This window comes from Ostrea edulis, chromosome 2, assembly GCF_947568905.1.
Source record: "Ostrea edulis chromosome 2, xbOstEdul1.1, whole genome shotgun sequence".
NCBI classification, from domain to species: Eukaryota; Metazoa; Mollusca; class Bivalvia; order Ostreida; family Ostreidae; genus Ostrea; species Ostrea edulis.
In genome coordinates this window covers 41,871,760-41,938,567 of record NC_079165.1, presented here as the reverse complement: position 1 = coordinate 41,938,567, position 66,808 = coordinate 41,871,760, and the positions used below count along the sequence as shown (strand labels likewise).

The window sequence follows — 66,808 nt, the reverse complement described above, 5'->3', positions numbered from 1 at the left end:
CTCACGGCGGATGTGACCGGTCGACAAGGGATGCTCACTCCTCCTAGGCACCTGATCCCACCTCTGGTGTGTCCAGGGTCCGTGTTTACCCTACTATTAATTTTATATAGGATTTATGAGATTGATCTTCACTTGTTTGATTTATTGTATTAGTTTTGCACTGTATGATAATTACAATGTTCCTCCTCATTTCCCTATATAAGAAGCCAGCCAAAGGTATGCCACATTTAGCCTATCTGAATAAAATGTTATTGTTTTGCGGAATCATCCGCGTATTTCATTTAAATCAATAGGATTTTCACTTTTATTCAAACCACAAATGTGTTTCGTATTACTGACAATTAAAGATTTGATATTGTACACGCACGTACGAACGAGCTAGATTCTAAATCGTTCACAATCTTCCTCGAGATTAAAGTAAAGATTGAAGTTTTCTAATGAGGATTCTCCAAAATAGGTGGTTTACATCCTGCATGTATATAATTTATAGCTTTGGTGTACATCGACTGTATAACTTTATATAGTAATGGCTTCTAGCATGTACGGTTTTCTTGAATATGATCAATAGGTAGTAGATATAGAGTTATCTCGCTTTGTCTTCCGATGAAGTTCTACATCAACATGTCATGTCTATGGCACGCCAAATTCACAAAAATGAGCTAAACATAGTTTCACAGTTGATAAACTAGGTTTATCGACTGTAAACTATAGTTTACGAACTGGAAACTATAGTTAACGATTCGTTAACTATTGTTTTCATCCGTAAAACTATATTTAACGGTTGTAAACTATAGTTTACAAATGCTAATCCAAGTTTATCTGTCTTTAAATAAACGTTAACAATAGATTTTGCTGATAAATACAGATTCACATTTGTAAACTATAATTTACATTCGTTAACTATAGTTCACAATTGTTAATCCTAGTTTCACAAATTGTGATACTATATTTATCAGCCTTGTAAACCGTAGTTTACAATCGTGAAACCGTATTTATCAGATAAATTATGTTTTGCAATCGCCAATGATTGTTTTCATTGTTAATTATAGTTTACACTTGTGAAACATAGATTATCTGTTAACTATGGTTAACAGATGTGAAATATAGATTAACGTCATTAACTATAGTTTACAGTCCGTGAACTATAGTTTACAGTCGATAAACCTAGTTTATCAACTGTGAAACTATGTTAAAGCTCATTCTTGTGAATTTGGCGTGCCATACATGTCGGTGAACCTGACAGAAAATCCTTTCGACTTGTTACATGTAGATGATTATGTCGACTTTTCAGATATTATGTTGACTTCTCATCTTCATTTCGACTTGTCAGAAGATTACATGGGCTTCTAAGAAAATTATGTTTATTATCATGTCAACTTGTCAGATATTTATGCAAACATTGTAACTTTCTGACAGGGAACTACGGAAAGTCGATAACAGGAAGTCTTGGTTGCCGTGAAGTACGAGTGTACGATATTTTTTTTTTATCAAACGCTATATCTTTTTACGATATATAGAACGTTGATAGAGACAACTCACAATAGCAACTTGTCAACATCTTTGGTGACTTTTCGTAATAATAAAATAGTCCTAAAATAATCTTGTTATAGAAGACGAGGATGTATATTTCGACCTGTAGCAATAAAAAGCAACAACATGAGGCAGATTTACGTTTCTGTAACTAGCATCATGCTGAAGAAAATAGTGTAGCAGCCCCTAACCAGCAGTCAATGAACAATCCGATAAGTTGACAGGGACAAGTCGACATAAAGATCCGATAAGTTGACTTAGTCATTTGGTAAGTCATCTTGAACTCGACATCCTGGTAATCATCTGACAAGTGAGTGGCAGAGTACAACACACATACACACACAGAATACAACACACATGTACACAGAGAATACAACACACATACACACACTGAATACAACACACACACACACACACAGAGAATACAACACACATACACACAGAAAACAACACACATGTACATACAGAATACAACATACATGTACATACAGAAAACAACACACATGTACTTACAGAAAACAACACACATGTACATACAGAATACAACATACATGTTCATACAGAATACAACACACGTGTACATACAGAATACAACACGTGTACATACAGAATACAACATACATGTACATACAGAATACAACACACGTGTACATACAGAATACAACACACGTGTACATACAGAATACAACACGTGTACATACAGAATACAACACACGTGTACATACAGAATACAACACACATACACATACAGAATAAAACACCTGTACATACAGAATACAACATACATGTACATACAGAATACAACACACATGTACATACAGAATACAACACACATACACACACAGAATACAACACATGTGAACATACAGAATACAACACACATATACACACATAATACAACACACATATACACACAAAGAATACAACACATATACATATACAGAACACAACACACATGTACATACAGAATACAACACGCATACAGAATACAACACGTGTACATACAGAATACAACACACGTGTACATACAGAATACAACACACGTGTACATACAGAATACAACACACGTGTACATACAGAATACAACACGCATACAGAATACAACACGTGTACATACAGAATACAACACACGTGTACATACAGAATACAACACACATGTACATACAGAATACAACACACGTGTACATACAGAATAAAACACACACATACAGAATATAACACACACAGAGAATACAACACACATACAGAATACAACACACATGTACATACAGAATACAACACACATGTACATACAGAATACAACACACATGTACATACAGAATACAACACGTGTACATACAGAATACAACACACGTGTACATACAGGAATACAATACTTATGTACATAAATCTTCAATTTAAGGCTGAAATAAGATCTGAACGAAATTTTAAATTTGTCGAGATGTATCAAAATCATAATATTTGAAAACTGAACAAGCTCCTTAAAGTAATACAATATCGATAAAAAAAATCAATCCTTTGTTTGATTTTGTTATGCCAAGGTGATTATTTTGACTGATATTCTCTGTGGACAGCTCAACAGACATGCACAGGTAAGTATGCGGACAGTTAGACAGACACAGACAGGTAAGTATGTGGACAGTTAGACAGATACACACAGGTAAGTATGTGGACAGTTAGACAGATACACACAGGTAAGTATGCGGACAGTTAGACAGACACAGACAGGTAAGTATGTGGACAGTTAGACAGATACACACAGGTAAGTATGTGGACAGTTAGACACACACACACACGGGTAAGTATGTGGACAGTTAGACAGACACACAGGTAAGTATGTGGACAGTTAGACACACACAGACAGGTAAGTATGTGGACAGTTAGACAGACACACAGGTAAGTATGCGGACAGTTAGACAGACACAGACAGGTAAGTATGTGGACAGTTAGACAGACACACACAGGTAAGTATGTGGACAGTTAGACAGACACACAGAGGTAAGTATGTGGACAGTTAGACACACACAGACAGGTAAGTATGTGGACAGTTAGACAGATACACACAGGTAAGTATGTGGACAGTTAGACACACACACACAGGCAAGTATGTGGATAGTTAGACACACACACAGGTAAGTATGTGAACAGTTAGACACACACACACACACACACACAGGTAAGTATGTGTTCAGTTAGACACACACACAGGTAAGTATGTGGACACTTAGACAGACACACACATGTAAGTATGTAGACAGTTAGACACACACAGGTAAGTATGTGAACAGTTAGACACACACACACACACACACACAGGTAAGTATGTGTTCAGTTAGACACACACACAGGTAAGTATGTGGACACTTAGACAGACACACACATGTAAGTATGTAGACAGTTAGACACACACAGGTAAGTATGTGAACAGTTAGACACACACACACACACACACAGGTAAATATGTGGACAGTTAGACAGACACAGACAGGTAAGTATGTGGACAGTTAGACAGACACACAGGTAAGTATGTGGACAGTTAGACAGACACACACAGGTAAGTATGTAGACAGTTAGACAGATACACACAGGTAAGTATGTGGACAGTTAGACAGACACACAGGTAAGTATGTGGACAGTTAGACAGACACACAGGTAAGTATGTGGACAGTTAGACACACACACACAGGTACGTATGTAGACAGTTAGACAGATACACACAGGTAAGTATGTGGACAGTTAGACAGACACACACAGGTAAGTATGTAGACAGTTAGACAGATACACACAGGTAAGTATGTGGACAGTTAGACAGACACACAGGTAAGTATGTGGACAGTTAGACAGACACACAGGTAAGTATGTGGACAGTTAGACACACACACACAGGTACGTATGTAGACAGTTAGACAGATACACACAGGTAAGTATGTGGACAGTTAGACAGACACAGACAGGTAAGTATGTGGACAGTTAGACACACACACAGGTAAGTATGTGGACAGTTAGACAGACGCACAGGTAAGTATGTGGACAGTTAGACACACAGACAGGTAAGTATGTGGACAGTTAGACAGATATTCACAGGTAAGTATGTGGATAGCTAGACAGACAGGCATAGTGAATTAGGTAAAGTCCCTCCAGCTTCATCAGAAGGGTAATGACAAATTGTCATTAAGCATTTACATGTTACGTATTACTAGAAAGTGATACCAATATTTTGTTAATTTGAAATAATAATTAGAGACGTTTTTTGGTGTGTGTTTTTCATAAAAGACTGTTATGAGGGCATATGGATTTTCTGTTCCCCCTCAGGATAATATACTTTTCTGTTGTTTAAAAAATGATACAAATTTTCAATAATGATTTCATTACAGTTTTAGAAACTGTAGATAACTCTCGTTGTTGATATAGTGTATGTAATAAAAAGAAATCGTAGCCAAAGCACTACTAGCAGGGGAAAAATCACATTACTGTTGAAAGCATGTTATTACTTCAGGTAATTGAAATTGGGGGGGGGGGGGGGGGGGGGGGGGGGGGGGGGGGGGGGGGGCTTGCTACACCGTATGTTACCATCTCTAGTTCTCGGTTTTTTCTCCCTATTAATAACCTTTCCTTTCCCTCCTCCTCCTCCGTCTCTTTCTCCTTATCTCTTTTGCCCCCCCCCCACCCTCGCCCCTCACAGATGATTTCTCCTGATCTCTTTTGCCCCCCCCGCCCCCTTGCCCCTCACGGATGAACTGCGACACTTTACGCCAGCATACTCCATGAAGCGCGTGAAGCATTAAGTTCATTCTCTCATGTATTTTTCAAAATTGAAATTTATTTTTTATATTTACATTTTACGTTCATTTCTGTCGGCATTAGCCGTTAGAAGAGTCGCACTATATCTATCAAGATTCATACGCACATTGTTCACATTCATGAGGAAATGGTTATAACTTCGATTGGTAAAATATTGAAGGAAAAATATTGGAAATGTAAATATTTGTATTCATGGAAATGTAAATATTTGTATTCATTTTGTAATTATTTACATTTGTATTGTATCCAAGTTCCATTTGTATTTGATAGCGAATAATTGTATTTGTATTCAATATATTCAAATCAGAATTGTTATATATATATGCTTATTTCTGGAGGCGCCAGTCAATCTGTCCTGCACGGTTCTATCGTAGACAGCCTCTTAAGCAAAACTTTCCCCATATCGACAAAAGCGCCTGTCCCTACAAACGAGGGAAGGGTGTCAGACTGTCTCTCAGTCTCTAAGTTAATCAGCTCCACAATATAGATTTAAATATATATATATATATATATAATTCAATAAAAAAGCAGGAAAATATACAGTTCCAAAATATATTTAAATCACTAGCGCTTTCTGGATTTTAACATCCATCCTCAGGTGAATACAAATTAATAATTAATAATATATTTAGGATAAATAACATTTGACCAAACCGCGTCCTCCAATGGATTGGAAAGGGAAAATACAACATTTACAATCTACCAGTAGCCTTGGTTGTCCGTCCCCCAATTTTTAGTCAATCTGCCCTAGTAATGGGTTTCTAATGAGTAAGTAATCTTATTCAAATCGTGCCTTTATTTTGGCCAAACCGCACCCTAATGGATTTCCGTTTGGTACCTGATGTTAGTCAATCTGCCAGTTTAACTTGATCAGTGTCACCTAATCCTGGTTATTCTGTTCTTAATACAATTGTACGAGGTTACCAATTTCCTCCAATTCTATTGCATGTGAAGTATGTTATCATGGGACTATAACATGTTGTATAAGTAATCCGAATTCGAGTTTTCTTTTGTATTTGATAACAGTTTCGTTGTGTTTGATAACAAGAATCATGGGATCTGGACAAAAATCCAAAATGGAGAGTGGATTGACCAACACTTATGCTCATGCACTCTATTGAATTTTTTCAGGAGACAGGTGTGTGTGTGTTATGTATCTGGTTTGACCAGGATTATTTGCTTGACATTAGACATAAAAGTTTTCCATCCTGTATTATTGATAGCAGTTTTATATACTCTGATATCAATAGTAAACTGAACAATTATGCTTAAAGAAGTCGGACTGTCATAGCGTAGCCCCCGTAAAATTATTGATAAATATTGTAGTTTATTATGATTGATTAATTCTGAGCTTTGATATCCAACAAACTAGAAAAAATAGAACGGTATGTACACTTTCACATGCCTTCGAGATGACTATGACATTTGATTTTTACAACATTGGACCAATCATTAATTGGAAATTTCAAAATTGATACAATTGGTTATCATTATTTGGTCGCCCAATGAAAACTCGCGTTTCTAATCACTTTCGACCAAGTCTTGCACTTCAGTTGTAAACAAAGATGGCTGATCAAGTATCATTTGGCAAACTCTAGTAGCCAGTTTCGATGTTTTGATATCACAAACGCGTCTCTGATCACTCCCGACTAGGTCTTGCACTCTAGTGTTAACAATTAATTGCTGTTCACAATAATGGACGACCAGATGACTATTTTTTCGAAGGCTCTAGTAGTCAATTTTAAATTATTCAATCGTATAATAAATCAATCGCTGGAATTGTCTCCGTCAATACGATGCTTTAGCTACTATTCATCTGTATTGTACTTCAAACATACTATCACCAAAATTAAATTCTATTTCTTTTTGTATGCACTTGTATAATGATATGTTCAGTATTTTCCTTACTTTCTATAGACCGTAGAATGCAGTAATTTATGACAATAAATTCATTGTCCTCCATTATTTGAACATGTACATGTTGTTGATGTCCGTTACTGGTAAACAATGGACCTATACTGTATGCACCATGATTTTATCAATGAATATTGCAGAAAACCAGCAGACTGTATTCGACATTTTCAGTGTTAATAGATAAAATGGATCTAACTGGTTTTCGAAAAAATAATGTGTGAATGCCGTTATTCCTCTTTTTCTTTTTATGAATGCACAACAAGAGGCTCACAGGCCTTATCGATCACCATAGTATTAGTTAAAAGTATCACTAGTGTCAGGGGCTATGAAATATCTAAGCTAAATTCTAATATTTAGCAACAGTATAAAACAAGATATGTTCTTAAAACTTAAGTGTCCTCGAAAGTGCCTATACTGATGAAATGCTTTACATAATATATGTAACATTAACACGATATGACTGATTTGGACCTGTCCTAGAGTAAAAACCCTAAGGTTGCAAAATTCGTAATTTTAGTACATCCTTTCCTGTTTTTCCTAAATATGCAGTTAGATTTTATACTGTATCAGCAAACACAAAGACGTCTTTCAAATGATAAAGACAGTAACCAATAATTATAATGATTTTGCTCCCACTCTTATACCAAAACCGTTACCCCCTGGGGTCATGAAATTAACAATTTTCGTAAAGATTGACCTATTCCTTCTAAATATCTATTTAGTTTCAATTTAGTATCAATAGCATTAAAGAAAATAATATTCAAAAGTTTTACACATTTACTCTATATAATACTAAGTTTGGCCACACCCTGGGGTCAGAACCTCTACCCAAGGGATACTTTTTTTACAATGAATTTTTGTAGAGGCTTTCTTACTCTACATCACTATGCATTTAACTTCTTCTTTTTTTTTTTACACACATGCGATTTTAGAGAAGATTTTTGAAAATTCATCATTTTTTGGAAGTTTTTAAGGCCCCACGGGTGCAGAAGTCCTGAAATGTACAATTTATTTCACTCTTGTCCAAAAGATGTTTCACACCAGAATTGAAGGGAACTGGAAAGGTACTTATCAAGAAGTTAAAATGTTCTATTGTTCACACATTTAATAACTGACCATTTTGGCTCCCTCCTAATACCAAAACTCCTACCCCTGGGATCATCAAATTTACAATTTTGGTTAAGGACTACCTATTTTTTTTTTCTAAATATTCATTTAGTTTCAATTTAGAATCAATAGCACTAAAGAAGATGGTCTTCAAGCGTTTTACACATCAACACTATATAACAAGTTTGGCCCCGCCCTGGGGTCAGAATCCCTATCCCGGGGATCCTGAAATTTACAATTTTGGTAAGGTCTTCCTGCTCTATGTCACTCTGAATTTAGTTTTTCTTACACGCGTGTGGTTGTGGAGAAGATTTTTGAAAATTGGTAAATTTTTGGCAGTTTTTGCCTCGCCCCCAAGGGTGCAGGATAACTGGATTCTTGAAATTTACAATTTATGCCCCCTTGTCCAAAACATGCTTTATATTAAATTTGAAAAGAATTCGAGTGGTAGTTATCAACAAGAAGTTAAAAATGTTCAATTCTTAACGGACGACGCACGACGACGGACGACAACCAATTACAGTAGGTCACCTAAGTTAATCAGATGACTTAAAAAGCTGAACGGAAAGAACAAAGTCTGATAGGGAAAAAAAGCTAGTATGTTGTAAGAACTTTTTCCCAATCCATTAGATTATTTTCAATGGAATATGTTCAGAACAAAAGTATGATGAGAGTCCAGTAATCATAAGCAGTTTATGATTGGACAGTCGTGATGCGACCCGTGTCATTGCATGCATCAGAGTGTATAGACAGGTAGTACTTTCTGATTTGATTATTTTTCAAACATTTTACCTCATATATACCCCACGTTCACTTCAGAAAAATAAATATAAAAATTCATCATCACATACAATGTACATGTATTTCACAAACTGATTACAATTTGAGGTAGAGAAAGCTCACAAAGGGAAGTCTGCACGTCATGTACCTAGAATTTGAATAAGATTAATTCATTAACGGGAAAGAGAAGAATTTGGGAATACTATTTAGGTAATCAACACCCCTTTGACCACAGTACTTTATATCTATGATTTATGTCATTGTTTAATCAACGTGTTCTTTAAGTCGAACTGTAAAATCGCCCGACTTTCTCCAAAAGTTTTGCACTTTTAACTTATCAAAAAACGGTCACTCTAATTTTTAACCTGAAGTGGATATGTTACAATGACTAATCTGTCATGCAATCATTTCAAACGCAGGTTTAAAACGTATAAAAGACGTGTACTCCTATGTGTAGGCAGTGCTTGTGAAAACTGTGTGGTGGAGTGTTTTATGTAAGCAATCACTGTGATACCAGCTAGGAAATTAAAACATTTCATCAAACAGCCACCACTAGTCAGATTTCATCTGCTAAATGTTTTGGAACTTTGTTTCACATTGATGAACTGAAGAATTCGGACAAGGAAACTAAGCACAATCTCGAATAAAAAGAAGTTCCAAGCTCTACGCGAAGAGACTACAACGAACAGCGATCAATACGTCCAGGACGAAAGGCCTCGCCCCCCAAAATGAAATACCTCCAATATCTTTAAACCGAACGTACAAGCTGTTGAAAGTATCAGTGACCCGCGAAACAACAGTGCACCGAATCTCTGAAATAATCGACCCCGTCCACCCATAAAATTGATATGCACCCAAAACCCACTGGGCATCCCCCAATCCAAGGATAACACCGTCCTTTTACTTAAGAAAACCAGACCTAATCGGGCAGAATTTATAAATCAATTATTTTACCATCAACCATCCTCTAGCCACGCAGCGGTAAAGACTTAGTGTGGAAACTAAAATCCATTGCAAACAGATTGTTTCACATTGGCGTATAAAATTACTTCTAATGAGTTGGAATACTCAGCCGTCTTAAAAGGATCTATGAAAGATGAAAGGGTTAGGTGGCTGATTGCTGAAACTATCGTTCATTTGGCAAAAAAATATATTGAAGAGCTTATCAATAAAACCATAAGTTAAGCCTGTAATCCACGCCTTATGATTTATAATTGTCAGTAATTTCTTCGGGTTATTGGGTGCAAATAGCAAATCCTTATTTTTAAAAGGACTGTATTTTATGTAGCCTCTTGTGATGGTTAGGGGTTTAAGTACTTTGTCTGTCTGTGCTATGCTATGAATTTTTCTCTAAAGGTTTTTAAGAAAGTAAAAATATTGGATGAATCCAATGATTTGAGAAATAACATTCAATATACACCGGTATGCAATAGTCCCCTTAATTCATTTTTATCAAAATCTTAATCGTATGTAAGAAAGTAAAAATATTGGATAAATCCAATGATTTGAAAAATAATATTCAATATATACCCGTATGCAATATTCCCCTGAATTCAATTTTATCAAAATCTTAATCGTATGTCTGAAAAAAAGATAATAATAAAAGAATGAAACGGTAAAATATGCGACGAGGTCAAAACAATTCCGTTTGAATGAAATATATAATGATGCGATTGAACATTTCTCAAATGTCATTACAGAACGTTTCAAGATGAAATTTACATTTATCATTGGACTTACATGTGTAAAAAGTACGGAAACACGTTTCTGTCTACTTGACCATGAAGTGCATAGTTGCGTATTCAAGTCCTGATTCTGGTCAGTTTGCTAAATTTCCAGTTGATGTGTTACAGACTGAGTTGTAGTATATCTTATTTCATTTTACTTGAGTGGCGGTCTTTTGAATCATCTCTCTTCTCTACATACATTTTCAAGTAAAGTAGTTACAATAATTAAAGTACATACCATTAAGGGCCCAGTTATCGTTGATGAGGGGTGTGTATTTTGTACCTAATTATTTATTTCAATTTCAATTCATTTATTCTCATAAGTCAATCAACATATATAGACAATCACACTAAAATTTATATATACATATATATTTCAAACTGTATACTATTTATCTAAATATTTAATTGAATACCGAAATGCTGTCAATGTGTTGTCGAATGGGAATAAGTTAATAACACATCACACGCGTGTAAGAGCGGACCACCAAGTTATTACTCTTTATGGGGACCAAACCAGCGGAAAGCGAATGAAATCATAGATCTGTAATCTTTTATCGTCGAACAATGCCCCCTGTCAGAGTGAATGTCTCTATATTGATATCAGAAAAATAATCGTTAGATGTGAATGTTTACGTGTTCGGTATACGTTACCCTTCTTACCGGTAAATATTTCCTCCTCGCATCAAAAACTGATAATCATGGCCTACTTGGTTTTACCAAGGAATTTCTTTCTGGTGCCAGAACAGGAACTTGTCTTCTAAAGGATGTTTAAAAATCTTGTTTTACTCTGAAATGAACAGTACATTTATTTTAGTCTTGTTCAGTTTGTTTTTTCATCCCTAAACTTAATTTGGAAAGATTTTTCTTAATGTATGAATTATAAGTTTTAATTGATCTTGTTTATGAATTTAAATTGTAAAGATTTTTTCTTAACTAAGTTATATATAAGTTTTGATTAATCTTGTTTATAAGCTTAATTTAAAAAGATTTTCAAAATCTATAAGTTTTAATTAATCTTGATTTGCAAGGTTGTTCTTTTTGAAAATCGCACATGTACATTGATAGTGCTGTATAGTTTTGCAATATTCAATTCTTATACAATCTACTTTCAATGTTCATTGTTTCATATGCCAACCAACTAATGTCCCCATCCAGACCCAATGGAATTCGAACTCATATCTTCTTTTCCCCGCTTGACCTTGTATGCAATGCATCAAGAGCAGTATTGCCAACAGAAAGCAACGAAAGCCAGCTCACATACCATCATTAAATTCAATACTTATCCAGGGCGACATTAAATTCAGAATTTACCTGGGCCGACATAGTTTGTTACTTATGTCGCAGACCAAAGAATTCATTGTTTTTTACTTCGAAAAATAAACGACATGTTCGATGAATTGGGACCACATTTGTAAGGTGATAGGTTGTTAAGTGTAAGTGTGAAAAGTTTACTTATATATTAGTCCGTCATTTGAGATATATACTTGTTTCCCTATGATACAGGTGTTTTGTGAATAAAGGTATCATAATTAATATCGTGACTCATCCGGTATTAAATTCCAAAATCTTTACATTCCTCGGTATGGTTGAAGAATTTTCTGGAGGATTGGATAAGACCGAGATATGTTAATTTGATCGTAGAACTTCTTAAGTTGTCAAATTCAATTGATTACGGAATAAGACACATTGGAAGGGATACACTACCAATAGGCAGGTGTATGAATAATTGAGTGTTAGTTTATTTAATATCAAAATTCACTCACTACACTTTATAATTTAAAAATTCTTCATTTTTAATGAGACAAGCTTTAAAATGATGGACATGTGGTCAAATGAACACTTTCCAGTTACGAGGGATTAGAAAAATTTCTGTGAACTCAATAAAATTACAACAGCTGCAATCTGAGGGGTACCCCCATTATTGCTCTCATCAAAAATACAATGACATTAACGCATGCAAACTATTGTCAAGTGTTCGCTTTGATTTGATTTTATGGTTAAATCAAGGAAGATTAACCGATTCTAAGAACTCCATTCCGTGACAGAAAATCGAGAGAATTAATTGTCCATTAAATGGCTGAATTTGTATCTTGTAATTCATGAAATCAAATTAATTACCATTTTATTCAATAATTACATTAAACTTATTTATCCAATACAAGAAAACAAATGTCAAGATCAAAATTTTCAACATAATTACCGTTACTCTGCTCGTTAACAGAAGGTACATTATTTTGACGGGCTACTAGTAGCTAACTTTTCCAGTTACTCGTAGCCAACTTTTCTTTCTTTTTTATTGAGTAGCTACATGTAACTACTAGTCGCTAACTTAGCCAATCTTCTAGAACACCATAACACATGCACTGCATTCGTCACAAACCTCAACGAAAAAAATCACTATAAATACAGTATATTGTATAAAACGACAAGTCTATGAGATAGAAATATATTAATATACACATAATCTATGAACATGAATTATTTGTATACATGTATATGTTATGTACATTATATAATTTTGTTCAATTCATTAATTGTATTTTGGTTCTAAAAATGAAGAAAAAAATTAGATTCATTTGAAGTTTGATATAAAACCGAGAATTAAAGATTCAAAGCGTTAGAACTTTATGAAAAAGTATATGCCGGTGTAGAGGCAAGTTTTAGCTAGGGGATCATTTTTCGACGTCGAAAAATGACCCCCGGTCATTATTCTATGGGAGTCAAAATTTGCCTCTACACCGACGTAAAGCGGTGCAGTTCATATCCTCACGATGAAATTAGTTTTTCATATTTACATAATTTCTACTTTCATTTCATTTTTTATAGAATTCCCAGCCGTTAAAATATACGAACAGTGTACTATGTTTAACAACTGCATCACATTCATGAAGAAATGCCTATCATTACCATTTGTAAAAAATAATAAATATTGTAATTTTTGAATTTATTCAGGTTGGTGTAAATACAAAAATTGCAAGTTGTCATATAGTAATTTTTGTATTGACACCCACCTGGATAAATTCAAAAGTTGTCATATTGTAATTTTTGTATTGACACCCACCTGGATAAATTCAAAAGTTGTCATATTGTAATTTTTGTATTGACACCCACCTGGATAAATTCAAAAGTTGTCATATTGTAATTTTTGTATTGACACCCACCTGGATAAATTCAACAGTTGTCACATCGTAATTTTTGTATTCACTCACCTGGATAAATTCAAAAGTTGTCACATTATAATTTTTGTATTCACACACACCTGGATAAATTCAAAAATTATAATATGACAAAGATATAAAAGGCAAAAAGATTGGAAATGTAAATATTCTCTACTGTTGGTGTGTGTGTGTGTGTGTGTGTATATATATATATATATATATATATATATAATATATATATATATATATTCTGTTTGTATAGTATGTGTACTTATTTGATTAATGTAAGAGTAATTTCATTAATGATCATCGATACACGTGGTTTTAGAGACGGTGTGTGAACTTTTGTTGCCGTTTTGTATCTATCATAAATCTACTGGAAATCAACTGTTCAAAGAGCTCTGTCATGATATTCCCTAAATTTCTGTATAATTGTCCATGCACCATTTAGTTTTCTCATCAAGGCCGTAAAATGTCTAATTTGGAAAAATAAAGATAATGGTAAACATCGAAAATGTCTAATCGCTATCTGTAAACCTTATAAATATCAAGAAGATTAGAGAAACTGAATAAAATAAATTTTGTAAATTCACTCCTTGGTCTAAAGTAAGTTCCTAAAGACAACGCTCTCTCTATATTTCATCCATACATGTAACTGCCTTTGCAAAGAATACATCTCTTGGAAATGTTCACCGTATATTCTGATGATTTAAGAATAATTCTATGATCATCTATTGCAGGGATATTACATTTCTAACACGAACTTTAATTCAAGAATTCTTTAAATAAATATATGTATTTTCGAATAAAAAAATAGTTTGTGATGAAATTGTTCTAAATTTCTGCAATGCTTCGTCAAAAGATTATTCTAACATTATGGCAGCAAAAGCGGACTTTAAGAAGAAAAAATAATGGTGTTAATATCATCAAATTTGAGAAGAAATTGGCTTCAAGAGAAGTGTTTGAAAATATGATTTTTGTAAGGAATGAATAAGGAAACTCGTCACGTGCGCCAGTATCAACGTTAATGTGGGTTTCTTTAATGTTATCTTTCAACAATCCTCTCAAAAAATAATCCTGCATATAGTTTATTAATTCAATTAAATGAATAGAACTATTATTCAATTCTACTGTAGAGTTAACATTATAACTTTTAATTGTAAAGTTCTAAAAAAAAGAACATTTTCTCTGTATGCTAAAACATGCATGCATCTGTTCTCCTCGCTGTGCTCTTGAAATAATCCGCTAAATTCTATTTTGGCACATGTCAATGTGTGTGGTACATATAATTATATATATTTAACTAAACAATACGCACATGACAAATTAACACTAGAAGTAGGTACACATCCATTAGTTCCTCACAGGCAGTCTATAAAAGAAGATTGTCCGTATATATTGTTCAACATATCAGTAGTTATGAATCTCAGTATTGCTAAACACTCTTTTAAAGTAAAGTTTAATTCAAACTGCTGAGCAGAGATGGAACGAGGATATTGTGCTTTTAATGCTTTATATTGAATACAAAACTGTAATTTATCTATTTCTTTTATGAATCTGAGATCAAAAATGTTCTGTTCTCATATTGTCGCTTTGAAGTAGGTAGTGACTGCACCACCAATGTTATAGTTGAGGGACAAGCATTTGTAAAACCACATTTCTTTCCGGCGAATTTGTTTAAACATGTCCATATGTTGATTGCTGTCAGGAAGGTGAAATAGATTCAAATACCTCGCACCGTAGCAAATAATTGAATCAATACGCATCATTTCAATAAGCTGACAGAAACATTAGTCGAAAAAATATTATGAATCTTGACGAGTCTCTATTAGTTTTCAGTTTCTTTCCATGATCTATACAGCTACTCGGATTCACAAATGTACATACAGTAGTCACATGAAGTAGAGAATACGTACATGTAACACTTTTATAATTTTACAGAAATATGTCATTGTATAACAATGCAACCCAGGCACATAAAGTCAGGGGGAGGGGACCTAGCACCCCCTTTTTTCAAAGCGTTTATTTCACCTTATTTTTGCATGTAAAAGTTATCTTCACGTGCAAAGTAGGGTAAATATAGGTGACTCCCCCTTTTCATATTAGTATTGAATGGTAAGAAAGTAAGATGGTAAATTGAATGCAGTGAAGGTTGAGAGGTTCTCCTCACACTTTACGATTTTGAAGTTGGGACCAACAATTATTTCCGGTATGTTTTTGGCTGTCACCCCCTTACTTACTTCGCACTCAGTTTTTCCACATCAGATGTGTATAAGGCCGATACACTCACCCCAAACCAATCTGTCTCTTGCTACCATCTTGACCTCATTTCAGCTTCTCCGTCCCACTTTCCTTCTCTCTGCTTCCTTCTCCATGCTGTTTTCGGTCTCCCTCGTGCCCTTTTTCCTTCTGGTCTCCGTCTCCACCCTGGCGCCGTCTCACGGTCGTTGTCACCTTCTCTCCCTAGCACGTGTCCTATCCAGTTCCATCGCCATCTCCTAAGCTCGTCGCTTATTGCATTCAAAATCCCCATTGATTTAGAATTTTCAACTTTGGTGTTATGTAATTTTTCAAATTTTATTTTTGCTTGTCAGGGATTTTAGACAATTGTGAAATAACTTTTCCGGTTGCACTTTGAAAAATGACGCTACGTGCATATGTATAGTACGTGTATTGCTACACCATACACCGTTAACTAATTGATGTATAATAATATTAAATTCTTTTATTTAGGCAGGATAGCACAATTAGTTTACATTGTGGTCCTGTATAAAACATATTCACAGACAGATAAACGAGAGAATAGAAAAAAAAGACAGCATAATACATGTATAAAATATATATACATAAAATATATACATGATATCACTGGGAAAATATATAAATATATATCACTTTTGTTTGAATTATGATGCGGTAAATATGCTGATATAAAAGATGCAATAGAACTACAGCTTCTGACAGACTCAGGCAACTGCAATTCAATATGTAATACTAATTATACAATACCGGTATCGTTACATAGTTTCATGGCACATTTAAGATAATCACCTAAATTTCTATACTCGGTTCCCTAACTTCATTTACACTCAGGGAATCGATTTATTAAATAAAAAACACTCGGTTGAGCATAATATAATTTTTATCATTATGCTTTTTTCTTAGTTCGTTATATGGAAGTCATCTTAGAAATCTCTATGATATGAATTATTAATTGTTGGAATCTGGAGAAAAACATGATAGGAAACTTGCAAATTTACCTATATAAGGTAGCTCCACCCTCATGTGACATCATTGGCTTTTGCAAAATCTTTATTCAATTAAACTTTGTGCATAATAGAAATATAGCTTTTGGAGGAATTTTATTTCCTGGATAAAAAAGGTAAACTATTGATACTGGAAAAGTTTATATTTTACATAAAAAATTATTTTATAACGAAAATATGTTGTTAAGGACAATAACTCCTTTGCTGGTGTTTTCTCTATTGTATGTCTGTCTTACAGTATGTACAATGATTTCTCTGATAGCCACAATTAATTCATACATATTTATCAAGTAGCAGTTAAAAAAACAAAACCTGTTGACATTAAAAAATTGTAATTTTAACAAGTTTTTATGTATTTTTATTAATTTGTTTTATGAAAATGCGCGATTTTCTGATGTTGACATGCGCTTCTGTTTATGTATGTCTGACAGCTTTAAAAATGTGCATGGCAACAAACACATTCTCATTAGCTATTGATTGAATTAAACTATATCAAGTGGAAATTGATACCGCTTTTCCACTTTGAATCATTAATATTGATAATTCACATCAAGATGGGGCTACCTTAACGTCATCAGCTTCATAAAACTCCTGTAAAAAAGAAAACAAATATGTATATAAACCATTCCAGGATATAAAAAGCACCCTGGTATGTACGTGTACCAACTATGAACTTAGTAAAAGAACTGAAATTGCGAGTAGCACTAAAGACTCATACTTTCCAAGGTTTAGTCAGTAAATGACACCGTGAAACACTCTTCATATTTTCTTGATGACTGTCTTAGGATTATCAAACAGTACTGATATATGTTTTAGAGTAATAAAGAATAAACAAGGTTAACAAAATTTGGCTAGGATTCCAAAGTTAAGTACAATGAAAATGTGGAGGGACTACATTCCAGTATATCTATAGATGTTCAAGTACATTTGTAAAGACTAAATGACAAAATAACTGTTGCATGGTTCAAAATTCACAATGTAATGAAAGAATGGAAAATTTGGATGTGTTTGAGTAAAACTCAACCTTGGGTATGCTAGCAATACTCAATCCACAGAATGAAAGCTCTAAATCCACCTTTATCTTTTATAAACATTTGATGGCTAAATACAGAACATAAACTCATCTGTACTATGTTATTGAGATGTTTAACCTCAGCAGATGTGTTAAAAGTTCACATCTTTTGTATTCATGCGCAATGGAAAGTTTTATTTATTTGTTTATATATTGCCTGACGTCCTGTTCGAGAATTTTTCACTCATGTACAGACGTCACCAGCTGTAGGTGAAGTACCACAAATTTAGACCCATGTTTAGTAGTAGTGAGGGTTTTTTTTATCGTGCCAAAGCCTAAAGTGACAAGGGGCCTCCGTTTTTAAAGTTATATTCGAAAGACCCTTCACTTCCACTTCTAATGCCGGACGCTTGGTTAAGGAATAATCCTACCTATGTTAAACTTATGTGGAAGTCAGTCATTATGACGATGCAGTATACATGTACCTCCTTAAACTTCTTGGGTTTGACACAGTGCTGGGATGGAAAATCAAACTCGGGGTATCTCGGTTACGAGCGAAAACCACCAGGCTCTCGCGCGACGTGTGGGATTGGAGGACCAAACAGACATGCAATGTTAATTGTGCGGTTTCTTGAGTTCGTTTTTATTGTAGTTCTACTCAAGGACTCGCAGTGGGGATGCATGAAAAATGTTTACATCTTCAAGTTCTTATACTGGAGTACATTTTTCAAAGAAATGAAGTTCAGTTTTGAAAATACACGAGGGCATGAACGTCGATGCTTTACGCCAGCATACGTCATAACGCGCGTTAGCGCTTCATGAAAAGTGTGCAGCGTTGGCTGTTCATGCATACATACATACATATCCAACACGATCCCTCATTGGTTAAAGCGGTTTTTTTTTCGAAACCGTGAGGTCGAGAGTTCAAGCCCTACGACGTAAACGTATGTAGTGATCGAATGCTCCTTCGCCAAAAACTCGACAGTTACAAATGAGAGTCACGGGTCTTTCGGATATGACCTTTACAAATGGAGGTCACGTGTCGTAGAGGCATTTGCATGATACCTCATTGGTACGCCCCGGAGTGCTAAGCATAGGTCTGTGATACTTCACCTACAGCTGGTGACGTCTATATCGTGAAAAACTCTCGATGGGACGTAAAACAAACGTACGTACACACTTTATGCATCTGTTCTGGAATTTTTGTAAACAAAATAATTTTTTCGCAATTGATCTTCATCTCATGAAAGGCAACTTTACAGTGCAAGATTATTACAATTAAATCATTTTTTCAAATATACTCATTATTTTGACAAGTAAACTGCTACAAAATGTTATGTATAGTCAACAAAACAGATGTTGAAGAAGACTAAGTTGTAGATATCGGGTCTAGTCCCATTGTCATATATTAGACGACAAAAGGCGTTGAAATAAACACATGTTATTGAAATAAGTTAGTAAATTCCTTATTTCATTTTATATATAGGAACTCTTCAATATCAGGATATAAAGAATTCCACCATAAGAGTCTTCATTCGAACAAAAAATTTAGTGACTGTTTTATTTTGAGATTTTCATACCTAGTCGGTAAGCAAAAATTAATAGTGATAGAGAGTTATTTCAACATTCAAATCCCTTATTTGAAGCGAACAGCCGTGTCACCTAAATGCCACATCAATTGCTATGAAAGTGAATTTCCAGATATGAATTATTAAGGACTGCTACGGGATTCGATGAAGTATCCAGCCGAGCCGAATCTCAGCCGAGATTAAGAGAAACCACAAGAGACACCAAATCTTTGACCTGATATACTCATGATAAACAAAGACATCAAAATATCTTGTTTTATATATTCATGATACAGACATCAAAATATCTTGCATACTTGATATAGTCATGATACATAAACATCAAAATTTCTGATCTGATATATAATAATCATAGTATACAGAGATACAATCTACATAAAAGCCATGAAATCTCTAACTGAAATACAATCTACACACAAACCACAAAATCTCTACGTGAAATATATAATCTACACACAAACCACGAAATCTCTAACTGAAATACTCTACATAAAAACACGAAAGCTCTAATTATAAGTATACGAAATCTCTAATTATAAGTACACGAAATCTCTAAGTGAATTATAATCTACACACAAACCACGAAATCTCTACGTGAAATATATAATCTACACACAAACCACGAAATCGCTAACTGAAATACTCTACATAAAAACACGAAATCTCTAATTATAAGTATACGAAATCTCTAAGTGAATTATAATCTACACACAAACCACGAAATCTCTACGTGCAATATAATCTACATACACACCACGAAATCTCTAACAACTCCCATAAGAGTTTCCGTCGTCCAACACTGATTATGTACACACGGTTTTGAACAAATTAACTGTGTAGTGTGTATTTAAAGCAACACGAGCTGTAACTGACGGTAAATGAATTAAAATATAAAAGAACAAATAGAATAATATAATTATTTGTGATTGAATATACATAATCTCATTGAATCAGAGTGGATCTGAAGCAATAAACTTGTCAAATCAGCTGAAAATATCGATTAATCAATTATTATCTTCCTGCCAGCAATTCCTATTCGTAATTTCCTATTTGTATTGACCTCGGAGGTCACCAGTTCCGAAACCTGCGGAAGAGAGGTACTGCGCAATTGTCAGATTATCGAAAATACCAATCATTGCATTGTCAAAATTTCATTTGAGTGGTACATTTGCGTAATTATTACTTTCGTACACTTATAGTACGTTAAAATCATTTAAAACAAACGAAACGTCTATTTATTCACGTCGGTTTCCCTCTTCGTATGACCTCGGTCTCAGCAACCCGATTATGTTCGGCACTCATCGTTCCCTTGTCCGAGTACACGATGATTGCGTCCGAGGCTATGGCGGTTTATACGAAACACTCATGATAGGTACATGTATAGTCTCAGCAATATTCCCTGGTTTGTTTTGCTCAATTTTGCATCAGATCTTGGAGATTGTATTAGTTATATCGATAAGTATTAATTGGTGCATATTTGGGTAGTTGAAAAATACCGCCAGGTACAGCTTGTATTGCTTTCAAGCGAATAAGATGAGGGGTTGTTAGTCATCTATTACCTTAGACGAAAAAACAATATTCTAGTTGGGATTATGAAATCCTTATAAACAAGTTTGGAATGAATAGAACATTTCTATAGGAGTAACAAATTCATACGTTGTATGCGAGGATGTACTTTTGGTTAAAACCATTCTGCGATTTATAACATTTTCTTTAGTCAGTGAAGAAAGTAAGACGGCAACCATGCATGACTCGCTACAATAATGATGGCAACCATGCATGACTCGCTACATGATGCATATGTAGATTCTCTGTGTAAATCTTAACAATGTCATTTATCCCTGTTCCGCAGAATTAGAAAATATTTACCCATGCATTCTAGACAGTAATTTTATAATACATGTATATTACCCTGTCTGAATTATGGTATTGTTATACAAACTGGGGATACGGCCCTGCATCTAAGATTGACTGAGTTTGTAAATTAAAGAAAAAGAGCAGCTAGAATCGGCTTAGATGTTTCCTATAATGCACCCTCAATACCATTTTGAAAGGCTGTCTACGATAGAACTATGCAAATGGCTATGGATGGACATGTCTAAGAATTTCATGAAACTTGGTATATATTCTCTACAGGATGGCTTACCATTTCTTATTCAGCAACTTTAAATAAATACATTATATTCTGTTGTCTAAATCTTCACGTGGTTTGATATCAGATCGTACGAGTGAACGTTTTCATTTCGAATGTGTATAAAATTTAAATCATGATTTTTGTCTATACCAAAACACTAAACCATGGACATTCAAATACTCATTTCAGTAATGTGGAATGTGTTATATATTTTAAGATGTTGACCAACATCCTCATCTGTCTTAAACAAATTACCACGATACTTACTGTAACCCAAAGAAATTACTCACGTGTCTATTTATAATGTGTTGTTTTTCATAAATCAATGATGTAATATTTCACTGTCATTCGCAATTGTAGTATGTGAAAGAAGGCGTTGGTTGGGGGAGGGGGTGGGTGGGGGTGGAGGGAGACTGGTTCCCTTTTCTTAATCTATTTATCTTGTATAACTAAACTGTTTCTTGTATCATTATTGTCATTACATACTCATCCATGTATTTTATTTAAGTTTATTTACACTTCTCTGTGTACATGTATATAACCATCTGTTTGTGTACATGTACATTAAAATGTAAGTATGAAAAAAAATACATTCACTGAGATACATTTCTGAGGAATCCGATTCTCCTATATTTAGTTTATAGACAAATGAGAAATGCTGCAATACAATATTGAAAAGAGCTAATTTCAATAGAAACTTAGTAATCTAATAATATCAGGTGAACTCTTATCATATTTACACGATTATAAAGAATTTTTACAAACCAGATCAACACCTTAATGAAGTCAGACTTGACAGAAAAATTATATACCAGCACATCTGAAGTCTAAATTATCCTCTTTAAATCTTCGTTGACAACAAAAAATTATTTTGCTTCACATTCTTAAAAAAGTGATTCATAACTATGTGTCAAAATTTCTTCAGCACACATCGCAATATCAAAACATTTGGTTTTCCCTTCAACTCCGACAATATTTCTACTGCAAAAATCGCCCAGAAGACGCCTTCAAGCACTTTGCACTGCATTTGAGAGCGTTGAAAAACGCGTTTAATTAAAATTGAGTTTGACGAATTTCAATTGAATATTTACACAATTCTGTCTGCACACATTAAACCTTCAGCGCCAAGGGAAAATAGTAACAATGTTGCTTTGTACTTAGACATTCTTTTGAATATCTTCCCAAATCACGTGATCCAACCTCAACGACAAAGAGAGGTTAATGGAAATGTTGGGGGGAAAATTAGGGAGACAAAATTGATAAACTCGAGAGTGCAGAAAATGAAAAGCAAGTATTATGATACTCAACATTAATAGTGAAAATAGTGAAGCAAATTGATAAATGTGCATCTCGTACATGAAATTGAGACTTCTAAAATTTCTATTATCAGTTTTTATTTGGACAAATTACTAGTGCATTAAAAAGCCGCATTATCAAAATTCCTGCAATCAATAGAAATCATTTTCCCGATTTTGGAATCCGCTCTATCTTTATTTTAATCAAGCCACCAGAAAGTTTATTTTCGTTGATGACGTATTCCTAAATTGAACATATGAAATATCTTTAGTGGCAAATCATAATGCATTTACGAAAACGTTTGAAATTGATAGAATTTGCGGTAGGTGAAAATTACACTTAGGGCCACCAATGAGGCCATTTGTTATGCTAACTTTTGTTAAAATAGAATAATTATGATATCACTAAATCTACTGTGAAAATGATATGCTTTAAAATGATTTAAAATGTATCTATGATCATTTCATCTGTTCTGTAAATCGAGACATGAATAATGAAATTATGTTATCATATTTTAATGAGAGTTTAGCCTTTTTCTTGGAGAGGAATAAAGAAAAAATATAGCTGTTTGATTTGATTAATTACAAAAATTCTCCTTGATTTAAAAATCATTAAGCAAAAGCATTTTAAGTAACTATTTTCTCTGTGCGGCGGCTGTAATTACGGATTAAAGGGGAGTTTTCTCGCCACTTGATACCAACCTCCTCTTCCTCTCTCGCACACAGTCAATCATCTCGCGAGAAAACAGCCTCCTCCAATAGGAGGCGGGATAGTATAACAACTCGGATAATGCGCGTAGCAGAAGAGGGCGGGACGAGACAAATTAAATGTATACACTGTTCGTGACATGGGACACTGAGGAACGTGTATTTTGAGATGAACAAATGTTTGGAAACTAATATACACACTTATTAAAGAGAGATGGCTGCTACGGTGTTAGGGGTAAGTGTCCAGTGTCTAAATCATACTTCTGAGAATTTTTTTTTCAATAATTTCTGTAAGTTTCTGAGACATTTCGTACGTGTTCTTGAGACGTGACCTTCCGGAGTATTCTGGTGAGCTTCGTTAGAAATGCGTTTTAGCGTATGGATTTTCTTAGGATAATGATAGTGTCATAGGAAGACTCTGCTGAAATTTTCTCTAAGATTATAGACTCTTCTAGAACATAATTGACTTTATACTTGGAAATAGAAGAATTCTCCCGAGTTTGATCGATGCGTATTTATTAAATTCTTTTAACCAGCGAAGGTGATGATGAATAAGTCTCGAATTTCTCTTTGCTAGTTTTAGCTTAGTTGAACACTAATAAACGAATCGAAGCTCAATAATCTGTAGAAGAAAAAAAACTTGGAATAAAAAGAAACGGTAAGAAGGAGGAAATAGTTTTACAACACCTCCAGTTAATGAAATATACATGGATGTCTTTCATGTCTTTTCTTTTTAAAAGTCGATAATTGCTGGATTTCTTTGCATCAATTGGAAAATACGGGTATTGGGTGCTAGATAGTTAAGATTTAAACTCTTGTGTTTTCTTCCGAATTTATCTTTGGAAATCTATACTTGTTCAGAAGATAACAAAATCCCATTTATTTTTATCGAACTTCGAAGTCTTCTTCAATTTCAAAACACACAAAGCCCAAGATCAACTTTTTTTGGTGAAAATTTCTTATGTAAAAGTTATCTTTAAATTTTATATTTCTTTTCGGTGTAAAGATAATCATTTCAATATCAAATAACTTTAATCAGAATTACAGCAAATTGTCAGCATATTATTGCTTAATCTTCCCCTATTTTCAGAAATCAAGTTGTATCGACGCATCTAGAAGTATTCTGTGACACTTAAATATCGTTAATTAAGTAACCTTGTAAAGGAAAATTACAAAAGTTATAATAACGCGAAATTCATGCACGTACTGGGGGAGTATACACAGACTATATTCTACATATACCCGCGAGCTCAGCAATTGATATATATTTCATATTCATTAGACTTTCCTGACTCTGATAAGCATTCAAAAAATCAGCTGATCAAATGATCGAATTTTGAAATGATTTTATCCGTTTGTTACTCAATAAGAATCCGCTTTTTGTATGTAGCGAAAGGTGGGGACATTGTCAACATCAGATCGTTGTTTAACTTTTTCTTTGAGAATTTTCTGCTTTGCACGCGAACAATACGTTACGTTCACGGGTTATCGTCAAACGTTGCCTTAATTAACAGAGGGTTAAACATGCTTCATTACTTCCTTTTAACAGAATATTACGTTTGCTGTCTTAACCATCCTTTTTAACTTCTTTCTTCGCCGATTGACTGGATTTAGTTACTTCAGTACTTTAGTAAAGACTAATTATTTTATTAGTTATTTCTCAGTTTAATTTAACGTTACATGTACCGAATTTTAGTTCGTTGAGAATAATAACGTTTTAATATATAATATTCTTGAATTTGGTTTTCGCATTATGCATAACCTAGTTTCAAGATGAAAAAGAAAAACAATTTTATTCGTTTATACATTAATTCATATATACAATATATGTTTATATACTATTAGTACTTTGAAAAATAGATAAGGGGAAACATTTCGATGAAATGGCTAATTAATACTAGCAAAAACAATCTTTCTCGACTGTTCCAAAAGTCAAAGAAAGCATACAGTGCCACACTAAATATATTAACCAGTGAATATAATATCTTTATTATCAGGCAAGACAATTAATGATTTATTTAAAACATCATTCCCTCATAAATCCTGATGTATGTTTCCGCGGGGTAGGGCTGATAATGATTCCAATCTGTGGGCCACCATTATAACTGTTATCGGTGTAAGATCAATCGGAACTCGCGTGAATCAGACCCCAGTCTTATCGCTCCCTTAGTCTTTCACTGCATGGGTGTTACCTATTGTAACAGCTTTGTGGTAACTTTTAGCAACTTATTTCGTAAAGCTCAGTCATTCTAAATAAATAAGATGAAAATGTGGGGAAGAAAAACATGTATTCTATGTAGGATGCGTGAAGAGTTTGGGGCATATTCTTCTTTGATCTCAAAATTAGATGTCAAATACATGCTGACTACATTCAAGCAGAATATCGTAATCAAAATCGCGAGTGAAATCCATCGACCAGATTATCTAATGTATAGATATCATTAGATTTGATTGTTTGATCTCTTCGTTAATTTTGAGAAAGAAGAAATCAACACATGGTAGTAATGTTTTGGTAGATAATAAGATGTTGTGAAGATGTTCCTGGTGGGTTTTGTTATGGTGGTACCGAGTCTAACCGAAGCGCGTGTTATAATGTGTTGCGGGTACATCTGTAAAATCAAGTTAGTTTGTATCTTTAAAATGCATATAATATACTTTTAGAAAAATGGTGTTAAATAATGATAAAATCCCATATCACTGTCTACTAAGGTCGTATTGTTACGAATGAAATTGTGAATTTTGATTTATTTCCCCCCAAGAGTTATTGATTTGATTTTACATCGATTACAGTAGCAACACTCTGCTCATAGTGGTCACGTGGCTTTTGTTTGATTTTTGTTTTAAGGGAAGGTTATTTAAGGCGAAATTTTAATGACCAATATGGGTTTCTATAAATGACTTTGAGAATTTAAAAACAAAAGTTATGTGAATTCAGTTATACTTTCGTCAATATTTTAAAAACCATTTCATCAAAATAATTTTCAATTCAAGGGGTACATGACATACATCGTTGCAATTTCCATGGATTCCTTTGATGCAAAATATGTTATTTTAACAAAGAAGCGATTGGTACTAATCGTGTTTTTCACCTGACTGTATTAGCCTTTGGATGACTCACCTTGAATCGAATTTCCTACGAGTTTTCTTCAAAACAGGTGCGAGGATCGCCGTTTGATTTACTAGGTGTCGTATTATTAATACTGCAGTGTGTCCCAAGTTATTTTGGAATAGAAAATTGATAGCATGTGGTCCTGAATATGACTGAGAATAAAAGTAATTATCAATGAATGGAAATTGGTTTTCTCTTAAATATTATTTGTATTCTAGTTTTCACACCAATGAAACCAAGAAAAATGGATTTCCAAAAATGCATATCATCAATTGATAAGGATGTTTGAAATTTTCATTTTATATACGCCAGATTTCACAACCATAAAGCTTCACAGAGAATACGATGATCTATGTCGTAAAAAAGAATATCAGATTGTTGGAAGAATGTGAATTGTTTCGATTACTGAATCAACAAATGATCAATATGCGTGCTCGTAAATATCTGCTCTATATGTATTTTAGTATCTATCTCTTTCCTACAGTAAAAAACAAACAAGTTCTTGTCTCTGCCAGTTTGGACCCCGAATTTAGCATATCTAATCAAGTTAATATTTCAAGTATACTTGAAACACTTTTCCACCAAAACTTCCCCATGCAAGTCGATCTCGGGACTTTTATTTTATTTTTGAGAATGATTGGGAAACCTTCGATCGATGAATAGGGTGTTTTCGGCGATACAAGGGTGACTTTTCAATACGTTGCATCCCCGCTGTGACAGTGCCATGTTTTCCTTTGACAAAGTTTAAATCCGATTACTCTTTAGAAAATCCCGTTTTGCATTCAAGAGGGGAACATCTCATTTAAACGTTACAGGTCAATGATTTTTCTTTGAAGATTCTTCGTGTATTTGCATATTATTACAATTCTGCACAAATAATTCGGTTTCTTGATGGAAGTTTTAGAAGTTTACTATCAAGTCTAATGCAAAGTTATGAGCTATTTGTCCATTTTCATTTCCATCTAACACGTGTTGGTCTTTAGAGAAGCTTTTCTCACAATGTTATGTTTGGTAAATTCACTGGAACATATGTCTCTCTAAATTGAGGATACCTAATTTTCCTCCCAAAATTCATAAAGAACGCATTGGATAAGGATAAAATTTTGTATTAAAAAACATGTAATGTATCATGCTAAATTAGACTGATTCTCTTATTTCAGGACCCCTATCACATCGGGGGAGCCCCTTTAGCGATGCTAGCTGCCCAGTGCAATAAATTAGACAGATGTCCTTCTCCTCTTGGCAATTCTTCGCTGAATAAAGGTTTCCATCCCTGGAAGAGACCGGTTACAGCGGTGACGGCTCCGGACCCCATGACGTTTTCATCACAAAGAATCCCAGGATTAAACGGAAATATGTCCACATCCGGTTTGAACTACAACCGTGTTCCAATAACTTCCGTTAGTTCAGCCAGTGGAGGTGGTGATTGGCTACATCAGTCGCCTGTTTCTCAGCACTCAAACGATACCCCTTCTCCTACTTATCCTCCAAAAATGTACTCAGAAAACTGTATGAGTGGTTCCGTTCTCGGAAACATGTACTCACGATTACCGACAACCATGAGTAGTCATCCTTACGATTCCTGGTCCCTTAACTTGACACATCATTCAACGGTAAAGGATGTAAATACACCGACAAATACGACTGCCTCGTGGTGGGACATGCATTCGAATCATAATTCTTGGTACCCGGACATCCCCGGCTCTTCTCCCGGAATACACTCCACCTTGCCTTCAAATTACTCCAATTCAGACTATAGTTTAACTCACCCATTAGGGTCCTCAGCGAATCCGTATCTTGCAAGTAATCAGCATTTGCTATCGGAAACATATAAAAGCATGTTTCCATCACAAACTGATATTGGTGCTAATTCAATGAATCAATTTTTACCCAGGCCCGTTCTTTCAAATGTGACTGCTGCTTCAAAGTCTCAGAGACGCTTGGCAGGCAGAGCCACATGTGACTGTCCTAACTGTCAAGAAGCAGAGCGACTTGGACCGGCTGCTGCTCACCTGCGAAAAAAGGCAATGCACAGTTGCCACATTCCGGGATGTGGAAAGGTATATGGGAAAACTTCTCACCTGAAGGCACATTTACGCTGGCATACTGGAGAGAGGCCCTTTGTCTGCAACTGGTTATTCTGTGGGAAACGATTCACACGGTCAGATGAGCTTCAGCGTCATTTAAGAACACATACGGGCGAAAAACGTTTTGCGTGTCCGGTTTGCAACAAACGCTTCATGAGGAGTGATCATTTGAGTAAACACACAAAAACGCATAATTGTGGCGAAGGCAAAAAGTCGGAGAGCAACTCGGACTCTGATACCAGCAACGACAAACCAGCAAGTGCGCCGGGAAATGGCAAAAAATAAACAGTCGCATGAAACTCTGCAAAGAAACGAAAGAATATGTGAGGAAACTTGTAAATATTATGCATTGATTGCATACAAGGTGTGTTTTTATTAAAAATCACATTAGCTAAATGAAGGGTCACATCAATTGAGAGTGGTCTTCCATATATATATAGTTATTCTACTTTTGCTGTATACAAGTCTGATTCATATACATCTCAACATATCTGTGACCATGACAATTTCATTTTTCTTAAGAGAACGACAATCATGATATTACTTCGAGGTGTGTTCGAAAAGTCCTTTTGCTTTAGAAGTATTGATATTCTTGATGATTAGATTTTATATTGTTTTGATGTGTGAGGTTCTAGCACTTACAGTTGATTATATTAGGAATATATTTAGTGTACATTTGGGAATGTTGATATATGCAATAAATATGACAAAAATATCAAAATCTTTTCTTTTAATTTTAAGAAATATGGTTTATGGCAGAGAGAGGTTACAGAAACAAGATGAGAAAGTAACTATGCATTTTAAGATAATTATAATATCATATCGTCCCACCGAAAAATGAATTATTCAAAGAAAAACTCTGTATATATCAATTACATGTATAAAGTAATTTCAAAATGTCTTTTTTTTAAGATTATGAATTTTAGAATTTTCAAAATGTTTTTTCAGAGCTCTTCTTAATCATATACATGCAAACTTGATTGTATAAAATCGAATATATCCAATGGGGAGTTCTGCTGTAATTTCATAATGAATGTTTGAAAATATTCATACTTTAATGCTATTCAGAGAAATGCTTTTCCAAATCATTTTCTTGATTTTCTTTCTTTTTTGATTTAAACAAAAATCGAGAATTCTTCTTACCCCGCCATATATTTATCCACAGATATATATGTCTTTGTTTTGCCTATTATGTCCAAGATAATATAAATGAATTTATATATGTATTTTACATGTTGACAAATGCATCTTTCAAAAACTCCATTATAAAATGTCATTTTTTATATATGATTTTCTGACGAATCGACACAGAAGATCTGACAAGTCGACATTAACCATTCGGTACAATGTCAGTCGACATAAACATCTGAGAAGTGGCCATAAAATCTGGAAAAGTCGACATGATTATCTGACAAGTCGACATAATATATGTCACCATATAACAACATGACTGGCCATAATAGACAGGATTATGTGCATAAAGTTGCACCGTGCAAACATTTACTATTGCTGTAGATATTGGACATCGCTACTCCCCCTTATTAATTGATATCTACTATTGCTGTAGATATTGGACATCGCTACTCCTCTTATTAATTCTCTACTATTGCTGTAGATATTGGACATCGCTACTCCTCTTATTAATTGACATCTACTATATTGCTGTAGATATTGGACATCGTTACTCCCCTTATTAATTGATATCTACTATTGCTGTAGATATTAGACATCGCTACTCCCCTTATTAATTAATATCTACATTATAATTGTTACAGATTACATAAAAATATTTTGGATATGAATGTATACTGGTATACATGTATGCAATAAAAATGCAGCGGTCAAAAGTTTAACACCAAAACGTATGAAACCAATCACTCTGCCGAAATTATCTTGACGCTGTATAAAAGTTTAATGCCAAAATTTTTAATGAACAAATACACACATAAAAAAAAAAAACTTATTCAACGTACGTCATTTTACTCAATCACTTTCAATTTTTTAAAAGTAGAAACAACAGCAAATAGTGATGTTTCTGAGTATGGTAAGCGTATAACGAAATAGTTGTGTAAACAGAAAACACGCATGCGTGTATATGTTTTACAGTCATTACTTTAATAATCTCGTAGATTTTTTTCAAGTCCTATTTGCTGTAGAATTAGCCATCACAGATTGTGCTATATTACTTTTTACTCAGTGAAATGAAAAACAAAATTAGAAGAAGAAGAAAATAACCATCAACTTACTAGTACTTCAAACACTTGTTTTAAAACATCTAACCGTTTTTCTACTCAAAATAGATGAAAAGAGAAGGAAATTAATTTCATTTCAATAAGTAAGAAAAGACGTTTCAAGTGTATTTTTTATGTTATATACACTGGGCGCAATGAACATCAAACAAGTCATAAGAACTAGAACAAATACATATGCAATCTCTTTTTAATTTCATGTAATATTAGGCCAATTTAATTCATTTATTTCTTGAAAAGAAATGCAAAATAACACATTTTCGCACAACGATATATATTTCCTAACATCATTTATTGCTGTTTGATTTTCGGGTGCATTTCATTTTTGAGTCGTTTTATGCAATATGCAAAGTAAAGATAATAGTGTTTTCCGTGATATTTAACTAATAGGCTGCACGTGGCACACTAATAATAAATTATTTACCAACGTGGTATATGAAATGATTAAAGCACTTAAAACACCAGCTATACGAACAAGGGGTGTCGAAAACTTTATGATGAAGACTCCCAACAGCGCAGAACAAATAATTCCGGATTTCACCTGCAAAGAGTTAAGGCTCAGCAATAACGTTTCAAGTGCCTCGTGGAGATGATTAACTCGTCGTTTGGTAAAGTGTTTGGCGTTTTTGGTACTCTCAGATGCCCGTATTGCTGAAAGGACCCCTTGCCATTACACAACATCTTTATTACGAGGAATCTCTTTCTAAACAATATTTGTCTCTGTTGGATGGCGCATGAAAAACAAGATGGCAAGTGAAAAAAATGCGGTGTTGTAATTTTGTTTTTGAGAGAAAAATGACATTTTGAGGCAATTGGTACATTCTCCACATTTAAACAATTGAAGCCTAATGAATTGAATTTTACATAAGACAACTGAATTTCAGTGATGTTGGAAAACAAACAAATTGCAACGTTTGCGCTGTTTGGATGAAGCTTTAAGGTTTATTTCGCCGAATAAAAACATCAAAATTCAAATTTATCCTATGCAGTGCATGTATTTTAGCGTCATAACTGTGGACCCATCCGCCATCTTGTCTTGCGCAGTACTGGCGCAGGTGTTTTCATACCCGATAATTATCAGATTTGTCAATTATTGCGACATTGAACGTAAATTTTATGCGGCATTTTTGCAATACCATTTTCATAGGGGTTGAAAACGGAGATCCTTGAGTGTTTCCTCTCATATTGCAGCCTCATCATGATGATCAAACGGGTCACTTCTCTCCGGATTGTCTTGATTGAGGTGGAAGAAGATCATTAAATTGACCATAACTCGGCATCTGGTCGACTCGCCCTGTGTGACCACCATGAAGACCATGTGACAGAATTTATTTTCCACATTAAAAACTAAAAGTGACTTGGATGTTTTGCAAAGATTAGTATTTCTCTTTTATGAAAGATTCTTATACGGATAGAGAGGTTTTTTTTTGTTGTCGACATATTGTGCTAAGTACAAAATATCCTACTTAAATGTAATTAGCGTACAATCTTACATGTACATCAGATTTTTATTTTCATTTTTTCTCTTAAACACTAAATGCCACATTCGAGAATAAAACGCATTTGATAGCTTCATGCATTATTTTTAAGGACCGTTGTAATTCAATATGAGTTTTGTACGATTTTCAACACCGACTTAAATATTCATCAAATTCTCCCATCTTTATGTTCTTGTAGGCAATAAAACATAAAGCCGACACTAAAACACGAGACTTGTGTATTCACTGTTCTAACAACAAATTACAAAACTGTTGTGTTTACGACCCATTTTGTTAGGAAACTCGATCAACTGTATTCTTCTACCGATTCAGCAGAAAGATTGAGAATAATTTTGTCATTTATGACAGACTTCCTTGATTCAGAATATTGCATATTCTTGGTTTAATTCTTGTATATTTTGATTATAATTCACTATGTAGTAAAATCAAAGAACACTTGATATCCTCATATCATAGTATCATACCTTTTGATCTTATAGTATAATATTAATAGTATATATAATATGATATGAAAGTATTAATATCAAGATTAAAAATAACATGTACGCAGAAAAAAGAATCTTGATTTAACTTCTAAATACGCGAAAAGTACATCTATCTTCTACTTGCATCTTCTTATAGATCATTTATTCGAAAAGACTTTTAAAAAGATATTTTACCCTCACACTTCTACAAATAAGCGATCAAGCATTGTAAGAATTAAAAAAACTGCCAGGAGTTTATTTCATAGCGTTTCTCTTGTTGCATCCAGCACTGTCTGTGTTTTCTTTGACAAGAGTGTAATGTTCCCTCAATTTACAATTTATATACATTAGATCTATTTTGTCTGCAGAGTTGAGGCTAATGGTATACAACATTAAGGCATTTGAACCCCATTCCTGAAACACTATCTTGGATAGGAAAAAGAGTTCCGTCAGTTTGATGAGCGAAATTTAAATTTACAATCCAATGTTTTGACTTTGAAGTTAGTTTGGTTATTAAGCAATTATTTCACTTAAGTGAATTCAGAACCCAGCGCACATATATCGTGAAGGATACCACACAGCCCGCTTTGAGAATCTACACCTTTGATGTAATCTTAAGATTTGCTAGCTAATCTCTCGTGATTCGGATTACGAGCATTAAAATATCTTTAATAAAAATTTGATACTAGAATTTTTCTCCACAGCATTTTATTTATAACGATTAGAAGAGTAATAAATAAATCAGAAAGAAAGTTATAAATTTATTTTCAATGGTATGAAAGCAAAAAAGTCTTACTTTCAAGTGTTTGATATAGACTAAACGACTGACATTTGGCTTGTTAGCCGATATATATCATTCAAACATCGGACGAAAAGGACACGTTTTCTTTAACTCAATAACCCTGTAATATCCTCGTCTAGAAAAGATATGATATACAGATAATGAGAAAGTGAGTTAATGTCGGCCTACTATTTGTAGTGAAAGTTTCGTCTTTTGAAATAACTTTGTTTCTTCGTTGTTATCATAATCCTTATACACTTAATGAAAGTTCAGAGAAAAAGAAACACAATTAGGTAACACGTTTGCCTTATTTAAAGGACCCTTGATGCCGACTTTCTAAGAAAGAATAATGGCTACATCGGAAATATGCTGACGTAATCAATGTCTGCTTATTTGCCTCGTATGACTTTGTCACCGGGATAGAGGACCTTGAGGTCTGCCAAAGAAGAAGACAGTATCGCTCTACGATATTTCTTTGCAGAAAGGGAAACGATGAAATCAAAGGTAAACCTAGCGTCTACAGGGAAGATATCAAAAGAAATTCAGATCTTTCATTCTGTAATTTCAAGCAACATCTAAAACATATTTTGTTGCACGTTCTCCTGCTCTTCAAACATAGAAACGACAAAGGTGCAAACTTTGATTATGAGCTAATATTCTTGCATTCAATTCATTACCGCGGCACAAACAAACAACTGGGACTGATATCATTTTATAAATGCTTTGGATATTCAAAGAAATTCTTGTATAATCATGAAAACACATCCAAGACCTGTGAAGAATAAATTAAAGAAAAAGAATCTGATGGAAAATTATTGGAAAAGATGTGTCTTTCTGAGTCATTTTATTGCAATTTCATACAGCTTTTCTATTCTGCTGTTCTAATCTCCAGCTATGTAGCAAACGACACCCGTAACCAGAAATTTTACGGTTCAGGTTGTCATCTTATAAACCGGGAACGATCTGCATAAATTTGTCACTGGATAACAATGTAAAATACACTTAAAAACTTCAATCCGGATTTTTATAGGTCGTATATTGGCGATTTTCCTTTTTAGTGGATTTTTACCACGACGGTAGCCATTTTCTCCACGGTTCATTAACCTTGTGGCACTCTCTTTTATTGAATTATGGAGTGGATAGTGTATTCCTGTCTTTGATTGATTAAATTCCTTGACAACACAGGAGATCGAATTGTCAGTTATCCGTGTTCTTCTTTTTGACTTTTTGTTTTATTTCTGCACATAGAAATTTCTTAGTTAATAGTAAGCTGAGTATTTATTAAATCAAATAATGGGCAAATGACACCATCCTTGAAATAGAAGGGGGATCTCAAAACTGCTATCATTCATTAGGTTAGTTATTGCTGTTGTTATTGCTGTTACTGCTCCTGTTGTCGTTTCTGTCCTTGCTGTTACCTTTGATGCCATTATTGTTGTACTGCAGTTATTGTCAGCATTGCTGTCACTGCTGTTGTTGATTTTGTTACATTTATTGTTACTTTTGTTGTTGTTGATGATGTTGTTACTGTTGTTGTTGATGATGTTGTTACTGTTGTTGTTGATGATGTTGTTACTGTTGTTGTTGATGATGTTGTTACTTTTGTTGTTGATGATGGTGTCTGCAGTCAAATGTGGATATAACTGTGATTACGCTACAGTTTGTATTACGGAATTTCTTGTGTGTAGACAAAATTAATACATGTACTAGTGTCATTGTGATATGATATTAATCATAAATGTACACTTCATTTCATCACTCCTATTAACGCTAACAATTTATCTGTAAGTAAGATTTCCATAGAATATTTCATCAGAATCAATGGACACTGAGTAATACAATTAGGAAGGTTTTCAGGGGTTTTGAAAAATGAACAAGTTTAATTATACATTGTGAATTCTTTTAGTATGCGCTCATTCTAAATTCAAATGTCATATTTGCTCTCTAGCCCACATATTTCTTTGAGCAAATATTGAAGTGAAATTTTGCTCTGCAATTCTTCCTTGCTGAACACCTGTGAAACTATAAAAATTCCGCTTAGATTTCTATTATACAGCTACACCTTTATGTTGGACATAGGACGACTCGTCACAATTATCTTAAGGGGACTTTTTTTCTAAAGAAATACAATGAAAAGAAAGGGATTCTATATCAACTTATTTATGACCATTCTTTTGAAAGACTGGCAAAACTTTAATCTGTTAAGGATGTCTATCGGAATGTTAAATGCTAAATGATGTATTGCATTGGCATCGCATGTAATTCTAGATGTGAAGAGTTTAGACGATTACACATTTTAAAAATAAATATATAGGCAGGTCGAGTTTTTCCTTGAAAAATATACGTTTGAAGTTTAAAATTATTTGATGTCTCAACGCATGTTTCTGATGTCTAAGGTAATTTATGATCAAAATTTATGTAAACCATATGTCATGACCGATACTGTTCATCCACGGAAAGATGCAAAAATTGACGAATTCGTGATATCCTCATGAAAAATTAAGATATTGGGAAAAAAGGGTGAAGACTTGCGCGATATATTTACGAGCTCTAAATCAGAAGTTGTTGTTGTTGCAGAAATACAACCCCATTAATTTAGGTGCATGGTTGATGGTCATTATTTTGTTCTTCCTTAACATCGTTTTCTCTTCTTCTAAAATACTATTCTCTGCCAAATTTTACTTTTGATGATATTGAGATTGTTGTTTCGTACATAATTTCGTTAAATACACAATGTTATCCCGGAAATTTGTTGACATCTTTGACTATAGATCATTTTATGTTTTGAAACCCCATAGTTCCGGGCAATGTCTCCAAATTTTCAAAGGTTCCCACAGGTTGAGTCGAAGCTCACTATCAATCAGTAAACAGACCTTGCTCCTGTCACCAAGAGGACGTAACTGTCTAGATAACGATCATTAGGAACACCTCGCGATTTATCTGCATGTACTGATCGTAATAAGACACATACGTAACAGGGGAATCGGCGGAACAAATGATGCGCTCAAAAAGAACAATCATCCATCACTTACTGCCTGCTTTTAGTTTTAATTCTCTACAACGAGTTTCCCTGGTGAAGTGTGAAACGATATCGTTATAACAAGGAGACTCTATTCAGACATTTGCCGGTCAAATAAAAAAGAGAAGAATTCAATAAAAAAAAAACGGCGTTGAATTATCATGTATCCCACCGAGAGATCGCCCCTGGGCTCATCTTTTAATGTCATTGAAATTTAATGCCGTGTTATTTGGTTGTTTTGTTGAATCTAACTGTGACAAATTTTCGTCGCGAAATACAAGAGCTAGGGTGCCACACTACATGTAATTCAGTAGTAATGGCCTTAATTAGACTACTCTCTCTATTGAGAAGATGTGTGGCGCATCACAACTACAACTAACTTTGAAGTTTGAATATTATTTTCAATTTAGATTGAATGCGTCCTGTGGTACGAGCGTCGCCTGCTATCATCATTCGTTGTAGGGGTTGACAAGTCAAATCTTTTGATTTGCATTGCCTTACGCAGTGGTTTCTTCGCCTTTGCTCTCATCTCACACCCAAAAATCTCAATACAGTCATGGCGTAGAAATCAACGCAATATTTTGTCATTTTCACAATTCCACAAGGAAGTGTAACGTATTTCTCATAGAGAGTATGTTATTTTCTGCATCGCTGTTTGCAACTTTTTACAGAAAAATGGCTTTGTCTGATGAGCTTATCAATGATCTGTTCATTTTATTCTTCAACTGGTCTGCTTTTATTGCATTAAGGCAGTCATCTCTATTATGCAACTTTAAACCGAGGGTAAAGATAAAAAAAAAATCTGATCTTCATAAATCTTGACTTTTGACATACTAAATCCGTATGACATGAAATAAATGCTAGCAGTGTATACATTTATTAATCTTATCTATGCAAACTCTTTTTCTTATATGACATAAGGATCAACATATCTTATTTCTTAATAATTATGTTTTGCAAGGTGAAAATCTTCATCTTTATGTCATATCTTGAATTGCGATTTGCTCAAAGAAGTAATTTGTAATATTCGTAAAATTTTCTTTATAATAATTAACACAATTTTGAGAAAAGATAAGACTTTGTAAAGAAAACAAATCATTCATATTTTGTTTGATTTTTTATTTTTAGCTTTCATTTACGTTCTGTATCTCATTCATTGTCATTTTTAATTTAACTTAATTACATTATCCGAGAAAAAGAATATACATGTGTACATAAGATATTACAAGCATATTTAAAGATTTTACAAATTATTTTTAAAGGACGAACGAGGCTATATCAAAACAAATAAAACAGGAAGTCCTACAGTCTGTTCTTTTGCCCGAGTCACACATTATACATGTACTATGTATAGATGATAGTAGTTGAAAGGGTAAGATACATACTGAATAATCTATGATATTTTATAACATGTAAAAACATTTCCTAGAAGTAAATCATGTTATGCAATAGAAGTATCCGTTTTATTTATAACTAAATGATTTTGTAGTTGTAGGCTGTACATAACCCTAGACATACATTTCATTCCTTACTTGTACACATAAAGTGACGGACATTAAGGGTGATTTGGATACTTTACACCCAGATCCTTTCCCCATTATTAACGAAAGGTCAACATGAATTCCGAATAAAAACCGAAGGATTGAGGGGGCTATTTTTTCAATAAAAATAAAAAGCAATTTAGCACACCTGTACAGCAAAGATGGTGACTGATAAAGAAACACAATTTGTCTCGCTATCAGTTTTCCTCTTCTTTCCCCCCCAAGATCTTCAGCAGATATAACCATTTTCTTGTAGATTTTATTTTTAATTTTATTGTCCGCTAGAAACGAGCTCGGCCGTTGCTATTAAATTTTTCATCATTATCTTGTCGGTGTGGTGATGCTTATCGCTTACTCCATCTGACATTTCCTCGAGGGTGAAAGAAAATCCATTGAATTTACCCGTATGTATCACTTTTAATACCTGATGGATTAAGAATGAAAGTGTCAATTTCAATTGAAACAGAATTTCACGTTTACATACCCCTACGTGATGTGTAGGTGCGATATACCATTATAAACCCTCAATTTATGAGAAAATCCCGAATAAATCATTTAACCCTACCGCATTAAATGACTACCAGTATTTTTCAATGGGCTATAAAGTAATGATCTAATAGCAGAAAATGTCCGGTTTTATTGCTCCTTTATGTGTTCAAGATTTTCTTAATAGATAATCCAATGAAATTAGTTTATCAAACGTCCTATACATGTTATGAATAAACCAGGGACCACATTCAGCGTTTTCATGTACAGATAGAAATTGTATCTCTTCGTATGTGTTGTTTTCTAATTCTGATGAAATTTCAGAATTAGATATATATATGATTCACATATACTCCAGTAATGAATGGTGACGAAATATTGCGTCATTTGTTAAAGTATCCATCTAATGAACAAAAAGGTCAGAGCTTTTGAAATTTTTACAATGAAAATTTGCATTTTTAGATTTCAGAGTACCCTTTATGTTTAAGCTCATGATGTTGATTTGATTCGTCATCAGCATCGGGTGGTTGAGATAATTTGGTAATTGTATCCTTTTTCATTGCTTGAAAGAAATTTCCCTCAAAATCTAAATTGACCAACAGTTCTAATTGAGGTCCAAACCTGACTAAATTTCGTTCTATCTGATTTAGAGCTGAATGGAATTTATATTGCAGACGACACCTCTGGCCAACAGATGACAATAAGATGACCCGGATTAGAACGTCAGAGGCGCAAGAATGACCGCCCATCGGTCACTTCTGCTTGTTGTTACAATATGTACCAACTATCTTTTATCCAAACATATTTTCTCTTTCAATTGCATTTCATAAAGACAACGGCTTATTTTTATGTTCGACGCCCAAAGTCTTGCCCCTTACTGTGTCGCCATACTCGGGTTTGTTTTGACACATTGAAGGGAAGAAAAATCCACAAATATTTTTAAACTGTTATAATACATTTTTTTTCTCTTTAAACAACTGAAATAGTGTTAAAGAGAGACAGAAACAGAGATATCGTCAATCGAATCCATTGCCAAACAAATCACTGTTATGATCGTGATAAAAGGAAATGTCAGAATCTATAGACATCGGAACTCGATACGAAAAAAGTGTCAACATTCTAAATACATATTATTCCAGATGACTCATCGTTTCCAAAGAAACAATTCCCTATGTATCATTTTTCAACAATCAGTCAAGGTAGAGTTTCAAATTTTCTCAGGAAAATTCGTTTCTCAAACACACATTGTCTGCATGAGAGGAACTTTTCGAACTTTATTCATATAGATATCCCGGGATTCAAAGCATAACTAAATGTACCTCATTTTGTATAGTTTTTCCTTCCACTGAAGATACATAACTTCTCCAAATTTCTCTAACGATTCATATGTTTCACCCTTTTGATCAAAAATCATTTATCAAAATAAAAAGATCAACTCTGAAAACAGCAAGATGACAATTCATATATTAATCTCTCGATTGAAGTTAATTCAAGTCAATTGTGGGTAATAGTAGTTCTTTATGGCCTGTTTTAGTCCAGAATCCATTTTGGAAGCACTCGATTACTGTCTTAACGAGAGTGAGATGGTAGAAAGGCGTAAAATCTGAACGAAAAACGTATATTTAGACGTCAAATTAGCCCATCAAAACAATCTCTGCATTTCGTTTTCTTCAGATATAATTGCATATTCTGGCGCTTTCTTGACATGCTAAAGATTTGACGGCCAAGCGTGCGTTTCATTTGTGTAGAGTAGCGGCGGCCGTTATTACGCCGAAATAGAGAAGACTCATCCAATATTCAAATTATAAGATTCTTATTTATTTCATCTTTCGGTTATAAATAAAGTTCTCTCTGCCAGCGACGCCCGATGGCTGTTACACGCCGACAAAATAAAAATTAGGGCGTTATTTACAGATTGTTAAATTGGTACTTCGTGAAGCTGAACCTAAATTTAAAAAAGTAAGTTACAAAATTTATATTTGCTGATTATATATTAATGTTTCCCCCACAAAACACTATACATCAGAGTCATGTCCATACCTAACGGATAAACTCTCTGGTCAATAGGCCAGGGCTGGACGCGTTCAGCTGTGACGTCATAATTGAGAGTTAACCTGTTCAACTCTCCAACGAAAATCGAGACATAATGTAAAATAAAAGAAATAAAGTATCAATTTTAATAATGCATGTATACGATAAACATGTAGGAATACATATAGTTAGTAAATAATGAAATCTACCATAAATCTCGATGGATTTAAATACGAGACAGACTGTTTTTATATCGTATAGCCCAAGATTTTTAAAAATGACACTTGCATCTTAAGTTTTTTTCCCCGTGAATATGCAAATCATATGCATGATTCGTTGTATAATTATCATTTCCAGCATCCGTCTGAGTAATAAAGCAAATTAAAGAATTGCGTTGTACATGTCTGTACTGGCTTCAGACATCCGTTTATACATGCACATATAGCTTATAGTTAATTTAGCTTATGTACACAGTTATGGATCAGCTTTAAGTTGAGGGAAGAAAAAAACCTCTCCTCTGAATATTTCTGTGCAAAGACATTCTTGTAATTTTACTTTAAAATGAACACGTTATAGCCATTATTCTATCAAACTTCCAAACAAATAATGTGGTATTGCTTTTCAAAACGAGTTTTGTTGATAGATGAAATAAATTTTAATTGACGTGTAGAAATTGAAAATAGCACGAAATCCACATGTGTTCTAATTCAAATTTTGATCATATGGGTGTGACCGGTCGACAGGGGATGCTTGCTCCTCCTAGGCACCCGATCCCACCTCTGGTGTGTCCAGGGGTCCGTGTTTGCCCAACTATCTTATTTGTATTGGTTATAGGAGTTATGAGATTGATCACTGTTCGTTATCTCACCTTTCATAAGTCTATCTTGTGCTAAAAATCTTTTCCAATCTCCAACATTAAGTTCCTTATAACTGCACGTTTTAATAAGATTTCTTTGCAACCATATATGGTTTATCGATATCACTTAGCAACGGGTTTGGATATATTCACAATGATGCGTGCGAACGATCTTTGAGAAGACGACATACTTACTTTTGTCTAAGAAAGATTGTGCTAAACGTCCACTACAATGGCAGAGAACTGGTTTCAAAGTAAAATCCGACAGTTTGGGGACTACTTTCTGTGAAGAAGTAGTTGCAAAACTGTAGCTCTCTGAAGAAGAAAAATTTCAGAGGGTTCTGCGAACGTATTCATCCCGAATTTACTCTGGTCATTTGCCAATGAAACTCTGTATATTCATGTACAATATGTAGTATACTTGACTGGATCAGTTCAGTGTTCAAACGTTTGGTAACTATATGAAAAAGAAAATTTTAAAAAATGAAGATTTTACTTCAAGTAAAATCTTCATTTTTTAAAATCACTTTCAAATTCCCATACAGCTAGTGATGTGTCAATAAGAGTGAATGATTCTCGAATGAAACGTAAAACAACAAAGAAACAAATGAAAATCAACAGTCTGTCATACCGAGGCTGACAGTCTGTCATACCGAGGCTGACGGTGGCCGCATAAAAGTCTGTCATATATATATATATATATATATATATATATATGTGTGTGTGTGTGTGTGTGTGTGTGTGTGTGTGTAAAACCTTCGAATAATATTTATAGTGTAAGAAATTCTAAACTTCTATTTACTTTTAAGTTAATAAATTTCTACTTCGACACTGAAATATCTCATAATAATCAATTGTAAATCAACTACAGTGATAAATCAGGAAATAAGACGAAAGAAGCATATTATACCGTCTCAGCTCTTGAAGGATTGCCAGAAATTGTCTCTTGAAGTTTTCCGGGTCGTGTTGGACAACTATGGAAGTTGTTTATGCCAGAACTGCGTCAATTCTTCTCAAAATTACACTTAATGCCGCTGACGACAATTTCGTTTCTTCATCAACGAGGGTTCAATCCAGTAATCGGAAGCATTAACTCGCGGAGAAATTGACACTGACGAGGAAAGATTATAATTAATAGAAATTTTCTTTACCTAATCAAGAAATGCATGCTTAAAGATGAGCATCCGCCCTTGAACATACGCGATACTTGATATACGAACAATAGAAAATTACTCGACTTAATGTCGAAAATCCTTTTCAATTATCATCTTAAAAATATGTACTAATTGTAATTATGCGTCATTAAGTGTTTTTTCTTTCGATTTTCATCTATATTATTTTCTCTACTTTGTTCTGGAGGGAGTGTTGTATCCAATTGCACGTAAGGTATTTTAAGGTACTTTTGTAGAATATGATGAATTGCTATTGGAAACACCCAATTGCGATACTCTCAGTCGGAAAACAAAATTGAGATAGATTGAGCTTACATCGGTCATCCATCTGTAATTTAGTACCTACAATGAACGTGTGACGTATTTACTGTGTTCAGGTATCTGTAAAAGACCGAAGGGTCTTGTTTAGAACAAAACGCGAGTCATATGTACATGTATTTTGTATAAATAATATGCAATAGACGATATCCAATGAAGATCTTCAAAGCATTTTACACTACTAATTTCAAGGTTGCGCACTGAAATAAATGTTCTTTTGCGCGTGTTTATCTCATTAGGAAGGATGATCAAGGGCAGCGACCACTTTGGCTGCTCTATGAAATGTATAATTTTCTGTCTATTTTAAATTCAATTTTCCTGTTAATTCAGTCCTTTGTCCGTTCCAAAACCGTCTGTTTTTCAAGTTTGCTTTGCACAATCTGTAGCGCTTATGAAAAAAAGAGAAATTTCGTAAGCATTTAATGTTTTATTTGGTATTGCAGAGTACACATTAAATGCGTGTGAATTCTCATAAAGCACTACATGGAGAGGTCCATTTAGTGAATCTATTGCCCGTTCTTTGGAATTTTCAAGTGATTTGGTGCTCGTATTATGAACAAAGAAAACAAATTTTTAAACTGACCCGAGGCGTATACCATTAACTCTACTGGATACCAGTTCCGGTCATCATTAATTAGGGTGTTTTACATTTACAGAATTCGAATCACTTTGCCTTTATGACGAATCTCGCGAAATTAACTTATAAGCAATTAATAATTTGATATATACTTATAAACACTTACTGACAACAAAATGCAAATTTTTAAGAATGAAGGTTGCATTAAAATGGCATATCTGGTAAATAGATTGAAAGAAAACACTATTGAAAATTCCAGTTTATAAATAGGTAGCGAAGTTCTTTTTTGTATGGTCAAGCAGATTTCTGTCGTGAATTTTATTTTGTTATTTGTAGAAAAATTGAGTTTGATATTCACTATATATTTCATTATTCAATGTCTGATCTTTGATTTTCATATCCGTACATACACGGTACCGATAATTGAAAAATTTATGATTTAAAATTTTGTTCCTCATTGGAATGAAATGAAAGCCTGTTCACAGAAATGCAATTAAATGGATAATGGAACCTATCTTTACTTAACGTTATACCTCTTTATTTTAGAAAGCTTTACAAATCTCCGTGTAAAATGTAAATATGTTCAGCGGTCACAGGCCACCGTAATCTGCCTCCATGCTGTTGTCGGTGCAATAGTTTAAGTCTCCAGTCGTCTACACCTTTTTTATGTAACTTGCAAAGATTGTAATTATTTATTCAAACCCTCATCCGCCCAGGCCCACCTCGGGGTCGAACGAAGAACACCCATCCATCATCTGAGAGAGTCTGTCCTAAAAATCCCCGAACTCTGTCGCGGAGTTCCCCGTGGTGTTAAAAATGTGTTAGCGAGTTTTTGAGAACAGCTTTAAAACATTTGGTACTTGTAGATTATGAAATTAAATCTTGATTTCATATTGCCAATATGAATACATTTTATTGTCCATTACACATTGTTTTTGATTATTTGTTTGTATTATAATGTGCGATACTAGTATAACAAAAGCCATAACTCCCTTCAAGGAATGAAAACACGGAAGCTAACAGCAATGATTTTTTCTGATCGAAAGTTAAAACCCTCACCCGCCCAGCCCAACCTAGGGGCTGTTCGGCACTCCTCCATTCTTTTGGAAGAACGAAAATAATACGACTTATCGAACGAAATTACAGCTTTCTTGTTCTCAGTGTCTGATGGGAGAAAAAGTCGATTTAGGGATCAGACAAATTATCTACGTGTATAGTTATAGAGGGGAGAACGGGCCCAGTTAGACGTGAAAGAAATCGCATTAGTTATACGAAATGCATTCATCAATGATGGAAAATTTTTGTACATTTTTTATTGTAATGATTTACACGTGTTCAAGTATTTATAATGTAAGGTTTAGAAAGTACAGGCATTTGCGCTATCTATATGGATATGCATGTATATACTGAAAGAAATCTATCGAACCCCTAAGACTACATTGGTAAACTTGAAAATCTATTTTCATTTTCATTGTACATTTTTGGTGTGTGTGTGTGTTTTCAACTATATTTTGAGTATTTGTTAAAAGATACTTGTTCATTGAATAAATCTCGAAATATAATTCTCTCAAAGCACGGTGTTTGTTTTTATTTTAAAAAAAATACGGATACAGTCTTTTATTATAAATTCCCTTATTTAAATAACAGTTTCGTGGAAAATTATTGAAATATGGAACACATCTTAGACTAACCTCATCTATACTTGTACTTAAATACTTGCTGACCAGTACTTACACTTCAGAATTTTGAAATATATTATGTGTTAGGAAAAAAATATACATCGCACACTTCTCAAGCCCACATCACACTAAGCATCTATCAAACTATCCATTTTCATGGCAAACACCTTGAAGTTTGATCTAAGTTTTTTGGTAAACCTTGTGTAAGTCAATAGATATTTGAATAGTCCTTATCCCTTCAACTCCATATTTGCTCACTCGGTTTTATAATCGATTTTACAACTCTACTAGCACGTTTTATAATAAAACCGGTACAATATTCTTCAAGAAATGTTTACTCTAGAGCGAGTCAAAAACGACGTTTTATGTGTTTTATAAATTGGATTTCGTCCTGTTAAGGCTATTGATTCCCGTGAAACTGCCAAATAAAAAGTTTTTAAATATTTTATAAAATGTATTGATGTTCCGAAAATAAATAGTTTGGTCGATTTAAATTTTATAAATCGTTTTTGCAAAATTTGAATAACGAGCAGATTAAAATTTAGTACTTTTAAAATTTTATTGGGTTTCATACTGAAATTCATATTGAAATATATCACGGAAAAATTCATTACAAAGAGTAGACTATATTCATGTCAGAATTTTCTTACATTTAAATCATTAACCGCCATGTGTGAATTTCTTGAAAGAAAAAGGGAATTAGCATTATCTTTTTATCAAAGAGGGCGGTTACAGCGCGGTCATGCTGCGAAAAAGCGTCCGTGTGGTGTCAGATTTAGCGAGCATTTCATTGGCTCGCACTGTCTTAATTTCACATTTTACGTCTGAAAAGAATCATCACGGAGGCAGGGTGGGCGTTCCTCGGATTCGCTCGCTGGAGGACCCTTGGCCGATGGAGTGGTAAACACTTTAAAGAAACAGTATTTTGCTAGCAAAGAATGCAAACATTGGCGGCCATTGAATTATTATGACATCGGGTGGAACGGGGGTAAGTTTTGTTATTTTTATCAGTACAATTAATGTTGAAGAGGATCTCCCCTCCCTATGGGAGAGAAAGTTAGATGTAGCATTTAAAACCAAAAAACCGTTATTTTCTAATTAAGATAATGGAAACACACTGCGCTAAAACATTAAGCAATTAACATACTTTACAAATATTATTTTTTTGTTCTTATATATAAGTTAAACATTTTCCCTGATCAAAGGGTTGAGTATCTTTTTCAGGACTGAACAACTATCAGATGATGGACCTCTTTGAATAATATGATATGCATGTATGATTATAAAGAAAAATTCATATGATATAACATGTAAACTTGAAAATATTATGCTTATTTAAAACACGTTTTTATATAGTAATCAGGAAAATCCTGATTTCCTTAATTGAAAATCAGATAAAGGAATTCAGCTTCTTTTGGCAGGCGGGTGTTCCCAAATCTCTCTTGATGAGACCAAAACTTCTACGTTGGTAACGGCTCTGATTGTCTATTTCAAACCATTTCCGTCTCCGCATCCAATATCAGTAATGAAATTGACAGGACTGTTCATAGATTTAATGAAATCGACATTTCCCAGTGGAAATAAGAAAATGACATTACGGAGCGTGAAAAGTCCATAAATCTGTTGCTGTGTTTAGATAGATTGCTCGTTTTTGTTTCGACTCTTTCCGTTTGAAAAAGTAAACACTTGTCCCCTATTAATTAACATTTGGTGAAACACTTTATTGCTCTTGATATTGTAACGAAAAATAATCCAATGTCAATTGATTTATAAAGTGCACTTATAGTAAATTTATTGAGAGTTTGTATTCTGAAACAATTTTGTTTTGATTTGATACTTCAGTAATGAAAAAATTACAGAAAAGAGCCGAGAATCTATTCAGATGATTTACACTTAGAATTCCCAACAGGAATATTCTTGTTCTCATATAATTTATTTTCAATGTTAAAATGATATACATGTATGTATGCTCAAATAAAATGACATTTTAGTAAAAAGACGATACCGATTTTATCATGTCTGAGTGCCTCTACATCTTATATAAGATAAAAGTATCAGTTTCTACACATATTTCCACTTAATACAAATGTACGTGTATCTACATCCAACATCATCAGTATTTCTGAAATACGACGAATTAATTACCTCCTATTATACTAAATTCTAGGTAACGTAATTCATTTTTCCTGAAAGTTGATGTGTTAATTCACACTAATAATGATGCACTATATGGTTTGCAATATTATGTCATTTGCTTCCGATGTTCATCTTTCGTTGGATACTTTTTCCCACAAAAAATGAAAATATTCAAACTACAAAAAAAGAAAAAAAAAATCAAACTACAATCATCGCCAATGTTAATACTGAAAAATATTTTATACATGTACAATTTAAAATTGTTTATCTCAAAACATTTTATTCGTAAAAGAACATTTCTTTCTGTAAGATATAGGACTTTCTTCTGTTAACCTAGAAAAATGTGGAGAGAGAGAGAGAGAGAGAGAGAGAGAGAGAGAGAGAGAGAGAGAGAGAGAGAGAGAGTTTTTAATCCCTAAAACAATCTAGCATTTTATGTATAAAAGATAAAAGCACAAGATATCACGATAATCTTAACAGATTATTGGTTATATAATACTTTAAAAATCATCATTTATTATTAGTTTTAATTAAAATTTCGAAATTAATCTGTCACTCTTAGAAACATTTTAATGTACATTCATTCCGAAGTCATGGCAGCAAACTGCGACTTTGTTCATTCTTAGAAGAGACTGGCATTTGTCAGTTTTCTTGTGTAATCCGACAAACCATGCATAAATAATAAACCCAGATATTGTTAGATTAATGTTTAGATCATACATATGGTGACATAAAAATATATAATGTCAAGGTCACACCTATGCATTATTGCAAGGGAAGAAAAGCTGCTTTTTAAGAAGGAATAAAAACGAATCGTGTATGGAAGAGTCATACACTGTACATTTTTTTTTCAATATAGAACTAGTGCTGTTGAAAAGTAAAAAAAAAAAAAAAAAAAAAAAAAAAGATTATCGATCAACTTTGTTTACTCAATCTTTTAAAAGTACTTAAATAGAATAGTCCCGAGTATTGTCGAATATGATACAATTTCATTTTAAATTTCTATAAAATCTTGATTTTCTTCTCTTAAGTATGGTTATGTTTAGGGATTTACTCAATTATTTGTATAAATCAGGCAAAGTCTAAAATCTTGACAGGTGACGGTAACTAAATCCGACAAGCTGTAAACGCACCTGAGACACGTAAATTGTACTTATTCCGTGACTTTCCGGCACTTAGGTCAATGATCATAGACCCAAGTCAACCCTCTTCTCTTTGAACTGGGTAGAAGCTGAAAAATTAGCCGCTAGTGGGAAGGTGATGGGGTAATCACGCTGAATAAATTCTCCACCATCTTAAAAAACAATCGGGGTCCTAGAGTTCAGGAGGGATGTTTTGATACCCAGCCCCTAATTTAGTTGACTTTTTGACAACCTCAATATTATATTTCATTTATGAATGAAAATTTGTGAGAACCCACCGATCAGAATTCAGTCTCTATCTTTTGGAAACACTCTGTCAGTATCTTCAACAATATACCTTTCTGGTTGTAAAATCAAGTTTTTGGGAAATGTCTGGCTTTACTTTAAAAATGTAGTAATGTAATTCTTTTTCTAAACTACCACGATTAAGAGTGAATTTGAGATTTTTTTGACTTCACAAATATCAACAGATGTGCGACACAGATCGCCGGACACAAATTATGATGTATGCAACGGTGGAACATCATTTCGTGCGCAGTAAAATCGATTATCACCGTTGCACGCATCTAAAATCTATGATTAAGATTATAAAGATTTTTTTTCATCGTTCGAATAATTTCCTTTAAGTCAATGCCTCTATTCAAATGCCGCATTTCTTGAAGGAGGCAACATCAGTTTCTTTCAGATGTTATAGTGCTAATTTGTTACGTCTGGTCGCAATTTAAATCGTCTCAATAGCCCGATTCCGTTATTGAGAACGGGAAAAAAATCGCAATTAATTTTCATAAGAATCGACAAAATCCCGCTTTTAAAGATTGTTGCAATTTGGCTGTAGAGTTATTATTGGCCAACCACAGCGGGAGCGTATTTTACTGCTGGACTACCTGAAATTCTACCCAGCATGCAAATTGTGAGGGGTGCCAAGGACCACAAATCAAAAAGTTGATTGTACGCATTCAGCCACGACTGCCTCACCTGTCGTTCTATTGATCCATATTTTCCGTCATATCTAAATGATTTCTTAGCAATATTTTGGGATTAAGTGAGAGATAAAATAAACGAAGAAAAATGCTTTTAATTGAGGCTCATAATCTTTAATTCGATACCATGCGCGAAGAATGTCCTCATAAATTAGATAAAACATACTTGTACATGTATTTAAAACTCGGTGTCAGTTTAAGGTGAACGTAAAATATTTAATAAAATTGACAAAAATGCAGACATCCGCGGTACTTTCCAGGTGAATCAACATTTTTTTAAAAAATTCATTTCACCATGATCGCAAGATTGCACGGAACCAAAATAACTTGTCAAGTTATTAGATTGATTTTACATCTACCGCAAAAGGTGTGGAGATGACATTGAGGTTAATGTCTGCACTTAAATACCGAGGTCCAAGGAAGAGTTGCAATTTTCATTACATTTGATATATTCTTTCTGCAAATGAAACATTTCACAGATTTTGATCGGCAAATGTAAGCAATTGAAAAAAACTCTATTGATATTCTAATGCTCTTTTACTCTCAGTGTTATTCAATAATTCATTACAGGGAAAATATAGATACCAAAAAACGCATCAATTTTGTAGGATTTTTTTGGGGGGGCTGTTTATCGTTTAACACGTCTGTAACATAGTGATCACTTACACCCCGACCGTTGACTTAGTAAAAGTGTGTTTACGCGCATTAAAACAAGGTTCTGTTTTGCTTATCTTGTTTCGCTTTTATCACATTACTTTCATTTCAAATATTTGAAAACTACTTTTAAAAAATTAGCAAAAATATGATATTAATGAATTATTTTGCTATAAGAATTAATGTATAGTTTTTAAAATTAATCGAAATTGAGAATTAGATGATTCATTAATTTCCTAATTTGTGTAATTTTTTTTTAAAGGAACTATTGGCTTATTCCGGTACACCTCTAGCGATGCTAGCGGCACAATGTAACAAAATTACAAGCAAGAGTCCGCCGCCACTGGCCGAGGCTGCTGTAGGGAAAGGATTTCATCCATGGAAGAAGCTCCCGTCTGGCATTGTCCAGGCGCCATCTCCTCTATCTTTTTCAGCACAGAAAATGAACAGCCCTCATTTTGCATCGGGATCGCCTTTAGGTTTCTCCAGAGCATCTACACTACCTAGCACTTCAGTAAGTTGCGGAAACGACCTTATATATCAGTCTGCAACACTGCAACAGCAGACGACAGATCCGACCCAGTCTGCCTTACTGCAGAAAATACACAACGAGACCACCTTTACAACTCAGTCTTTAGGAGGAATGTATCCCAGAGTTCCTGCAGTTTCCGCTCACCCTTACGAACAGTGGCCTTTCAGTGTCTCTGGGACGGGTTCACATAGCATAAAATCAGAAATGACGTCATCAGTTAATTCGGGCTCAACATGGTGGGATATCCATTCCTCTCCTTCTAATTGGATAACGGACATTGCAACCAATTCCGGAGGTTTTCATTCACAACTACCTTCAAACTACCCACCTTCGGAATATGCGTTTGGACACCCATCTTTATTATCAACAGGACAAACCATCTTACAGGATTCATACAAATCTATGATACCTAGTCAAAGTGACCTCACTTCCACTAATGTATCGCCATTCTTGCCTCGTCCTTCTTTGCCGGGAATTTCTAGTCCGCGATCGCAGCGACGCTATACAGGAAGAGCGACGTGCGAGTGTCCAAACTGTCACGAAGCGGAGCGACTTGGACCAGCAGCTGCGCATCTTAGAAAGAAAAACATTCATAGTTGTCACATTCCTGGATGTGGAAAGGTGTATGGCAAAACGTCTCATCTTAAAGCTCACTTACGCTGGCATACTGGAGAACGACCTTTCGTCTGTAATTGGCTTTTTTGCGGGAAAAGATTCACGCGGTCAGACGAACTCCAGCGCCATTTGAGGACACACACGGGAGAGAAAAGGTTCGCTTGTCCAGTGTGTAACAAAAGATTCATGAGAAGTGATCACTTAGCTAAACATGTCAAGACTCATAGTGAAGGTAAAAAGTCTGGAAGCGGGTCAGATTCAGAAACTGGTCTGGAACAAAAACCCCAAATCGATTTAAAATCATCTGACGGTGAATTGCCTATAAAAGAAAGCGGGGATCTAAATTGATACAAGTGAAAAAAGAAGAAGATTTTTCTGTTATCAACAATTCAAACATCCTTTTCTGAAAGAGTGTGAATATTTATTCATATTTATAATGAATGGTGCTAATTGTTAAATCAACAAATGTGCGCATCAAAGGGTTAAAATTAAATATTTGTTATACGAATAAAAGACAAACTTTTTTGCAGTATAGGTCATCGTTCTACTCTACAAAGAGAAATCCTTTTAGTGTTAAGCAATCAATGAGTATTGGAAAATTGACGGTGATGTTCTTTCATTGTCAGGTGTACTTTGTGACTTCAGTTGAATGTTTAAGAAAAAAAGAGACTTACTAATTATGGGTTTGATACTGATTTTTTAAAGAATATATAAGACGTGTGAGAAATTACAAGTAAAATTATAAAAAAGAAGGTTTCTGTGAAGATTGTTTGTGTTCTTTGTAACTCCAGAGGAAATCTCCAGAGTTTTTATGTCTTGAATTGTTGTGTATTGATCTATAAAAAAAATGTCGTGAAATAAAACAATAAAATGCCATGCCATGGTTTTTTCTCTCTCGATATACATGTATTATTAAAATGGTATATCAGTTTTAAAAAAAATAATCGAAGTGTAAAACTATAGCAGAAAGAATATTCTTGCCTGGATTTCTCGAAATAAATTTAAGTCGAAACTGAGATCTGACTCAAATCTCGACTGCTCAAATAGAAGAAACTCGAACTTAAGTTTGAGATTTTTTTTGAGAAATCCAGGCCTGATCAATATTGAACCGATCTCCTGAAACAACAGGTACAAAGGTATATTGTTTAGTCTGCTGGCCAGTGTCGCACCCGGGGGCAAACGGCAACACCTGCCGTATACTATTTATTTAGTTTAACTTGAACGACTGAAAAGAGTATGAGGTTTCCCAAAAGAGAGCATTAAGTTTAAGTGAAAGTACAATTTATTTTGTAGAGAATTACGGTAATCTCCATCTTAATTATTAAATATTCAACTGAAAGGCAAAATGTAACATTTAACTATCACTGAAAGTGTTAACAAATTGTTTCATTTGCCTTAAAAAAGGATACTTTTTACGCTAAAGAACTCGACACAAACAAATACATATAGGTAAAGAACTCTGACGATTGTAGCCAAGTTCATAAACACCGATAAAGTAAACGATAGCAAAATGACTGTTGCTTGAAGATTTGATTACTTTAAATGTTGAAATCTGATAACCCTTCTTCATCCCAGGATTTAAGAGTCTTTCAGACTTAAATTCAAAATTTCGGTATAGTACACTAAAATGACAAGACGCATACATCCCCGTGTTGGGAAGAGAAGTGTTTTCAGGGTACACTAGCTTGTGTTGGACAGTACACCAGCGTGCGTGTTGTAATGACATTTAACCGTGCAAATCTTTTAATTAGGCTCTTAGGTCTTGTAAATAAATCTTCTACTTGGTTAGGTCAACAAACTGGGTTTGACAGTTCCCACAAACTGCTTCCAAGGATGGGGTCTGATTGATTGAATATTGTTTAGCGTCCCTCTCGAGAATATTTCACCCATATGAAGACGTCACCATTGCCGGTGAAGGGCTGCAAAATTTATGCCTATGTTCGGTGCTTATGGCCTTTGAGCAGAGAGGGATCTTTATCGTGCCACACCTGCTGTGACACGGGACCTCGGTTTTTGCGGTCTCATCTGAAGGACCGCCCCATTTAGTCGCCTTTTACGACAAGCAAGGGGTACTGAGGACCTAATCTAACCCGGATCCCCACGGGACTGGATGATGTCTGAGTGAAGGAATCCGAGCACGGACACAGAATTTATACATACAGATCTCGAAAACGTTTTAATTTACTCTGATATATATATAAAATGGCGTAATGCATATCAGATTCAGATTCTTTATTTTCTTTAGCTATACAGCTCATCGGTTTAAAATACAACATATTTAAAATATATATCCAAATAAGACAGTAGATACAGAATTTATTGCTGTCACGTTAACCGCGGTAAAAACACATTCAGTTTGGTTTGTATTTTCCTGATTTTATCTCGGTTTCGTTTACATTTTACAATATCCCATTTTGTTTAATACACGCGCTATGATTGGTTCGATATTTTTACCAATAATATTCTAACCAATGAAAGTCCAAGTAACACCAGTAATAGTAAAACAAAACATGGTGACATGTGCAAAGAAGTCGCAAGGGTTGGAATACTTTAATTTTCTAAGAAAGGGGGAGGCAGAAGTATTTAACAAAGCACTCACAGTTTGCAAAATATTCAAGTGCGAGTTTTAGTATGCAGTAGGATCGCGGTAGCTCAGTGGTAGAGCGTGCGCTTCGTGACAGGGAGGTCGGACGCTCGTGCCACACTCAACTCTGAAATATAAGCATAGATGGTGATTGCTCCTTCGCCAAACGCTCGGCATTAAGAATCGAGAGTCACAGGTCTTTCGGATATGATCTTAAAAACGGAGGTCCCGTGTCGCGACAAGCGTTAGTACGTTTAATTAAGAACTCTTACAACTACGACCGTAAATTCATGCATACTGTAGGTCTTGATTTGCAGTACTGCACCCAGAGATAATAGTCGATTAAAACAAGCTCTTGAGAGCTAACGTCGCCTGTAATTTTGTACATAATGTCGTCTGTAAATAATTATTTCTTATTATTTTGTTGAATAAAATGCATTAGAAACTGATGTTTGCATTTGTACAGAAAAACAATTACTTCAGGGTCCTCATTATTCGTGTTTTATTTTATCACGCAGAATAAAACCGAACCGAAAAAAACAACAACCCGAAAGCCGAGTTTGTTTCCTGAACCGAACCGAAATTGGATGAACCATGACAGGCCTAATACAGAGACAATTTTGAGGATATAAAATCAATGCATTTCAACTTGCATATTACAATATGACGTAGCCATGTTGGTTAGCCAGCCAAATCGAACCCGGTTCATTTCCGTACTCATACTCCTTGAAACAATAATGTCTTTGTAAACTAATATCTCCACAAATATTCTTAGTTATTTTTTTGGATGAAATTATCCCAGTTAGGTTGTGTGTTTCCCCATACCAAGTTACATTTATACAATGTAAACGACTTTTTTCAGCATGCTCAGCCAATCAAATCGCGTGTTACAAGTAAAATTAAATCATTTTACTTTCAGAATTTTTTTTCAATTTTTTAAAATTTCTATTAATAATTCGTGTTTATGATTAATGAAGACCGAATAAATACCTCATATCAAATATCATGAATTAATACATATAGCAACTGCATGGCTACCTAACATGGCTACGTCAGTTGAACGAAAGCATTCGAAGCTGTGAGTTTTCGGGTCGCATGGGGCTTTAATGAATGCTTTTAGCTAAGTTTGGACACAAGTATAGTGGGAAAATATGTAAGATTTTTTTAGACGGTCATGCAAGAATTCAGCGACTCAACCCATAAATCGCAGGTTTTAATAAGGGGTGGATCTGTAACTCTCTAGTCTGTCCCAATATTTTCCCAGAGAGTTACAGATCTACAGCCACACCACTGGTATTAACAGACTGTCCATTACAGCAGTCCCAGAGAGCTACAGGTCTACAGCCACACCACTGGTATTAACAGACTGTCCATTACAGCAGTCCCAGAGAGCTACAGATCTACAGGCACACCACTGGTATTAACAGACTGTCCATTACAGCAGTCCCAGAGAGCTACAGATCTACAGGCACACCACTGGTATTAACAGACTGTCCATTACAGCAGTCCCAGAGAGCTACAGGTCTACAGCCACACCACTGGTATTAACAGACTGTCCATTACAGCAGTACTTAATCGTCATCCAAACATGGCGACGACAGAAAAAAGGTACGAAATTCTCAGGTTGAGAACTTGCTTGATACGAATATCATTTCAACTTTGAAAGCTTTAATGTTGTTTTTATACATAATAAGTAAAATATGAAGCGATAGCTTGTTATAAAACCCCACAAGAATTAATTTTAAATATGATGACGTCAGTTATTACGCAATTAGATGCAGGTAACTACTGGGTGTTTTACTACAACCATGTGCGTTACTGCTTAAATTATCGTATACTAGTACCATTCTTTTGCAGATAAATATCTACTGTGTATACAACAACACTTAATGGACTATTTCATCGTCAGCCACAATCCTGATGATAAATCAAGCATGAGATATCAAATATTCCATAAAAAATTGGAGTTTGTTCTCAGAATCAGTTCTCAGGGAAGTGAGATGAAAAAATGGAGTTCATGCGCACAAATCTATTCAGTCTCATATTACAAATCGGAAAATGAAAGATGATTTTAAAAGAGGCAGTTTTTCCATATATTCATGCCGATTTAAACAAAATAAGTTACAAATAAAAAGCTATACAACTGTATGTCAAATACATGCATACCATTATCAGTCCATTTGTTTTAAAAAATATGAATATTCACGATTTTATTAGATTTTAAAAAAAATCAAATTTCATAGTGAAATATTCAATATCTAACTCATTTATAAACAGTCAACAGAAATCGAAATTCAGACCTTATTTAAACAAAGTTTGACATCGAAATAATGATTGAACATTTTTTTGATTTTTATCATTTAAAATGACAAATAAACGGATATCGTGATCGTGGGCCTCTTTAGGAGAAAAGGCTATCTCTATACAAAATATGTTAATAACAAAATCAATATCATGTTATTGCTTTTAAATATCTGTTATAAATGATTTCAAGAATTTCAGGGTAAAACAAAGGAGTTTTAGAGGGGTGTATTAATGCTAGAAGACAAAAGTACTTCACTTTTATTTATCAAATGTACATAAATACGTTAAAATACAAATCACTTGCGCCGCGCAATGATTCACTTAGCAACCACGAGAATCGGCGAGCTGTGAAGGTATCTTAAATCAGTTCTACGGAGCCTATTTATCAAAATTGTTGGTTGGTTGTATATTTAATTATCTAACGTCCCGCTGGAGAATATTTCACTCCTAAGGAGACCTCACCCTTGCCGGTAAAGGGCTGCAAAATTTATGCCTATACTCAGCGCTTATGGCCATTGAGCAGGGAGGGAACACCTGCTGTGACACGGGACCTCGGTTTTTGCGGTCTCATCTGAAGTGAAGGACCGCCCCATTTAGTCGCCTCTTACAACAAGCAAAGGGTACGGAGGATCTATATCCTAACACGGATCCCCACAAAATATTTAGGATGAAGTCTTTTACTAGCTTCAAAATAGAAAACATGTGTATGCTACGCATGCAATGTATATTTCGCTGCCCTTGTAAGATATACTTTGAAGTTGCTCCGACAGAGATCGAGAAAATACGGGAAATTATTTAGTCTTTTACACCACACAAAACAAGTCTTGAAATATAAGAAAATGCAATAATTTGTTGCTTTTATTTTTATGAAGTTTTTTTTACTACGTCAAAATTTACTCTTGCATGCAACATTGTCGCAAATATAAAAAAAATATATAAGGAAGTGAGTCCAGTGACTAATCATGAGCTGGTAAAATGTAACGCTTTTTTGGCTTGAGAGGCGGATCAAGCAATCTCCCCCTCCACAGTGAATAAACAGGGTGATCTCGGTTGAGATTCGCCTCTGCTGAATATTTGGACTGACGCCTTCACCGAATCTCCGAGCAATCCTTCATAATTCATGTCTGGAAATTAATTTACTTTCAGCTTCGGACGGTTCTAGCAATTAATGTGCACTTGGGTAATACTGCTGTTCACTTCAAATAAGTGATTTCACTATTAAATCAACTCTGTGTCACTATTAATGCTGCATTACTTACCGTCTAAGATAAATTATCACTAAATTTTCCTTTCAAATGTAGACTTCCATGGCACAATATTTTATCTCCCGAAATTGAAGAGTTCTTATAGTTTGTTTTTTAAATTAGCGATGTACAAGTATGTAGATGTATATGGATATACTATGTATCAGTAATTTGATAAAACAGACTATAGGAACTCTTCAATTTAAGGAGATAAGATATTGTGCCATGCAAGTTTTCATTTGAACGGAAAATCTAGTGCCATTTCATTTTGTGATTTTCTTACCTACACGGTAAGCAATGCAAAATTGATAGTGATAGAGGGTTAGTTTTACAGTCAAATTACTTATTTAAAGCGAACATCAGTGTCGCTTTTAAAAGTGCATATCAATTGCTAGAACCGGCCGAAGCTGAAAGTAAATTTCCAGGCATGAATTATGAAGGACTGTTTCGAGATTCGGTGGAGGTGTCAGTTCAGATATTCAGCTGAGATTATGAACAAGGCAAATTTTACTTGGTATATCATTATACCATTAATTCGAATATAATATCTTTGTTTTAATCTGTTATTCAAATATCATACAAAGAATGTATTGATTTTTTACAACAGTGATTTGCGTACAACTATAGGTTCTATACGTCTTGCCTGACATCGAGAAAACAATCTGAGTATTAAACAGAAATATCTTATTGCACACGTTGACGTTCTATTTCAACATTTCTACGATGTAAATTAAAAAGAAAGAAAGAAACGTAGTTCCGGAAGCTGGTTGTGTTCCCATACCAAACCATATTATACAAAATAAATTATATTAATGGCATATCCTAATTTGTATTTGACCAATCAAAAACTAGAATACAATAAATATTAAATCATTTCAAAATGTAATGAATAGCACAATTTGTCAATCATAAATTCATATAAGAAATTAACGCTTTCAAAACTGATTCATTTGAAATTTACTGAAGAGCAATGTACATCATGACCATGCATTGTTGTATATCTGCTTCTAATACAGTGGATTCAATATCATAAACTGTGTGTGGGTGCGTGCGTGCGTGCTTGCGTGCGTATTTTGAATATAGTCGACTTCAAAATACAGATAACATGTACAATGCTGTTTCTATACACCCGTCTTTAGAAGAGACGTATTATGGTACGGTAATGTCTGTACGTATGTCTGTTCGGGGGTTTCTGTTTCTATTTTCATTTCAAGCTGAAACGTGCTGTGTAGCTTCTTGTTGGGTCACTCTAGATCGTGTTACAATTTTGACCCATTTCGACTTCAGGAAGTCGTGAGTTCGAGTAGCGCTCGTCACACGTAACTGACGTGAACATAGGTGATGATCACGGGTCTTTCGGATATGACCTTATATCAAAAGACACAGCAGGCGTTGACATGGTTGTTTTGTATCTGTCTAACCCCTCCCATAGTTTTCAAACTAGGATCTTCTTATTTCACAGAACGTTTTATTAGCATTGAAGATATGTATATTGTAAGGATTTGATTTTGTTTTTTAAAGAAAATAAGAGGTTATTGAACTTCAGTCAGTTTTGAAGTAATATCACAAAGTGAGTACATATGTACATGGTTAGTCCATCTAATTTCTCTCACAGTCAGGACCTTTGTAAAAAAAAGAAAAGAAAGAAAGAGGAGCCTGCCTATTGCATGGATTTCGATTCCCACCAACTTTTGATTTTCTTTAATGTTTGAAAAATTACAGGTTGTTGAACTTAGTCAATTTTTGGGATATTTTGATGTTCTTCAAGTCTTGAGAAAATAATAGGGTGTTTAGATATTACAAAGTAAGTACATGGTTTGTCCATGTAATGTCTCTCACAGTAAACACTACAACTCATGGCAGTTTGGAATGTGTGCAAATCAATGTAATATACAGCAAACTCCTTTATAAAAACCTCCTGTATAAACATGTGACGGGCATATTATGTATCTTTTCCGGTAATCTTGTCACAAAGTATCTCTTACCTCGTGCTCAGCTATTGATTCCGCAATGGAACTATCACTCAGCTTTGAAATTTTATTCACAGTAGTAACTGGCGTCAGTAAATGAAGTAACCGACACCTATTTCTAAAACCTCGTGACATCATATCTAGTTTTGAAACAATGTTATGAGTTTTTATAACATATTTGCTTATTATCTCTGTAAAGAACACTGAAGCTTTGAAAGTGAAGATGATATTTATATTAAACAAGTTCTCAACCTGAGAATTTCATTATTTCTTTCTGTCGTCGCCATTTTGGATGACGGTTACTACAGTCGCGAACAGTCGGTTAATACCGGTAATGCATACCGAGGTGTGGGTAAAATATAAGTATTGACATTTACTGAGTCCTTTCTCTTCTATTTCTTTTGAAAATGACATTGCTTTCATCTGCGACAATGAATACGTTGGTTGCAAACTAGTTCAATCCGGTTTTTATTTGCACCTGCCCGCGAAATCATTACCAAATATGGAGTGTCGTCAAGGTTAAAGGGTCCATTGGCTATTCCACTTAATGTAACCAATGAGTCAACGATATGATATTTTAGTTTATATTATGCATGAAAATATGAATAACAAAATGTCTTTCTTTGTTCTTTTATTGGGTGATGAAGGTAGCAATCATTGCAGAAAAACTTGCATGACCCGCTAACGCGGGTTATGAATTTTTTCTGCAATGCTTGCTACACGTACCTTTATCACCCGATAAAACAACAAAGAAAGCATTTTTATTGTTTAAATACATGTATATTGTATAGAGCAGTTGTGTATTCAATACATGCATATCGAAGGTACATTATAAATACATGTACATGCAAACTATAAGTGCGAATTTAGAGCTGCGTTTTTTAAAAAAGAAAAGGTGAAGATAACGCAGTGATCAATCTCATAACCCCTATAAGCAATACAAAATAGAGTGTTCGGCAAACACGGATCCCTGGATATACCAGAGGTGGGGTCAGGTGCCTAGGAGGAGTAAGCATCCCCTGTCGACCAGTCAAAACTACCGCAAGCCCTGTATCTTGATCAGATACATAATGTTATCCGTAGTCAATATCAGTGTGCCAAGAACGGTCTAACAATCGTTATGAAACACGTCAGACAGCATTTGACCCCATAATAGGTTGTATTGGTAACTTAGATCGTTGTAACGACCATATAATTTGCGAAATGCTGACTTTAAATGAGATTGTTGGAACCCCTGCACCATCAACGTGTTTGTCAGTAGACTGCTTCGATTTAAAAACTAACCATAAGCAGAACAAGCTCTTGCGTATCGAATCAGTTGAGAGATATAAACACCATTATGCAGGTGATAATGGAATATTGCTATATAAATATGGGAAGTTGACGATGGAGAAGTTGAAATCACCCCGTTTGTCATAAAGTTGAGTTGTTAGTTTGCCGTTAATATCTACTTTCAATAAAATATCTAAGTATGAAGGAGAAGTGGACGACTCTGTGGTGTCTTTTATTACGAGTTCACCGGGACATATCGAATCGATATATGAATGAAAATTATTATTATACCCCCCGCAACAAGTTGTGGGGGGGGGGGTATACTGGAATCGGGTTGTCCGTCTGTCTGTCCGTCCGTCCGTCTGTAGACGTAATGGTTTCCGGACTCTAAAGCATTATCCTTTCCACCTACCGTCACTATATCATACATATGGACTACCCATGGGATGAAGATGTTCCCTATCGATTTTGGGGTCAAAAGGTCAAAGGTCAAGCGCACTGGACATCGAAGTAGCAATATGGTTTCCGGGCTCTAAAGCATTATCCTTTCCACCTACAGTCACCATATCATACATATGGACTACCCATGGGATGAAGATGTTCCCTATCGATTTTGGGGTCAAAAGGTCAAAGGTCACGCGCACTGGACATCGAAGTAGCAATATGGTTCGGTTTGTCATGCCATTTGTTTTTTACACTCAGAAAAGAGGTAGTTTATACCCATTACCAACACCCTTTGGGAGATTGGGGTAAGCGGGGGGTATTCTTAGTGAGCATTGCTCACAGTACCTCTTGTTGTTAATAGATAAAACGTCGTCGATATATCTAAATGTAGAATTGAAGGCCACAGCAAGATATTATTTCTTCTCACGTAGAGGTTTTTGAATAAATTCTGCTTCATAGCAATATACAAACAGAACAGCTAAGAAAGGAGCACAACTCGTGCCCATGGGGATTCCAACAGACTGTTGGAAGACTTGATCATCAAAGACCACGAATATATTGTCAATGAGGAACTCCAGCATATTTTAATTTCAACTTCAGAGTACTTGTGCCTGGAATTAGAGTGGCGTTTAACAAAGTAAGTTTTTGAATGACTGATCACTAGATAGGAATATTTGCCTTTTCCATTTTTGTTGAAGAAGCAACAGTCTCTGATGTCAAAAAGTCTAGTCTTTAATTTATCGTGAGGAATGGTCGAGTAAAGTGTTGAAAAGGCATACGTTTTGATGTTGTTGATTTGAGAAAGGTTTTGCAATTTCAAGTTTAGTAAAAGTTCTTTAGAATCCACATTTGATTTACGCCACTTCTGGTATATGTAGTTGCACAGTACGTTTGAAGTTTCTCCTTTACAGCTGTTAATATTTAATGTGAGGAGCAAAGATAGGGGCTTAATAGAACATTTACTGAATCCAGCAATGTATCTTTGTTTGCAAGAGTTTTTATGAAGTTTAGGAATCCAGTATAGGTACAGTAACTCGTATTCATCCGACCCATTGACTGGGATATTAAATGTGTCTAAAACTTAAGCATGGTTTTGAAGATTTTCGTCTTTTGAGAGGACAGTTGGAGTGTAAGTACGATTACCAAAAGTGGAATTGATACCAAGTTTGTTTAAAATACAGTTTTAATAATGAACCTTACAAACAAAGATAATGTTGTTACAAACCTTGTCAGCTCAATCTCATAACACCTATAAAGAATACAAAATTAAGAGGAGGACAAACACGAACCCTTAGACATACCAGAGGTGGGATCAGGTGCCTAGGAGGAGGAAGCATCCCCTTTCGACCAGTCACAACCGCCGTGAGCCATATATCTCGATCGGGTACACGGAATAATCCGTATTCAAAATCAGTGTGTAAAGAACGGTCTCAATTGGTATAAAACATGTCAGATAGCAGTTTACCCAATGACAGGTTGTACTAGTGTTTTATATAGGTATAACAACCATAAAAGTTGTGAAATACTGACTTAAAGCGAGACTGTTCATGTTGAGACCCTTGTAACATCAACTTATTTGTCAATGGCCTGCCTGGATTCAAAAGCTGAACATACGCAGAACAAGCTATAGCGTATCAAATCAATTGAGAGACATAAACACCATATACAAGTGATAGTGGAATATAGCTGAAGTCATCCCCGTTTGTCAAATACATGTAGATGAGTTGTTAGTTTGCCGTTAATATATATGTTCCATAAATTATCTAATTACGAAGAAGACGTGGAAGACTCTGTGGTGTCTTTTACTTCGAGTTTACTAGAATATATCGAATCGACATATGAATGAATATGATAAAACGTTGTCGATAGATCTAAATGTCGAGTTGAAAGCCTCGGCAAGGTTTTTTTTTCTTTTCATTTAGAAGCTTTCAAATAAAGTCTGCCATGCAAAAATATAAAAACAGGGCGGTTAATAAAGGAGTACAATTCGAGCCCATGGGACTTCCAGTAGAATGAAGAGATGCAAATAATTCAATGTGTTTCATCTTTGAAAGTCAATGACTTATTTAAAGATGTTCACATAGATATCTTACCATAACAATTGTTATAGGACATTCAAGTGAAAATCATACATATCAGAATGTCATGTTGGTATATACGACACATTATCTAATGGTGGTGCTTCCATAGGGAGCGGAAACCAATGCATGTTCCAAATATCATATTTCGACCTTGAGGTTTAAGATAAAGGTGGTAGGAGGGTGAGATAATAGGTACATGATATATTGTTTTATTGATAGAACCACATGCCACACAACATAAGGTTGGGATAAAGGGGCATCAACGTTCAAATTGGGATTTAAAACTTTTAAATTCTGAGCCAAGGTTGGAATACTGAATTATGTTTAAAACAACGAAAAATCAATCCCAACGTCAAAAAAGTGAAGCTCTTGATCGAATTTAAAATGAAGAAAAATCAATCTGAACGTCATAAAAGTGGAGCTTTTGATCGAATTATGTGAAAATTGCGTAAAAGTTTCTCCTCAATGATTTCTTTACTTCTAGACAATAATGTTTCGGTCACTGTTTCTATATATAAACAAAAGAAACTTTATGTCAACGCAACAGAACGTTGTAGGATGTATGCATTATTATAAGTCAGCGCTGATTTTTATGTAATGTAAAGCTGTGTAATGCAAGACGTTTTATTTTGGTAATAATTGGCCAACATAACTTTGACAGCTAAAGATAAGAGATGACAAAGCAAAAGAAGAAGCGGAAGTAGAAATAAGATTGAAACAATATGTCTCCGTGATCCAGGTATCCCTAGAGGTCCTGATGAGAGATGGAATCTTGGTCACGTAAATACTTGTGAGTGCGACTCGTCTTTGTCATTATGAAACGATCCCATTTAAAGACAAATGTACACAACTTTTAGAACTCAAAGTAAACAAAAAACAAAGTTTTATCATAGAGCCATCTTGATATATGATGTCTATGAGTATATCAATAACCTTGCACCGGGTTCCTATCTACGCCCGATGAAGAAACTTTATATACTAGTTATCCAAGGTTCGCCCAGTAGTCTCAGTATGGTTCTGCGTTTGACATTCTTTTATGTACAATTTACTGTCATTACTGAGATAAAAACTTTAATTCTTTTGTTTCCTATCAGTTTAAGAGTATGGAATCTGAAATAAACAGTGATTCAAAGAAGTTTTATTGTTTGTACAATTGTCTAACCTGCATAAAAGCGTAGTTCAACTTCTACGGCACTTCAAGGATTGAAATAAAACAGGTGTTGCCTGATTATCGATTTGTTAAGTTAATACACAATTATCAACCCCATCATGATTGCGATTAACTTCAAACACTTTCGGGTCATTCGTTTCCCCGCGGGTGTAAGGGGTCCTACGGTTTTGATTGCCCCTTATGTCACTTGATTTTCTTTAGCGATCAAGAAAACTTTGTAATAGACTTGAAAAACTGACCACTACATGATAGAAGCAAGTCATTAAACGACGGTCACCATCTTTTACGAGGTATTTTTCTTTTGTGATCCGTTGTTTGCAAGGCTCGTGCCCCAGGGGCGGATAATTAGAGACAACCAAGGCTTCGGACAACTGCAGTCATCCGTTCGCGGGATGCAGACGAGAAATCGCTAAATCGAATCAGAGTGGTATTGTTCTGAAAGTGTCCGATCCAAAAACAACGCAATGGGGCATATGTATGTTCCCACGTCGGACAAAAACGGAGATACCATCATTTTTATTTAAATCATCACACTTTTTCAGAATAATTTATCCATGAGAATAATACATAAATAGTCGCTGTAGAGTTAAAGACTTGGGAGAGTAAAGGTTTTATTTTCTCGCTGTGTTACAGTGATAATTATGTATTCTGTGTAAGCAATCTTCTCGGTGTGATCATTTTCCTAATTGGCAAAGCTTATCTTACTTGACACATAGTTATTTCTTTTCTGCATAGAAAACGACGGACCGAAAATAAGGATAATTTTGCGGAATGGTAGGTCAGTTGCACTGTACGCCGTAAATGAAAAAGCAGTGTTGACCGTCGCTATCTCTACAGTACTTTGTATTGTGATAATATATATTGTTATCTTCTCAGGTCAAAGAATCTAGTAAACTGAAACTATCCCATCCTCGCAGTTTCTAGATAGATAACCTGAGTACTGAAAACTTGTATGCAAACTATATTGTACGGAATTAACAACACGGTGGGATCATACGTCTTTTATAAATGGTCACCTTCTTCCGGAATCGACGAAGATTTAAAATAAGAGATGGTTACAGTCTCAACCATATACGTACACGATGTCAAAAAAGAAAAATCAAACGAGCACGGTGCCTTTGGGTCCTTTCTTTTTAAAAATCCATATACATGTGTAAGATGGAATATTTAAAGATCTTGTGGAAGGCAAATAGAAGTTGCATATATATTATGCTTAGATGTAATAACAGTTCAATGAATATCTGCGTTATATTGAAATTTAACACAAATTGAAATAACAAAATCTTAATCAGGCAAACAACAGATGGCTTGATCGATGACTAATTAAATGCACAAGAATTCAGATTGTCAGGATGGAAAGGAAATTGATGATTAGTTGAACACTTGACGTTTTTTTCTTCCCAATTCGACTTGATATGTATAGCTTATTGTCCGTGTAGGAATCACTCATTAATTCGATCGTTATTGTTTGGCCTATCTTTCATGGGAACATCATTTGAAACCAACTGTTTTGTGAAAAATGAATAATTTGAAAGACTGGTCTTTAAATGACCTCGCTTCCGGTCATTTGATACCAAGGGGCCGTTACTCTGTCATAAGCTAATGGCGATCTCTGTCGTAATAAATCACAAATGTAAACGATACACCGGAAACACATTTCTCACTATTAATGGGTAAACGATTATGTCCACAATGAAGAGGTTTTGTATTATATCATGTACTGAAACTGACATCCATGTCGGATGAAATTCAATTTACAATAGTTGTGTTCTTTGCAAGACTTAACT

General features: G+C 34.5%; 2 protein-coding genes across 2 annotated transcripts; both read left to right on the top strand.

The window, feature by feature from the left end:
• The first annotated feature begins 24,013 nt into the window (after nucleotides 1–24,013).
• LOC125681248 (transcription factor Sp9-like) lies at nucleotides 24,014–29,933 on the top strand. Its single transcript, XM_048921257.2, has 2 exons — nucleotides 24,014–24,259; nucleotides 28,294–29,933. Exons 1-2 carry the CDS (start codon nucleotides 24,239–24,241, stop codon nucleotides 29,503–29,505), a joined length of 1,233 nt encoding a protein of 410 aa, XP_048777214.1. The 5' UTR covers nucleotides 24,014–24,238; the 3' UTR covers nucleotides 29,506–29,933.
• A 16,807-nt stretch (nucleotides 29,934–46,740) lies between these two features.
• On the top strand, nucleotides 46,741–52,827 carry LOC125681247 (transcription factor Sp9-like). The gene is made up of 2 exons (XM_048921256.2): nucleotides 46,741–46,880; nucleotides 51,067–52,827. The coding sequence occupies exons 1-2, from the start codon at nucleotides 46,860–46,862 to the stop codon at nucleotides 52,297–52,299; spliced, it is 1,254 nt and encodes a 417-aa protein (XP_048777213.2). The 5' UTR covers nucleotides 46,741–46,859; the 3' UTR covers nucleotides 52,300–52,827.
• The last annotated feature ends 13,981 nt before the right edge of the window (nucleotides 52,828–66,808 follow it).

Coding starts and splice junctions, on each gene's coding strand:
- LOC125681248 (XM_048921257.2), top strand. CDS start 24,239: ATGGCTGCTACGGTGTTAGGG. Junction 24,260..28,293: donor TGGCTGCTACGGTGTTAGGG/GTAAGTGTCCAG, acceptor CTCTTATTTCAG/GACCCCTATCACATCGGGGG.
- LOC125681247 (XM_048921256.2), top strand. CDS start 46,860: ATGACATCGGGTGGAACGGGG. Junction 46,881..51,066: donor TGACATCGGGTGGAACGGGG/GTAAGTTTTGTT, acceptor TTTTTTTTAAAG/GAACTATTGGCTTATTCCGG.